General features: G+C 40.4%; 1 protein-coding gene across 6 annotated transcripts; it reads left to right on the forward strand.

Annotated features, from left to right (window-relative positions):
• Positions 1-13,782: 13,782 nt before the first annotated feature.
• LOC124619531 (probable serine/threonine-protein kinase clkA) lies at positions 13,783-38,095 on the forward strand. 6 transcript variants are annotated; one of them, XM_047145988.1, is made up of 5 exons: positions 13,844-14,336; positions 16,059-16,190; positions 18,504-18,767; positions 20,383-20,605; positions 36,569-38,095. In XM_047145988.1, exons 4-5 carry the CDS (start codon positions 20,393-20,395, stop codon positions 37,832-37,834), a joined length of 1,479 nt encoding a protein of 492 aa, XP_047001944.1. In that variant the 5' UTR covers positions 13,844-14,336; positions 16,059-16,190; positions 18,504-18,767; positions 20,383-20,392; the 3' UTR covers positions 37,835-38,095. The 6 variants fall into 6 exon arrangements, with proteins under 6 accessions (XP_047001948.1, XP_047001944.1, XP_047001945.1 ...); XM_047145989.1 differs by lacking the exon at positions 18,504-18,767; XM_047145991.1 differs by lacking the exon at positions 16,059-16,190.
• The last annotated feature ends 33,994 nt before the right edge of the window (positions 38,096-72,089 follow it).

Here is a 72,089-nt window from a genome sequence, read left to right on the forward strand (position 1 = left end):
GGAGTTTTCTTATTTGGGGAGAAAAAAAAACTGATGATGATCGAAGTAGAGAGGATATAAAATGTAGACTGGCAATGGCAAGGGAAGCCTTTCTGAAGAAGAGAACTATGTTAACATCGAGTATAGATTTAAGTGTCAGGAAGTCGTTTCTGAAAGTGTTTGTATGGAGTGTAGCCATGTATGGAATTGAAACATGGGCGATAAATAGTTTAGAGAAGAAGAGAATAGAAGCTTTCGAAATGTGGTGCTACAGAAGAATGCTGAAGATTAGATGGGTAGATCACATAACTAATGAGGAGGTATTGAATAGGATTGGGGAGAAGAGAAGTTTGTGGCACAACTCGACTAGAAGAAGGGATCGGTTAGTAGGACATGTTCTGAGGCATCAGGGGATCACAAATTTAGTATTGGAGGGTAGCGTGGAGGGTAAAAATCGTAGAGGGAGACCAAGAGATGAATACATCAAGCAGATTCAAAAGGATGTAGGTTGCAGTAGGTACTGGGAGATGAAGAAGCTTGCACAGGTCAGAGTAGCATGGAGAGCTGCATTAAACCAGTCTCAGGACTGAAGACAACAACAACAACAACATTTGGAGAATATGAATATGCAAGCTGCACAGCCTTATGATCGAAAGTTCAAGCTTATTATGGAGAAGTGAGTTTCTTCAACGAATATCTGGATTCGATGGAGAAACGCAATGAAACCACGCTGCCCAATGTATTTGCATTTACCTGTGATACCATAATGGAGGCAGGATGCAGGAATGTGGTGAGAGTTTGGTGGGAATTTGATTCTTGCAGCTTGGGTTAAAGGGCTATGCTTTACATGGACACAAAAGTACACTTCCTAGCTGATGTTTGAAAAATTACAGAGTATGCCTGGAAACGTACATCTTGAACCCGTTTTTACTACACCACACCTGAGTTGGTCTGGGATGCCATGCTTAAAGACACATATGAAACTTGAACTTTTAAATGATGTTTCTGTTCTATGGGTGAGGGTGTTACGTATAACTAGACACACTAAGCCAAATAATCTGCGAAGAAATCACCCATGTTTCAAGTTAAATCCTATACTTAGATGATAACAATATGTATGGACATACCATGAAACAGTGTCTACCTATTAGAGGGTTTCGATCGCTGTCTGAAGATGAAATCGCCTGCTTACCTTATTTCTCAGCTCTGGAAGGTGATGATTGTGAAGGATATATCTTGGAGGCTATACCTGATGTGTCCCATTAGTTTCCATGACATGAACAGCAGTTTGCTACTATGTCCAGAGCATCAGATTCTGTGAAACTATTCCCACCACAAGCTGTTAACAAAGAAGAATAAAAAAAAGAACTTCTGCACACGTAGTTTTCAAAAAAGGTTTTATGAATTAATGATAACACGATTTTTGTGAAAACAATGCAGAATATTAGGAATCACGGTAAAATTCATTTAGTCAGTAGCTGAGATGGCCTGTTTGGCACTAGACAGTACATCCCCATGCCAGCTTTTAAATGGGCAACTACCTCCATAACGAATTTACAGCTCTGGAGATGCCAAATGGTTGATGCTGTTTACAAAACCTATTTGTATTGGTATGTGTGTATTAGACATGTCAGAACTCCACGTTTACCAGTTCCATAATGAGTTTGCCACAGTTGATTTTGAAGAAAGTAATTTTCTATTAATACAAACAGCTTCATTTACTGGATGAAGATTTATGATCAGTATGAAGTGATAAGGTATCACTGCAATGCAGTCAACACGCCTGAATATGAAGCTGATAATCCTCATTGCATAGATACAGCAAACAATAAAGTTATTGGCTGGGGGAAAGAAAAAAAATGGATGACAGGTTGTCGAGTTTGTGGGCCTCCAATCAAAAATGTATGCATATTGTGGACAAGCAGGTCAGACACTATGACATGCTAAGTGTGTGAGTCGTTCAGTTACATGGAGTCTTTCGACTGACAATTACCTGAAATGACAATGCAGGTGCACAACATATGATGTGACAGGTTAAGTTTCGATTTAAGAGTAATTTGGTTTATATAGTTTCAGAACTGAGAATTTATTTGTCATACTAAGAGGATAGAAGATTGATTTGTGAGGATGCAGTCAAAACCCTGCCATACTCACGCTATTCACTTGACAGTCATGATGAATGTATTCATTTTCCATGTCTGAGTGTGTGTTTGCAGAGTAGTATGAACCATTTATAACAATGTGTATAGATGCATTCATAAATTTGTGTTTGTGTGTATGTGTGTGTTGTACATGTGTGTGTGTGTGTGTGTGTGTGTGTGTGTGTGTGTGTGTGTGTGTGTGTGTGCAGATTAGCTTTTATAAAACTCTTGCACATAGGCTGCATAGAATATGTGCCAATGACTGGTCTTTATAAAGCTGTTGTATGTAGAATGCATACAATGAATGTGAACAGTTGGTGTTTAGAAAGTTATCCTATAAAAGTTTGCATGTGATCACTTTGCTTTCACATTTTTGCATACAAAGTATGCATCTCATAAATTTGAATGCTTCATATTTTCTACATACAGAGCATGTGTTTATGTATTTTTACACAAACGCTTCATGAGCTAACTATGTCTACAGTTTTCCATACTGTGAATGTATTTTTCAGATCTTGTAGAACAGACTGTAGAAGTATTTATTATAACATCTATAGATGTGTGTGTAGTAGATTGCTTTTTTATTGAATTTATAGATTAAGATTCCTGCTGCTGTTGAGTAAGTCAGCTGATTTTCAGGTGCCAATAATTAACTAGATAAATATGGTGTTACAATGAGTTTTTGGCAAGTTACACACTGTTCATGTTTGGTAATATTTGATATATTTAGGTATAGTAATGTATACTGACAAATATAATATATACTTAGGTGTGATAATATTTAAGATTTTTCAGATTTTTTCATATGGAGCAGTTGTTTATGATTTCAAAACGATATCATAATGATAGATGAACAATGTAATGTTATACATTATTAATATTTAGTTACAGTCCATACTACATATACTCGTATTTACATCGATAAATGTAACATATAATAAGTTGTAGTAAGATACTGAGTTTTTGAAACTCTGACTTAAAAAAGAAATTACGGTTGTGTTTTCCATAATAACTCACCATGTATTAGAGAATGCATAATGTGGTTGTATAATTTTTTGTAAAATTAATGTATGCATTTGTGCATGGTGAGCCGTTTTATTGAGAAAAAACGGTTTTTAAAAGTGTTTTCGAATTTTAATTTTAATTGTCTTTCATATGACATATGGTACTGCCTCATTGGCAAGACAGTGGCAGAGCCTGAGTCAGCATGGTACCAGATGTTTTGTGTAACACTCACCCTCAGTTCACGTGAACATTGTCTCAAGAATAGAGGCGCTATCTTGACTACCACTGACGGAGAAACACCCATTCAAGCGCCCTCTGCCCACAAACAGGACGACTGGGGGCATCAGGTGGTGTGCGCCAGACAGGTTGGTGAGAATGCGTCGGTACTGAGAACGCCGTCTCGTTTGCCAGCTCGGACCGCGACCGTACGTGTTTACTAGTTCCGCCCTTTGGGGCCCAATGCCTCTCATTTTAAATGCGTCAGCCTCCTGTTGCTGTAGCGAGTTTGAATTTAGTGTACCTCTTAGGCGTAGGCTTTCTGAGGAATAAAATCTCGACTGATGTCTGGAAACAGTCTTTTCTTTCGAAGGTTTTCTCCTAACACCACTGGACGACCCGCTTCCCGCTCATTTTGCCATCCGAACCAAGGTTTGCACGAACATAGGGTGTCAGCTGAAGTGGGGTTAGCTCTCCGTTAGGTCCGGTAGACACGTTTTCTTTCCAAATTACACCCACTTTAATTTGATGGATACGAGTTGGCAGAGCCCCTAGCCTGGTAGTCATCTTGTAACCTGGCCAATGACAGAAAACTTTGGTGTCCTGTTTGGGCTCGAGACCGCGCCAAGCTGCTGTCGCAATCTTCTCGTCGTTGCGGGCGCAGTCTGGCGCGCGCTGCCGACCATGCTGCTCCTTCGTAGCCGCACCATCCTATAGCACCGCCGAGAGCGCATGCCGCCTCTCGCTGTATGTGGATGCTGCCGAAGCCGCCTTCGTCGTCTCGACGCCCGGCGCCGCAATACGGCTGACCCGTCGACACAGCCGTCTTCCCTACTGCCTCCGTCGACGCCGGATGTTAATGTAACTGCCGCTGCGATCCGCCCTTACTTTCCTTCATCGCCTGTGCTCCGAGCCTCTGCCGTGGGGACTCGTCGCTGCTTGTCTAGTATAGGTTACTGTTGAGACCCCTCTTTGGGAAAATCCTTCGTCTGCAGAAATGTTGTCCCTAATATTGCAACTATGCCTGATACACATCCGCGTACCTTACCAGAGCGGCCAGAAACAGCTTCTGCAGTTGCTGCTGCTTCAAATGCTGTGGCAGCTCGTTTCGCTCCCTTACAAAAGCAGCTTAATCAACTGGCACTTGACAAATTAAATTTATAGAGATAGCTTGATGAAGCTTTGTATGACTTCCGCCGTGAAACCCGGCAGGCATTAATAATGACTGCTGCAGAGCTCCTCCAAAGCCGCTACTTGGGATCCGTGTCATGTCATGTCAATGTTGCCAGTACTCTCACTGAAAATGTCACCACGACCCTCCTAAATGTCTGTGATGTAGGACAAACATGTTCCTGGGCGGATAACTTTCTCTGAAACAAAAAATTAAACCTTTCCTCCGATGCACACACGCATGAAGAGTCGATGAGTTACGTGACACAGTCACTTTTGTCGTGGCGATGGGGTTAGCGGAGCGCTACTCCAACAAATGGCATGTCAGTTATTACTGAGATCGACTATCGACACCGCGACAGAAGAAAGGAAAGAATTTTGATGCATTTGCTGATCGCATCAGCACTATACTTGCCGCACTTATGCCTTAGCGAAGTACCAAACTCGTAATGACTAGCTAATCGAGGAGCCGAAGCTACAGCAGTTCAAGTATTTATACGGGAAATTAATCCGTAGATCGGCAGTGAGATAAAACTAGTCTCCCCCACCTCTCTGCATAAGGCAGTTCGATTAGCCTTAATACGCGAAGAAGCATGGCGATTCGTTTCGACCCCTACACGCAGTAATGAATCGGGCCGAGAGTTTTCAGCGATGCGAAAAGTCAAAACACGTTGCAGAGCGTTGTCGCGCTTCTTGTTGCAGAAAATTCCGCACAATCGGGCAGCCAAGCGATAAATGTCTACAACACAAAAGACAAAGTTTTGAACAGAGGGATTCTCTGCAAAATGATAGAAGGAATGGGAGGCCTCAGTGGAACAATACATAATGGGGGAATGACCTAGAGGCAAGTCCTGCCATCCCCTGTCCCTCCTCCACCCCCCCCCCCCCCCACCCGCCCCCAGCCAGAGCTATCAATCCATCAATCCAGTAAAAAAGGGAAGGTGTAATGAGGTGGCGAATTTAATACCAGAAGTTAAGCTCAGAGGAAAGACTGTCCATATGTTAGTAGATGCCGGAGCTCACATAAGTGATTTATTTGTATCCCAACACGAAGGGCGTGCGTGTAATATAAGCGGATTAGGTGAGGAGATAATAATACCGGCTGGAACTCACTTTGTCGATTTACAAATCGACGGCAAAAAAATACGGGTTTGACATGGAAGTAGTGAGGAGACACTGACGCGATTTTGATATCATTTTAGCGAATGACTTCCTGCACCGTTTTTAGGCGCTAATAGATTACAAGATGCAAACTGTTCAGTTCAGTGAAGCACCACACTGTTTTGGCAGTAAGCGCGTCTCAGTTGTGAGGAATATGAGGTACGAGGCCTCTTCCATAAGCTCCAATAGAACCGCGTACGTGAGCGTCAAAAGATACCACCCCTGTCAGACTCAGAGGAAGTACGGCAAAAAATCTCTGGATTGATGTGAAAACTCGTATACCGCCGAGATCTGACTTTCAGGTCGATCCGCTCAGCCAGAACGACGTTCTCCGCTGGTTGAAAATCAGTGTTAAGAGAGGCATAAGCAAACCGAAAGTTTCAGGCACAAAGTAAAGAGTACCAGTTTGTGTTGACAATTTCGGTCAACGAGACATCGAGATTCCACGTAGGACGATGTTGGTAGTTGGGGAAGAGGTTATGGAAACAGAAGTTCAATTTGAAGAACAGTTTAAGCAAGGTGGGAGGAATAATTCTGCCAGTAACAGAGGTTCATGCCATTACGCTTCTGTTAAGTTGCGATAGAAATTGGCTCGTTTGCCTAAGTCAGGCAGTTTTGGAGGAATATGCGTGGTTACTCGAGGGACGGCAGTATTTTCCAGCAACCGACCTTGTACAGCACACAATTACCACGGGAGATGCTATACCGATCGCTCAGAAACCTTATGGATTATCGTATCATTTACAATCATTTGTTGAAGCAACAGCAGTTCGCTGCAGGGATAATCCAACCCTCCGCAAGCGCATGGTCATCACCTGTCGTCGTGATCCCAAAAGAAATCATTTAATGGAGAGAAATCCTATATTCTGTATGTCAATATGAGAGCGGTAAACAAAGTCACCACCCCTGACACTTACCATCTACTCCATATCGACGGAACATTGGACCTATTAGGGAATTGTAAGTATTTTACCACTATTGACATGCGCTCGCGGACCCACCAAATTCCTATTGCATCACAAGATCAACGCAGAATTGCTTTCTTGGTTGCTACTGGACTATATGAGTTTCTCTGTATGCCTTTTGGTCTAAGGAATGCGCCTGCCACTTTTCAGAGTTTCGCAAACTTACTATTGAGAGCGGACCGGTGTGGCCGATCGGTTCTAGGCGCTACAGTCTGGAACCGCGCGACTGCTACGGCCACAGGTTCGAATCCTGCCTCCGGCATGGATGTGTGTGATGTCCTTAGGTTAGTTAGGTTTAAGTAGTTCTAAGTTCTACGGGACTCATGACCTCAGAAGTTGTCCCATAGCGTTCAGAGCCATTTGAACCATTTTTTTTTACTATTGAGAGGTTTGAAGCCTACTATGTGTCTCGTGTTTCTAGATGACATAATAATTTTTTTAAGAACAACTGAGGAACACGCAGAGAGATTAAGGAGTGTGTTGTGTAGGTTGCAAAATCCACAACTATGTTTGAAGATAGGGAAGTGTTCATTTGGTAAGTCACAGGTCCAGTAGCTGGGACTTGTCGTTAGTGCAGACGGAGTTGCAATCATTTCTGGGACTAGAAAATTATTATCGCCCTTTTGTGGAGGACTATGCTCTGATAGCCAAGCCACTGACGAAGTTGTTAAAAAGGGTACTGAATTTGAGTGGACAGATGTATGTGAAATAGCTATGAGATAAATTAAGGGCGGTTTAACGAGTTCACCTTTATTAATCTACTCATATTTTGGAAAACCATTTATTCTTTCCACAGATGCGTCTGAATACACTTGGGGGGAATTCTTTCTCAGGAATACAGTGGTTCCGCCTCTAGGCAGATGAATTGAGCTGGGATTAATATTATAGCACAACCGAGAAGGACGATATCTGGAGAACCAGTCTGTTTTATTATTTGAATCGTGTATATAAACATGTATCAGACAAACAGATTCAATTGCAAAACAGATGCATGCTACCCCTCAAAATGAGAGAAGAAGATGCTTGCACCACTTTATCACACACAAGTGCGCTATGTTGCAGAATAAGTCATAGCGTTAAGGATTGGTAGCTAGAGCAGTGGAAAATGAAATGAGTTGTCTTAAAAGACAAAACGATTAAAGTGATGATCTATCGAACAGCAGAAGCTATTACAACTGTGGCAATTTGTGCTAAGCAGTCGGGGGCAAACTGTGAAGCTACTATTAGGCCTATGAGAAGATTATCCGTCGAGTCAAACGGATGGCAACTGTCAAGCTATGAATGACCTGGACTGTATTTAGCAAAACTCCGTACTAAGGAAGATGGGATATAGCAAGTTTTACTACGTTTTTTCCGTTCGATCTAAATGATTCTGAACTGAGCACAGTACAGTTTTGTGACAACCAAATATTAGAATTGATGAGTATAAGCAAAACGGATTAGCTGTTAAAATATTACGGAGTGCCTCTCATATACTTACCAATAATTAACTTCACAGCAACACTTACGGTCTATACGAGCCTCACTCAAGTGTCTGTGTGTATGCAAAGGATATGAATTACTTTCTAGTAGAAAGGTTATCAGTTTTATCTTTCCATGTGATTCACAGTGACGCTCAACGAATTCATTATAATGAGATGGTTGAATAATACTCATAGAAGAAGATATTCTACTGAGGTTTCACATTGTTTCTGCTGATATATAGAGAGCTTGACACTGTACCGCCACACAGTTATCCCTCCAGTCTCAGTCAATCTACTACATAGCTAAGCAATGACCTTTTGAATATACCAGATAGCCGATCACGACCACAGATAATGACCATGCGCTTGCAGAGGATTCATTGTTCATTTGGTGTGTTTCATTAATTGAATAATCAGACAGCCAGGTCTAAAAAGAAAAGCCAGTTACGAAGACTTATAATTAACTGAAGAACACTCACTGAAACAGCAAATGCTATGTAAGGTAACTGTATTTGTTCAAATTATTTAGAAAACCGACTCTGAAGTAGGTGGCATAATTCGCAACCATTTTGTACTCTTTTAATGAATTGTTTTGGAGGGAATTAGTCTTAATGAAATTTTCCACACGCTGTAATCCATGTCTTTGCAGTAATGTGAACATGTTTCTGAACTACGGAGTCAACCAAAGGAAGTTTACTTTCGCCAGTGCCGAGATATGTAGTACACTACCATAAGGAATATTAGGAGAAACGTGTTGGCGCTTTGCAGCCGTGGATTACCTAGAGAACACCATAATGTTATCCCATTAGGACGCAAGAGTCTAGTTATAAACTGAGAACAACAATAAATTTTGTGATGTACGCCACATAGATACATCACAAGGAGCGTGAATTAGTGATCTCCCCTTCTCCATCGTGTGGCGGCCATCATAAAGAATGTAAACGTCACGCGGAACTTAGCCAATCCCGGCACAAAGGACGTCCCGCGTCTTCGTTCGGCCACGCCCTAAGCCGTACACTTGCAATTACGAGGAATGCAAACTGGAACGTAGCCTCCAACTCAACCTGTCGTACATTCCTAATACTATCACCCGATACGAAAAACACGGTTTCATTCCTATTACAGTTACATCGTAATGTCCTTCTTTGGAAATAATGGAAAAGAAAAGTGAAACGCAAAGATTTGATGATGAATCGATCGCTCATTTAGAGTAATGATCGACAAATTAATACCCTGTACCACTGTCGTATAGCGAATAAACTATTCATGACTCCTTTCCTGGAATGTTCAATGCTCTTTCGTGGCTTTCTCGTAAGCCTTTTGAATAATAATGTCCACTAACCACGACTCTTTGAAAAGATTTTATTGGGTTATACAAGTAACATGACTTAGCCATTTAATTTCCACGAACTAATACTGTGGTAAATTTAGTTATTGGCTGAACATAATTTTGTCCACCCTGCTAAGACACCTCCTGTTGGCTTGGATTGCCTTATTTATCATCCTGTCCTAGTTGGTTAATGGAGGTCCATATACGAACAAGGGCCCTGCTACTGTATGCATATTATTGATTCGGCCGCTGCGAGGAAGATAAGCAAATATCCGAACCTGGCATGAAATATTTGAACCACAACAGCATTGCAAATAAAATTACGGTTATGATGAACTCTAATCCAAACAATCCCTGTTCCGGACTACCCTCACTATTTTTGCTATCAGACCAAGATGAAATAGGTTATTTATGTGTTAGTTTCTTAGGAAAAGTCTAAACTTTCTGAAGTGAGTTTGTGTAATCATTATACGAGATTCTTGAGGCTATTGATCTTCAAATTCAAAATTACTAAATATTGATTGAAATATTTCTATATTAGCATAAACAGGAATTCCATGGACGCCACCTGCGCGTACCACGAATCAGTGTAGGTTTTGATACTGCCTAATAAAACGGAATATTGCCGCCTACTAGTAGTGAATATTCTTCGTAACAGCTGCCTGTGGAGCCGAAGCGGGAAACCGCCACAGCCGCCAGGGCGGTTGCGCAACTCGGCGGCACTGAGATTGCACGTATCAAGCGCCGATAAGCAACACTGCGCCACGACCCATACGCTACAGAGTGCCCTAGCGACCCATCACAATCGACCTTATAAAGTTTGCTAATATACGCAGCTATACACAATTTAACACGCAAGTGACTCAATATTCCTTCTTAATATGCTTACCCTAGGCGCGTTGCAGTACATACACCGAAGTTGCTGGTAGAAACTGTGACTGAAGACGTTTTACAAACTTTGAGCCCGTAGCGGAACTACCTCCTAAGGCCGGAATTACGCAGTCCCTGCTAGACAATCACGTCAAGTTAAATTGACCTTTTGAACGAAATAACACTAGTACAACATGCGGCGGCGCGGTTCCTTCCGTCCCTTTGTAACGAACCTGCACCTACCTGTGAACATTGTCTCAGCGTATCATCAGTAGGGTGGCCGAGCGAAACCTACTGTACTTCGACGTGAACCAGGCTGCTGTTAAAGTCACAAATCTATGTTTCGGGAGAAAGTTTTCACACGAAATGAAAGGTTGGAAATTCTGTCCTTAATTAATATATTCTGAAACTTAGGTGAACAAGTATCACTGCCAAGCCCGTGCTAGTCTTAACACAGTCACTCACAATCCCTTTCACTCACGTTAGCAAGTTTATGGTGTTGCATTTCCCGAAAACGTAATAGCTACAAAAATACGGATTGTGTTTGATTGAGAAAGCTCGACAAATTTAAAGTCTGTCAGTACCTAATGCAGTCACAGTTTTTAGCCACCGACCAGCTCAATACGCCACGCGGAATTTATGTCTTTTCTTGTCACAAAATTCACTTAAAAATTCCGAAATTTCTACACACCCATCGGAATAATTATGCCGTCACTTTACAACACACCAGATCCGGCAACTTATCATTTCCATCGGAACTACTACTACACACGTTCTAACTGTTTGATGGATAGGCCCCGACTCCTCTCTAGAGTACTCTAATCTTCTCTACTAGCACAGAAAGGAGCGCGAAGAATATTGCTTTACCATTGGTCTGTTTACTCAACAGCCAATAGCAAAACAACATCCTCACGCGTCAGTCCGCACTTTTCATCAATAGCCAATCACAATACAGTAAATCTAACGATTGCACTTTTTACCGACGTAATTATCTAATATGCTGAAGTTTTGTTTATGCATAAAGTTTTTTAGCATAAATTTGCTTTACAAATCTATTCTACAAAAATCCCCTTTGTCCACATCCATACTTCTTCGAAATGTTCCCACACTAAATCCCACTACGTAACTCGTTTAACAATTATCTTCATATTAACCTTAAACCACACTCACGCATCATTCATACTCCTAAAACACGTTCATGACATTTTACATACACAAAAAGACATAATAACACTTTATGAAAATACTAGAACAGTTTATGAAAAACATTCTATTACTTTAGTGCACTCTAGTGGGCACAATCGAAACTAAATCACAGTCCCCGATGCAATACTGTCCTCTATCGGCTGATACATAACGTGCGCGTCCAGTCTCGCGTCACCATCTGCCACTCTCCGGCTCTGAGACACATCTCCCACTTAACCGCCTCCAAGGCGGGATCGGTATACGGCGCTACGCCGTAAACACACTGGAATAACGTATTTCGAGACATAATCGACCTTTACTGATCAAACTCAGTACCAAAGCTGTTACAGATTTTTGATGATTAGTACTGGTCCCACGACACTGGAGATACTCTTTGCATCTGTATGTTCTGCCCTATTGTATCGTAAAATCTCACATTGGAAGACTGAGGTAACTGGTGCGCCCAGTCGCCGCGTGGTTAGAGGCGCCATGTCACGGATTGCGCGGCCCCTTCCGCCGGAGTTCAAGCCCTCGGGTATGGGTGTGTGTGTTGTTCTTAGTATAAGTTAGTTTAAGCAGTGTGTAAGTTTAGGGACCGATGACCTCAGCACCCTGGTCTCTTGGGTAATCACATACACACACTGATCTAACCACGGCAAACGCTGAGGATGAATCACATGGGGCAGTACTACAAGTAAGCCCAATAGTGAAAATCTGATTATTATATTATTATGATTAGTGTCATGATACACTTTACACTTGAACACCAACTACATATTCTTGAGACAAGTTAATTTCATGTGTCGGTCTAAAGCCAGACACAACTTACGTGTTTCAAACCAAGTCAGTCCAGTGCTACTTTAAGAAGCCACATTGCGTTTATTACTGAACTTCGTAAGTTGAGAACATAGTGACTGAAGTGCGAAAACGCACGAGAATTCAAATTTTAGACGTAGGTACTCCGAATCAGTAACATTAACGATGACAGGAGGTTCCATAAGGAAGCATATGAGAGAGCCAGTGACAATTTAAACAAATACGAGGAAATAGTATTTATTTATCAATGAGACTCAAGGAGCAATGATGACACGAGGTGTAAAGATGTCACGCAGTGCCCTCATGGGAGCAGATATTTTCAAAGTACCTTCACAAGTTCGAGAGTTTGGGAGTTGGAAATGAAATGAGCGTATGGCATCGTTGGCCGGGAGGCCCATCCGGAAAAGCTGGGCCGCCAAGTGCAAGTCTTATTTCAGTCGACGCCACATCGGGCGACTTGTGCGCCGCTGATGAGGATGATGATGATGATGATGATGACAACACAACACCCAGTCCCCGAGAGGAGAACATCTCCAACCCGGCCGGGAATCGAACCCGGCCACGCTTGCATGGGAAGCGAGCACTTTACCTCGCAGCTAAGCAGGCGGACAGTTCGGGAAATAAAAGACAAGAGCAAACTGCATCAGAATTACTAATGGAAGTGTTGACTACGTCCACTGCTGCTCTAGCTACTAGTAATGGTTATTGAGTTTAGCCTAAGTTTATTCAGCTCCGCCTTGCTATTTTTGCATTTGTGTACATCAGATTTTATTACATTTTTATACAAAGAGTGACAGTTTTACCCTCCCTCTGAGCTTGGCCGTGGACCTAAGTCCATTTTGAGTCATGTGTACATATTGTTTGTGACGTCATTACCAACAACGATTGGCTGCTGGGATTTGGTACTCCTTGGAAACGAAATAAGACTGAATTTGGTACTCTTCATCATGAACAGCAACTCTTAGGGGGAAATATATAACGGATACGTTATGTTTTGGCATAAATAACAAGTTTTTAATACATAGGTAATGTTTCTGAGTAGTACTGCCACATGTTATTACATTTTTCAATTTTTCGGATTTGGTACCTTCTGGAAAGGAGCTTGTCAAATTTTATATGACGATAAGAGGCGTGAATTCATGGGGGAGCTGAAATTTAATATCCATTTGTTGCCGTATTGAGAGCTCGCAGTGACCATTTCTAAAAGGAACCGCGGACTGTCGTTCGAAACCAAGGTCGGTCACAGAAGCGAATCTAGGCCTCAGACGCCCATGTTTGATGTTTTATCACCAAAGAATATCCGAATAAACTTGATTACTGAAACGATCATTTTAAATTGATGTAAAGGCGAAAGATAGCGCAGCCGAAGGAGGGAAACGTGTTGTCGGAAAGCGGGACCTGTGTTATCACCAGCGTCATTCAGTGGCTGTAGCCATGTGTACGTCCGCTAGATATCAGCCACTTCCGCTCGTTTAGGAAGCCAGTCAGTCAGGCTGCAGCTCTCGGCTGATATACTACAACTACAGAGCGGCAAGTTAAGTGTTTACCTTTCTGTGTTTTCCTTGTAACATACTTATTAAATTTCGTTCGTGTTTTTCTTTTTAAGAGGTTTAATTTCGAGTTTTTGTATTCGTAAATTCATTTAGTCTGAAGTGCAATAGTTGCTCACTGAACCGCCAGCTACACATCTCATTAGTGCATCAGCGTCCATTGGTGACACATCGGGAGTGTAGCAAGTTGCATATCTAGAACTCTGTCTTCTTTTATTGCTCACTTCTTCAGTTAGTCTTACTAGGATGGCTAAGATGAGTGCATGCTTTTTGCGGGCGCAGGAGGAGCTGGCCGCAGTTTGCGAACAGCTGAATGTGTTTTGGCTACGGTCAATCACCTTCAGGCCGCTCCTTCAGAGTGTAGTGGTGGCGGAGAATCTGGCGCGTCGCGTGGGTCACCACAGGTGTCGTTTATTTTGTCCACGGGCTACGCTTCCGTGGTACCTCCTAGTGTCCCCGACATTGGAGCCGTCCTCAACAGCAAGGTGAGTGGCGGGTGGTAACGCGTTCGCGTCGCTCGAGTTGGAAGGCCCATTCACCCCTTGAGTGCACAGGTGACCGGTCCTTCAGCAGGGTGCAAGCAGGAACACGTGGGCAGGGATTTGTTAATTATTGGGAGTTTCAATGCTGGCGCGTTATGGAGCCCCTTAGGAAGATATCACTCAGGACTAGGAAAAAAGCCAATGTGCACTCAGTATGTCTGCCGGGAGTTCTCATGCGAGCTGTGGCAGCGGCCTGGTCTGAGGCTATCGAGCGAGCAGGGTGCAGTCCTCTGCAAATTGTGGCTCACGTCGGCATCAGTGACGCCCACCGCATAGGTTCTGAGGCGGTCCTAAGTTCGTACAGGCGGCTGGCGGAGGTGGTGAAGGCTGCCGGCCTCGCGCAGGGGGTGCCAGCAGAGCTCGCAGTTTGCAGCGTCGTTCCCAGAATTATCGGTGTTCTTTGGATTGGAACCAAGTGGATGGTCTCAACCAAAGGCTTCGTCGACTCTGTGACGGTCTTGGCAGCTGATTTCTAGACCCTGTGTTATCGTCTGGGGATTTGTAGGACCCCCTTTGATAGGACAGGGGTGCACTACACAAAGAAAGCAACTACTCGGGTAGAAGAGTACTTGTAAAGTGCACAGAGGTTTTTTTTAGGCTAGGCAGTAGTTTGCGGTGCTCTGATGAACACAATCCGTTCGATATGCAGCAAGGGAAACCGAACGGCTTTCAGAATAAGGACACCTCAGCTGTCATAATTTTATCAGTAAACTGTCGAAGTATTCAAATTCCCGAATTTACTGCCCTCCAGGGAAGTTCTCACGCTCAAATTATTCTTGGGACCGACCTGGCTGAAACCCGAAGTGGAAAACTCTGAGATATTTAGCGAGTATATCGGAAAGGGGAGTGTTCATTGAACTTCACAAAAATTTTGTCTATATTGAGGTCGAAGTTGAGTGTAAAACTGAAGACATTTGGTCATTTGTAACAGGTGTAGGCGAAACCAATTTAATTGTTGGATGTTTTTACCGGGCAACCGATTCTGCCATGAAAGTTCTAGAGTCATTGAAATAGCACGTAAATAACCAGATCATGCAATACTAGCTGGAGGCGACTTTCAAAAATGGTTCAAATGGCTCTGAGCACTATGGGACTTAACATCAATGGTCATCAGTCCCCTAGAACTTAGAACTAGATAAACCTAACTAATCTAAGGACAGCACACAACACCCAGTCATCACGAGGCAGAGAAAATCCCTGACCCCGCCGGGAATCGAACCCGGGAACCCGGGCATGGGAAACGAGAACGCTACCGCACGACCACGAGCTGCGGACGGAGGCGACTTTAATCTACTGAGTATAGACTGGGGTGTCTCTGGATTTTTTGCGTTGGGGGGGGGGGGGGGGGGTACAGACACACAGTCATGCGAAATATGTTCGACTACGTTTTCTAAAAGCTGTCTTGTCTTGAAAAGCTAGCTCGGCAGCTCACACACAGTGGACATATCCTAGACCTTTCGGCTACAAATAAGCCGGACCTTATCGAAAATGTCTGTATAAGAAGAGGATAAGCGATCGTGATGTCATTGCAGTAATTGTGATTACGAAAGTTAATAAATCAGTCTGGAGATCCGTACCACAATTGTTTTATTGCTGGTAACTGTATGGCAGGTATTTCAGTATGTTCCACAGTTCAACGTCTTAAACTGTTGTAAATGTTTGCAGCTACAGTGTACCACTTTTGACTGAGCTGCAGTTACCAAGAAGTGGTTTTGGTTTCTACAAGTGTGGCCAGTCAGTTCACAGTCCTATGTTCCGTTGGTCCACAGGATAGTATATGTCATTATAAGACATACTGTAAGTGAAAGCTCTTAAACCAACTGCAATAAGTTAACACAATTAATATTTTACATGACAGGCTTGTTTTGGCTTAATTGCCATTATAAAGCACCCTACAAAAATAAGATTATCTATATGTAAATCGTGGCTGTTCAATATTGATATTTGCTTTGCTACTTTCATCTATTTGGAAGCTATGACCATACTGCATCTGTAGTAAATTTTATCTGTCAAGCAGCAGTATGTAAAATTTATGTAATACATCTTCTCTTAACCAGTGCTCATTCAGAACACAACAGAGAAGAATCAATCTGAAATGACCATTTCCAGTTCTATTCACTTTTTGCATAGTGACCGAACATTCTGGTAAAATAGCATAAAATCATTTTTCTGGATTGCTTTGTTGAGAATTTATTACTACTTTGGTTTCAGATTCCTGTTTCTCATTAAACCTTTCTACTCGCTGGTCTGATCTATCATCTTTTCTATTTTTTAAAATTATTACCACATTAACTAAAAATCCATTTGGATTTTTTTAATTTATTTTTTTAAACACAGCTGTCAATGTTTTCTGCAATCTTTAGAGCCTAACTACCCAAGTGAAATTTGTCTGGTTTTAAGTTATTACTGGTAATGCATTTATTATGATTTAGAAATACTGCCCCTAAAGTGTCACCTGATATAGCACATAGTCAATTATCCTGTATGTATAGATATTGCTCACTGATTTGATGTGCATAACTGCACTTATTACCGTCTTGAATTCGCAATGGATGTTCTCGGCTTTTCTAATTGCATTTCTTGTTTCGTTTATGGCGTCGTTTTCACTCTGCTAGGAAGAGAATTCGTCCCCAAATTCGCAAAGAAACCTCTATAATTTTCTTTGCAGACATTGGAACCTCCTTTGAGGTTTGTTTGGTACTTCAAACGTTTTTCAAGTGTTTATTCATCTGATGCATCCTAATGCTATGTAGAACATGGGTTTAACAGTTTGGGGCATCGATATTTTTCGGAATAGGATTGCCAGTTTAAAGAAACTCGTTTTGTTACACTCAGTTCTGTTCATGAGCATAGGTTTTACTTACATTTCTTACATTAATCTGTTTGTACATGTCTGTCAATTTCACGTGTTCTGTATATATCTGTCGAATCCTTTTTCACTTAATTTTGATCATTTCTCTCACTTTGTATTGTCTTTTGAGAATGAGTGACGTTGTGTGCATATTTAACAGCTTGAGAATACGATCACTTTTCACAAGGAAGTTTCTCCTTTCCTTCTGTCAATGATAGAAATCCTATCTTTAGAGTTTCCATGTCACTGTTATGTTGCTTCATAATTTGGACTTTCGAGTTCACAGTTTTTATCAGATCCACTTTTTCTTCAGGTACACAAACACGACAAGACCACGGAAAATTGTCATTTATAAATTTTAGATTAGCTTGCTGGCATCTTTCATGCCACCTGAAGTTAAATGTTACGCAGGTGATGACTTTCAGAAAATATTTTTCACATTCCTTACATGCTGAAGTATCGTCGATTGGCTCTTCTCTGGATATCGAAGTGTTACTTCACTGATGTGTTGGCACCATCCTTCAGCTGCTATTCCAGAAAGCCCAGTAAATTATCTGGTATATCTGTGACAGTGTCTCCTACATTACTTGAATATCTTTGTTTCATATTTCATAGCCCTACTTTTTTCTTGTGATAATTTTTCCTTGTCTTTATTTCTACTACAATTTAGACTTAGTTCATTTGTTTAATCGCTGTCTCTGCCCGTCCTAAAACAGCCTTGGTTTGTGTGCAGGATGAGCAGAAGCAGTGTAGATAGCTTGTAAGGATGTTGTAGGGGAAGCTGTGCTGAGAAATAAATAGTAAGGAAAAAATCGATACTTTGCGTCGTTTCCCAGTTATTTAACATTGAAGTTAGCCAATGAGATCGTCACGCGCCCAAATTCAAGCAGCCTGCCAGAGACAGTGCTGCCAAACGTGACCTTCGTTTGGTTTCCTCAAAGCGAAAACACTTAGTTTTTGCTCATGTAGCTTAAATTTATGTCTTCCAAAAAAGGCGTATTTTAACTGATAATGAACATTTCAACAATGTATCTCCCAGATTAACAGGTAATTATGTCTTGAAGCATTTTAACGTGTAAAAGTGCTTGAATTTGCGCGCGCAACGACCTGATTAGCTAACTTCAGTGCTAAGTAACACTGAAATTGCACAACGTATGGAATGTTTTTCTTAACAATTATTTCTCACCACACTCGTCCCTGCAACACCCTCCCGATCTTTTCAGACTGTTTCTGACCAACCAGTATTGCGGGACTTACAGCACAGAGAGTTTAGCCATCAACGTTACATGGTGACGTCGTGGCATACGTCAGTAACACCGGAACGATATTCTGGCCTTAACTTGAAGCAGTACAGCGGAAGGCGGGAGTTATGTTAGCTGAAACCAAAGTGCAAGAGATGACTGTCCTGTGATTGTAAAAGACAGGGACAATCTAAATCTATCTGAAGGAAAAGATTCGATCTGTAGAAGTGTTTCTAGTTGTTGTCGAACGTCTTTTAAGCACTGTAGCAACATATATCTCAGGTATGTACAAACTACAACAATTCAGCACGCTCAAAATGATTTTGTAAATGTACTACTACGCATCTTACTTGTTGTGAACTTCTAAGTTTGATTACCCCTGCAACACTATTAAGACTTTAGGTTAGGTTAGGTTAATCTTGACATTGGCTTGAATTTGGCTTACTGACTACATGTATAGGACTAATTATTCTTTACTTATCTGAGTGCAAATTGCAATACCCTTTTGTCTTAAATAATTTATTAGTTCTGTGAATCAAGGACTCTGCAGTGTAAAAAAGATTCTGAATCTTGCCTTAATAACTAAACGCAATTTCTGAAATTTTTCCCACACATCTTGTCAACAACAGTGATATCACACAATACTGTATGCCTCTTATATATTTAAGAAATTCAATTTTAATTCATGTTACAGTTTTATTTTTTGGATACTCCATTACTGCATTGAATCAGTGCTCAATCAAGTAACCCTTCAAGACTCATTTAAAACTGTTTATGTCCGTTATTACTTTTGTTGAAGTGGGTAATGCGTTATACAGTTTGATGCCAGGATGAGGAATGCGATAGTGCTGTATTTGTCCTTTGTATATGTGGATAGCTTATTTCTCATGTTTAGTAGCTATTTACAGATGAATTATGGGTGCCATGTGGAGTGCTACTGTTTAGTTTTTCTTTTACAATTACAGCATTATCTGGTAGGTATATACAAAGAAGTGGTAGTATTTTATATTTCCTCAACAGCTGCCTGCATGATGACATTTGGTCCACTATTTCCATTAATTCTGTACTCAAAATGATTTAAAACTTGTACCACTGTTTTCCAAAATACTACATGATATTTGAATACTGAGAGAGCATAAGCAAAATATGTGGGCTGGAAGTCTTCACACACAATAGAAAATGGCACATATTCACCTACAGTATCAAAAACGTCCACAGAATAGTCTATATATTGAAGAAAGAGGGACTTCAAACAGCATATAGGACAGACAATACAGCACAGAAAAAACTCAGAACATAGGAGACACCCACAGATAAGCTCAACAGATCAGGAAAATATCAACTCACATGCATCACTTTTCAATCAGTATTCGTAGGACAAACATAGTGCTCACCGCGTTTTACGTAATAAAAAGGCGTTTATAAAGAAAGAAATTACGCAAAGTACATTAACATGTGCGCACAGTGTCCTTGGAACACAAAAGAAAAAGGATCAGTCACAACAAAACGTTAATAGTAACACATATATACACGAAACATTTGACATGCAAAAATCAAGTTTTTCAAAAATCAGGGGATACGTTAACTCACCCAGACTTTTAGCTTTTGGTTTGCAGATGACAAGCTATCAGTGCAGGAAACCATACTAGTGGTCCTGCAAAACCGTATAATGTAAAATCACGATAAGAAGCAAAACGAAGAAAAACTTCCTTTAGACTCACTTTGTTAAATTACTTACAACCTAAAATACGTTCACTTTTCACAGTTTTTCAATAAACAAAAACCCACTGATGATGGCCCAGACGTGCTCTAACATTTTTGGGTAAAAAAAAAAAAAACAGTGTGTTGGCAAAAAGGCGGAACCCATAACCTATAAAGTGTGTTTTCTGTTTTTCAGAGAGTTGAAAATGAGTTACCAGGGAAGTGTAAACGACACAGACATTGAAGCTGATTTGGATGAGATGGCATCAGATTCTGCTCGTGTACACGACGAGTCAGTTGATGAGATGCACACAGCGGCCAATTCATCTGGGGCACATGTTCCCATTGTAACACGCCAGCCTTCCCATATCAGTGAAATGCTGGAGGACCTGCCATTGGGCTATCGAGACTCGTCACTTGTAAGTCTCCCTATCTATTATTTAGGTAAATTACTGGTTCTGAATACTGAATTCTATTAGTTTACTGTATTTTTAATGTTGCATTAGGCTATCGACTTTTTGCACGGTACTGAAGGATAACTTACTCCAAAAGGTCACGTTTGACAGTTACTGAGTTCCTAACGAGGTACCTTTGTGACACATACCCTATCAAACTTCTTTTCTCACTCCTCCACATAACCTGATGCTGTTAATACATAGTTAGTCAGTTTCATGTTCTGCTGATCGTTTGCACATCAAACTGCAATATGTAGACTGAGTAATTTTACATATACTTCACAACTTAATTTTTAAATATGGCTACATGGTGAACATTTATAAAGTCCCTTCTTAACTATGTTTACCATTGTAAGTTAGTAATTCTTACCAACAAACTTTTACACAGTACAGTAATAGAAATTTTTTTCAATGAGAAACTTTTTTAGTTTGCTTACAAATTTTACTTTGATCAAATATTTTTATTCCACAATCATGCACCTCTTTTTGTGTAAAGACAGCCTTAATAGGAAACACGCAATGGTATTTTTCCTTCAGGTATGGTACTTATATGCACAATTGTTTTTTGAACTGCATTGGATTATTTACAATATGCAACATGAGGAACTTCTGGAAAATGATGTCAGCATGTAGTTACTGACATCTCTCCTATCATATTTCTCAAAGAGGGGTTTGTCAATGGTATATTTCAGTCTCACTGGAGAAATGCCTTGTATTAGTGATGCATTATGTATTGAATATAAGATAGTGCTTATTATAAGGGAACAAATCTTTAGTACTCTATAAGAACCACCATCAAAACCAGATGAACTTTTATTTTCGAGAGAATGTATAATTTCCTTAATTTCAGAAGGAGAAGTTGGTGATATATTCATTCATATGAGTGAATATTATGAAAGTTACATTTTCGATGTACTGCAGTGATTTTGTTCTTGAACTGTTTGTTCTGATGTTTTCTGTTATATTTAAGAAAACTATTAAATATATTTGCTACTTATGAATCATCATATATCGTCCCTCATTCAGTTCGGTAGTGATGTTATCCTGTGGCCGATTTCCCTGTCTCTCATCTCACTAAATTTCATGTAGCCTTCAGCATGTTGTCAGAATTACTGATTTCTTACATATACGCAAATTTCTTAATTTTTAATAAATTTTCACGGTAGTTTTGAGTGGCTTTTGTAGTGTTTAACTACTGCAGAATCTCTGCTCCTTCTAGCCGAATACATTTAACATCTTCTTTCAAAAGATATGTTGATTTAGCTTGTGATCCATGCGTTTTTTCCATGGTTGTTTAAAGTTCTTTTTGATTAGCTTTTTCAAAAATGCATTGAAATGACGAGAAATGTTTCTTCTAATCAGCAACAGTTTATATTAAACTCCAACTGAATTGTACTTCATGTTTAGACAAGAAAGCCCCCACACTGTCTAATGTTTGTCCACACATCAGTGCAAAGGAACAAAGGAAGTTTAGGGTTTAACATCCTGTCAAAATCGAGGTCATTAGATATAGAGCATAAGTACAGGTTTTTTTGAGGATGAGAAAGGAAATGAGCCATGCCGTTTTGAAGGAATCATCCTGGTATTTGCCTCAAAGGAATTGGGCAAATCACAGATAAATCTAAGTCAGGGTGGTCTCATCCATATTTTAAACGCTATCCTTTCAAATTGAGTCTAGTGTGATTACCACTGATGTACCATGCTCGGTGTCCTCTGTGCATCCATTGCTTTCAGTTTTCACAAGGTCACCACAAAAAATTGTCTGTTGTCTCATTTAATATAAAAATACTCATAAATCAATCATAAATGTTTGCACGTATTTTCCACTCGCCAAATACGTGATTAAGCACACCTCACTCAAGTTGGGCTCACTCTGCTGACATGCAAATCATACAAAACTGACATGAGTGTACAAATATTACTGTTCTCGAATATTCTCCGTACCTCAGTGTTAGATACCAACATTATGCACCCCGTGACCTGCTTGGTAGGCTAGACTCACTTATTCACACAAGGCAGATTCTGCATGTGCCAAAGCCACACCTACCTCAGATGACAGGTATCTTTGCACCAGCTGTGGGCAAATCCTCGATAAGCAATAAGTAAACTGGAAACTTAGTTAAAAGGATCCTAAAAGTGAAAATCCCAAATTCTTTCTGCTAATGATAAAAAACAGCAACAGAGCTGTGTCAAATTAATTGTAGCTCCGATAATTTTAACATTTTACTGCATTTTCTTTTACAGGTTCTTTATTTACCACATAAATTACCGAAAAAAATGAAAAATCAAAACTATGAAATTGTGTAGAGTTCTATTTAACTTAAACATTCCTTAACAGATATAGCAAAACACATTGATAACATCATGACATTAAGCGCTTTTGTTAGTATCGAATCTAAAATGAGCAAAATGTGTAAAATACCATGAAATAGGTTACATACTTGTCTGAAAGACATTCTAAGGAATTAATCTATTCACTGAAAAGAAAGACTTTATTTATTGTGAAATTAGCAGATTTGATCAACTATGTGCATAAGAATACAATAAAATTTCAAAAATTCCGTCTGCTATTAGAAAAGCATATCAATCTGTTCTCTTTTATAGCAATTGCTACAAGTATGAAAAAGATTAATGCACACAGGGGACAATGTTTCCTTTTAGGGGTTGCATACATGCATGCTTGAAAGCTGTAACATGCCACAATGTAATGCTTCTGAACGTTGTCATGTTTCTCATAATGCAATGTCTGAGCGGGTCCCTTGTTGCTTACCTGGCACCTACTCCGTATACCTGGTTGGTGGTTTATGATATGTCAGGCAGAATTAGATCGCTTGAAATTTGAACTAGCTGGCTGAAGTAGGTAAATGATCTTTGGAACTGAGTAAAGGTAACAAGCAATAGATAAAAGGAGAATAGCTCTTCACCATAATCAACGAAATAAATCTGACTTGTTACCTGACATGGGAGGGGAAGAGTGTTATCCAGCTGTAGGCCACATTAGGGTGCAGCTGACTTCTAGCAAAGAAACTTAATGGAGAGAGTTAATTAGTTAGTTACTTGCATGTTCCATTGATCAATCTCATGCTAACAGTTATGATGTGGAATGTGTCAAGTGCATAAGAAATGCGCACATGAATGAAGGTCTTTTTTTAAAAAAATGCTTAAAATCTTTGTTACCTACCTCATGCACTTAAATGGCACAAAATACATGTATTATACCTATAGATTTATTTATTCTTATTCAAAAATTCATCTATGGAACAGAAGGAGTTGTCAAGGAGATATGATTTCAATTTATTTTTAAAACTGTTACTGCTGTCTGCAAGACATTTTATTTCATCTGGTAATGTATCGAAAAGTTGTACTGCGACACATTTTACCCATTTCTGTGCCAAAGATAAGTTAAGTAGAGAATAGTGTATTTATTTCTTCAGGTATTATAATCATGAATGTCAATGTTGTTTTTACACTGGTCCATGTTGTCGAGAACAAATTTCATTACCGAGTAAATGTACTGTGAGACTGTTGTAAGAATTCCTTATGCTTTAAAGATATGCCTACAAGATGTGCGACTATAAGCCCCACACATTATTCTAACCATTTTCTTTTGAGCAGTGAATAGTTTTTGTCTAAGTGTTGAGTTACCTCAAAATAGTATTCTGTATGACATCAGAGAGTGAAAGTATTCAAAGTATGCTAGCTTGCTAATTTCAATATCCTCAAAATTATCAATTACTCTGATTGCAAAAGTTGCTGAACCTAGTCGCTTTAGGACATTCAAATGATGAATTTTCCAATTGAGATTCTCAACTATATGTACACCCAAAAACATAGTATGCTCTACCCCATCTATTGACTTCTGTTGATGTGTTATATTTATTGAAGGAACTGTACTCCTTGCATTAGAAAATTGTAGGTACAGTATTTCTTCAAAGTTCAGAGCAAGCCCATTAAAAAAAAAAAACTAATCAATAACTTTCCCAAAGACATTATTTGTATCATTTTCTATTTGAGTTCCTTTAACTGGATTATTAATGATGCTTGTATCATCAGCAAACAGTGTCAGTTTAGCTTCTTCTTTCAAGTAAGAAGGGAGGTCGTTCACATATATCAAAAACAGAAGGGGACCCTTGATCGAACCCTGTGGAACACCTTGTGTAATTTCACACCAGTTATATAAAGTGATAAACTTCCTTAAATTACTTAAACCATATAAAGAAACTTTTTGCTTGCTCTTAGGTAGATATGACTTTGACGACTCACATGCTATACCATTTATACCATACAATTGTAATTTCTGTAACATAATGTCATGGTTCACACAATCTAACACTTTGAGTAAGTGACAGAAAATTCCTGTTGATGACATTTAACTTTTTAAAGGATCCATTAAGTGGGCAGTAAAATTGTATATTGCTCTCTGAGTGGGAAAGCATTTTTGAAATCCAAACTGTGATTTACTAAGTATCCCATTACTGAAACTTCCTGGCAGATTAAAACTGTGTGCCCGTCGAGACTCGAACTAGGGACCTTTGCCTTTCGCAAGCAAGTGCTCTACCATCTGAGCCTCCGAAGCACGACTCACGCCCGGTCCATACAGCTTTACTTCTGCCAGTATCTCGTCTCCTACCTTTCAAACTTTACAGAAGCTCTCCTGCGAAACTTGCAGAACTAGCACTCCTGAAAGAAAGGATACTGCGGAGACATGGCTTAGCCACAGCCTGGGGGATGTTTCCAGAAAGAGATTTTCACTCTGCAGTGGAGTGTGCAGTGATATGAAACTTCCTGGCAGAAGCGTCATGCTTCGGTAGCTCAGATGGTAGAGCACTTGCCCGCGAAAGGCAAAGGTCCCGAGTTCGAGTCTCGGTCGGGCACACAGTTTTAATCTGCTAGGAAGTTTCATATCAGCGCACACTCCACTGCAGAGTGAAAATCTCATTCTGGAAACATCCCCCTGGCTGTGGCTAAGCCATGTCTCCGCAGTATCCTTTCTTTCAGGAGTGCTACTTCTGCAAGGTTCGCAGGAGAGCTTCTGTAAAGTTTGGAAGGTAGGAGATGAGATACTGGCAGAAGTAAAGCTGTGCGGACCGGGCGTGAGTCGTGCTTCGGTAGCTCAGATGGTAGAGCACTTGTCTGCGAAAGGCAAAGGTCCCGAGTTCGAGTCTCGGTCGGGCACACAGTTTTAATCTCCCAGGAAGTTTCATATCAGCGCACATTCCGCTGCAGAGTGAAAATCTCATTCTGGAAATATCCCATTACTACTGGGATGGCTAGCCACTCTTGAGCACATTACTTTCTCTACAGTTTTTTGAAATTGCAGTGAGAAAGTATGTTGTTGTGGTCTTCAGTCCTGAGACTGGTTTAATGCAGCTCTCCATGCTACTCTATCCTGTGCAAACTTCTTCATCTCCCAGTACCTACTACAACCTACATCCTTCTGAATCTGCTTAGTGTATTCATCTCTTGGTCTCCCCCTACGATTTTTACCCTCCACGCTGCAATCCAAAACTAAATTGGTGATCCCTTGATGCCTCAGAACATGTCCTACCAACCGATCCCTTCTTCTGGTCAAGTTGTGCCACAAACTTCTCTTCTCCCCAATCCTATTCAATAGTTCCTCATTAGTTATGTGATTTATCCATCTAATCTTCAGCATTCTTCTGTAGCACCACATTTCGAAAGCTTCTATTCTCTTCTTGTCCAAACTATTTACTGTCCATGTTTCACTTCCATACATGGCTACACTCCATACAAATACTTTCAGAAATGACTTCCTGACACTTAAATCTATACTCGATGTTAACAAATTTCTCTTCTTCAGAAACGCTTTCCTTGCCATTGCCAGTCTACATTTTATATCCTCTCTACTTCGACCATCATCAGTTATTTTGCTCCCCAAATAGCAAAACTCCTTTACTACTTTAAGTGTCTCATTTCCTAATCTAATTCCCTCAGCATCACCCGACTTAATTCGACTACATTCCATTATCCTTGTTTTGCTTTTGTTGATGTTCATCTTATATCCTCCTTTCAAGACACTGTCCATTCCGTTCAACTGCTCTTCCAGGTCCTTTGCTATCTCTGACAGAATTACAGTGTCATCGGCAAACCTCAAGGTTTTTATTTCTTCTCCATGGATTTTAATACCTACTCCGAATTTTTCTTTTGTTTCCTTTACTGCTTGCTCAATATACAGATTGAATAACATCGGGGAGAGGCTACAACCCTGTCTTACTCCCTTCCCAACCACTGCTTCCCTTTCATGTCCCTCGACTCTTATAATTGCCATCTGGTTTCTGTACAAATTGTAAATAGCCTTTCGCTCCCTGTATTTTACCCCTGGCACCTTTAGAATTTGAAAGAGAGTATTCCAGTCAACATTGTCAAAAGGTTTCTCTAAGTCTACAAATGCTAGAAACGTAGGTTTGCCTTTCCTTAATCTTTCTTCTAAGATAAGTCGTAAAGTCAGTATTGCCTCACGTGTTCCAGGATTTCTACGGACTCCAAACTGATCTTCCCCAAGGTCGGCTTCTACTAGTTTTTCCATTCGTCTTTAAAGATTTCATGTTAGTATTTTGCAGCTGTGGCTTATTAAACTGATTGTTCGGTAATTTTCACATCTGTCAACACCTGCTTTCTTTGGGTTTGGAATTATGATATTCTGCTTGAAGTCTGAGGGTATTTCGCCTGTTTCATACATCTTGCTCACCAGATGGTAGAGTTTTGTCAGGACTGGCTCTCCCAAGGCCGTCAGTAGTTCCAATGGAATGTTGTCTACTCAGGGGGCCTTGTTTCGACTCACGTCTCTCAGTGCTCTGTCAAACTCTTCACGCAGTATCGTATCTCCCATTTCATCTTCATCTACATCCTCTTCCATTTCCATAATATTGTCCTCAAGTACATCGCCCTTGTATAGACCCTCTATATACTCCTTCCACCTTTCTGCTTTCCCTTCTTTGCTTAGAACTGGGTTTCCATCTGAGCTCTTGATGTTCATACAAGTGGTTCTCTTATCTCCAAAGGTCTCTTTAATTTTTCTGTAGGCTGTATCTATCTTACCCCTAGTGAGATAAGCCTCTACATCCTTACATTTGTCCTCTAGCCATCCCTGCTTAGCCATTTTGCACTTCCTGTCGATCTCATTTTTGAGACATTTGTATTCCTTTTTGCCTGCTTCATTAACTGCATTTTATATTTTCTCCTTTCATCAATTAAATTCAATATTTCTTCTGTTACCCAAGGATTACCCTGGTCTTTTTACCTACTTGATCCTCTGCTACCTTCACTACTTCATCCCTCAAAGCTACTCATTCTTCTTGTACTGTATTTCTTTCCCCCATTCCTGTCAATTGTTCCCTTATGCTCTTCCTAAAACTCTTTACAACCTCTGGTTCTTTCAGTTTATCCAGGTCCCATCTCCTTAAATTCCCACCTTTTTGCAGTTTCTTCAGTTTTAATCTACAGGTCATAACCATTAGATTGTGGTCAGAGTCCACATCTGCCCCTGGAAATGTCTTACAATGAGAAAGTATATTGGTCGGTAATTATTGACATCAGTGGTGTCCCCTATTAGTAGAGAGGTTTGACAATGGCGTATTTTGACCTGTTTGGGAAAATATCTTGAGTTAGTGATGCATTCAGATGTGACTCAGAACGTCAGCTGTAACTGCTTCACATTGTTTTAATATCTTCTTAGAGATGTCATCTACTGCAACAGAACATTTATTTTTCAAAGGTTTAATGATTTTCCTTATTTAACAAGCAGTTGTTAATCGAAAATTAATCTGACCAGGGTTTCTCAAAACTGACTCTTCCATGTAATGCATGGCTTTTTCTTTTGAACTATTCTCACCAATTTATTTACCTACACTTAAGAAATGGTTGTTCAGTACATTAGCTACTTGCGTGCTCTTGGTGAAGATGCTATCATTTTCTTTAATAGTAATACTATCTACCCCAGTGGTTACTTTTCCTGTCTCTCTTCTAACAAAATTCCATACTGATTTCATTTTATTGCCCGAGTTGATAATTTCAACTCTAATATAAATAATTTTTGATTTTCTGACAACTTTTCTCAGTATGTTGCAATAATATTTATAGCGTAAAATTACTTCTGGGTCTTTACTAATTCTTGCTGCCTCATACAATTTTCTTTTCCTTTCTAAAGACACTTCAATATCTGTAGTGATCCAAGGTTTCTTTGAAAACTGTTTGGTTTTACATTTAGTAATTTTTTGAGGCAACAGTGTTCAAAAAGGAATATAAATTTATCAAGAAATATGTTGCACTTATCATTGGCATTTGTCTCACTATGTGCAGCTCACCAATTAACATTCCTCAAACTTTCTCTGAAGTGCTCTATGAATACTGGGCTGAGCAGCCTTACACTTTTACTTAATAGTTTCTGAACTGTACACCCTGCTAAGCTATTTAAGTTAATCAGTTGTGCATCATGGTCTGATAATACATTTATCACAGGGAAAACATGAATTAGTTTTACATCCTCTTGCTGTACAAATACATTATCTTTTAGAGCTATATGTGTAGGGAAATTGATCACTGATTCTAAGTTATATGTCATTAATAATACTTCTATTAATTTTTCCTATCAGAAATGCTTAGAATGTTTACATTGAAATCACCACAGATTAATAACTTCTTCTTTTTGTCTGCCAAACAAGGGAGTAAAACCTCTTTTTTTAATGAATAGCTCCCAATCTCCTAATAGGGACCTGTACACTGTTGCTAATATCACACTACATTATCTAGCTGTAGTTCACATACAGAAACTTCGAAGTTCTGATTGACACAAAATTTGCTTGTACTTATACCTTTGTTTCGTGTAAAATGTAACTCCTCCTTTTCCATGCAATGTCTACAAGTGTAAGATTATACTCATTTATACTGACATCTTCCATCACCACAGATACATATTGTTAAGGCAGACAAAGTATATCAACCTCATTCTTATTTTTGTGATCATCTAAACACAGTATCAGCTCATCTACTTTATTTTTTATTCCTCTGATATTTTGATGAAGTAAATTGATACTATCCTTAGCTTTATCCCTATTTACTGTACATGAAGCTTCTTTTATTCTATTTTTCTTGATTATTGTGTGTCTTAACCATGGATTTAATCTAACAAACCTGTCTGCCTGGTCCCAGTAACCATAGGGATCATCCCTTGTGTGACTGTGCCCCCCCTTACAGTATCTGCTAATAGAGAAGCTAATTTATATTTCCCCTTCCTATTTAGGTACAGGTCACGTGTAATGTGTTCCCACCTACCAACAGCATCAACTGGAACAACAATTATGTGAGATTTTGTGATTGTGTGGAGCATCCAGTTCAGCTCAGTCTTAACATGCCATACAGCAGTGTTACCCATGGCTGATAATGCTGCTGAGAGACCTCCACAAACCCCTCATTCATGTGTCCACTTTCTGCTCCTATTTTGTCCAGGTCACTCCTAATACTATATCTTGGATTCATAGCCAGGCTGTTTCCTGCTCTCCCAACTATAATTACCTGATCTACATCCTCAAAGTCCCTGCATAGCGTAGCATGGAGTTGGAACAAAACAGTCTTGTTCCTAGGTAGTAGTCATAGAAGGAGAGTAGCCCAGATGGTACAGGACAAGAATGAAGCTCATAGCAAGGAAATAACTGTTTACCCAGTAAGAAATACTTTTTCTGATCATGATGCGCAGTTGGATAAATAACATAGTGCCTTACAGCATGGATACTCCTTTGTGGAAATCAGTTAGAACAATTAATGACTTCAGGACCAACTTTCTGAGAATAGTTTACAGAAGATGACATGGGACATAATTTACAATGAAATCTGAATAACTGAACGTCTCCTATTCAGATATTCTGTGAACTCTCTAAAGCTTTTAACTGTATTAATCATGAAATTCTTCTAGATAACTTAAGTATTATGGTACAAGTGGGACAGTGCAGAAAGATTTGATTCATATGTAACTGGAAGAGTGCAGAAGGTTTAAATTAACAGTACAGATTATCTACAAAAATCAGCAGAGTCCTCTAACTGCAGATGTATCAAGAAAGACAGGGGTCAGACTTGGGCTCATATTGTTCTTAAAGTATGATAATGATGCAAAGGCAGTTCTCTTTGCTGATGATTCAAGTATAGTAATCACACTCTACAAACAAGAATCAGGTGGGGAAATTGTAAGGAATGTCTTTAAGAAAATTGACTCTGTAAATGGGTCTCTGCAAATGGACTCTGACCAAATTTCACAGAAAAGAGTGAATTATGCTGCCACAAAAATCTTCAGTCTTTTGCCAAATTGCATTAATATCTGATTGATAGCTAAACAACATTGAAAAACAAATTAAAAGAATTTCTGAATGACAACTGTTTCTACTCAGTAGATGAATTTTTAAATATGAAGTAGTAACTGCAAAAATAAATAAATAAAATAAAATAAAAAAACATTCTGTAAAGGAAATATGTTAAACTGACATGTTCCACATCATTAAGAAATATCATATTCATGATCTATGGAACAAATATTAATGTATTCTATTGTATTTACCAAATGATAACATATAATTTAATCTATTCCACAATAAATGCATACCGGTATTTCAAAAAAGATTTCTGCACAAGCTAACCAGAAAAGAGAATAAACAATCAGGTAAAAAACTGTGGATCACTAGATGGATTGAAGCATCTCATGAAAGGGAAAGGGAAATTTACCTTTTGGTTGGAAGAAGTAGAGATCCTGCAGTAGTTGTACAATGCAAAAGGTACTCATAATTACTTTAAAAAGTTATTAAAAAATTAAAAAACATGCATATATGTAACAAATCAGTAATTCTGGCAGGGTGCTTAAGGCTATATGACACTTCGTGAAATGAGAGACAGGGCAACTGGCCACAAAACAGGATAACATCTCTACCAAACTGAATGGTAAGACAATATGTGATGATTCATAAGTAGCAAATATATTTAATAACCCTTTCTTAAATATAGTAGAAAACATCAGAATAAACAGTTCAAGAGCAAAATAACAGCAGTATGTTGAAAATGTAACTTCCATCATTGAGTGAATGTATCACGCACCATGTTGTCCGTCTGAAATTAAGGAAATTGTACAATCTCTCAAAAATAAGAGCTCATCTGGTTTTGATGGTGGTTCTTATAGAGCACTAAAGATTTTCCCTTATAATAAGCATTATCTTATTTTCAATACATAATGCATCATTAATGCAAGACATTTTTTGAGAGCCTGAAACATGCCATTGACAAACCCCTCCTTAAGAAAAGTGATAGGAGAGATGTCAGTAACTACATGCTGACATCAATTTCCAAAATTTTTGAGAAAGTGATGTAGCCTAGAATAATACCATATTTGAAAAACAATAACATACTCAGCAAATCACAGCTTCTATTTCTGAAGAGTTTCTCTACTGAAAATGCTATTTACATATTCCCTCAGCAAATTTTACAATAATAAAGCAACAGCAGTTAGTATTTTCTGCAAACTATGCAAGCATTTCAATGCGTGAATCACAACACTCTCCTAGATAAATTGAAGTTTTATGGGATTGATAATATAGTCAACCAGTGGATAGTGTTATATCCAACAAATAGCCTCAGAAAGTTATACTTATCAGTTTAAGCAATATGGTCCAGGAACATAATTTTGTCTTGGGAGAAACCATTTATGTAGGTCAACTGCTGTTTCTCATATGTGTCAACAATCTTACATTTAGTATACAACAAGCAGAATTAGTTCCTACTGCAGATGAAACTAGTATTGCCATCAATCCCAGAACATGTGCAGAAACAAAAGAAATAGTAAACAAAGTTTCTGAAAGTATCACTGACAAGTTCCTTGTATGATCACACCCTCAATATTAAAACGACACAATATATTCATTTCCATCTAGAGCTACTACACCAATAATAAGTGTAACACCTGGTGAGGAAATAATAAATAGGGTGGACACTTCTAAATTCTCAGGTGTCCATACTGATGAGAATTTAAATTGGAAAAAAACGTATTTTGGAAATGCCAAAACAACTTAGTTCAGCCACACTTGCGTTTAGAATGATTGCAAACCTTCCTGAGAGACAAGTCAGTAAGTCGATATATTTTACATGTTTTCATTCAATAATGTCATATGGATAAACATTATGGAACAACTCATCTTGAAGGAAGCAAGTCTTCATTGCGCAAAACATGCTGCAAGTATAATATTTGGTGCTCGCCCATGGTCATCTTGTGCACAAGTGTTTGAGGTGGGCATTCTGACTATTTTTTTACCATATATTTATTCCCTCGTGAAGTTTGTTATAATTAATGCACTACAATTCAAAATGAATATTGAGGTACATATTTATAATACCAGAAGGAAAAATGACATTCATTACACCACATTAAGGTTGTCTTTAGCATGAAAAAATGTGCATACTGCTGCAGAAAAAAATTTTGAACACTTGTCAGGTGATATAAAGTGTCTGGCAGACAGCAAAATAAAATTTGGTAACAAACTGAGAAACTTTCTCAGTGAAAACTCCATCCATTCTGTAGAAGACTTTCTATTACTGAATTGTGTAAAAGATGGTGGGTTGGAATTACTAACTCACACCTGTATATCTGTTCCCTGTTAGTGAAAAAAGTTACTAAACTTCAGAATGTAACTGTATATACAATTTCATTTATGATGTGAATGTAAAATGACTTGTTCCACATCATTACAATATATCGTGCAAAATGTTCTGTGGAACATGTAAGTAACTATCTACTCACAGTGACAAATCCTTGTAAGGGCAGAGTATGCTACTCTGAGTTTGTTCATGAACTTATTTGTGTGTTGATTCCTTTTGACTTTGTTATCCACTGGAAACCTCATCAAACTTTACATGCTGTACTTCATTTTGGGTATAATCGTTAAAGTCTGCTTCTGCAGATACCATTACTAGTTTGAGATTTGTACAACATGAGTGTTTGAGAGACTGAGACAAAATACCTGCTATGGATTAGATGTAGACTTGATCAGCTATCATCTGAGCTGTGTCTGTTAACACTGAGTTTGGACCCTTGATTAGTAGTGGCATGCTTATGTCATCAAAAAATTAGTGCTGAAGAGGTCTATAAAGTCATTGAAAGCATGTTTGTGTAAGTTTAGAATAAGGATGGATTTAATGCAAATCTTTTAGAACCCCACTTTTTGTGATTATGCACTCTTAGGCTAGTTTCATACCTGTGGCATTCTGTCAATGAGACACTGTCTTTTGTAATGAGGGTAAGAATCCGTTCATGCAAAAACTAATGCCATAATACCTTAGTTTGCCAAGTATCATATTGTGATTTACTCAATCAAAGTCTGTAGAAACATCACAAACTATAATAACTGAAAACATTTTTTGTTTAGTTCTGCCCGTAACTAATATATGAGATCATGTATTGTTTTCGTTAAGGAGAATCCTTTAAAATGGTCAAACTAAGAAGCGATTAACAAGTTATGCACAGTTAAACACGATAACTTCCTACACACATTTTAGTAGACTTTTGAGAATGAAACAGGTTCAAAGTCTGTAGAAACATCACAAACTATAATAACTGAAAAAATTTTTTTGTTTAGTTCTGTCAGTAACTAATATATGAGCTCATGTATTGTTTTCTCTAAGGAGAATCCTTTAAAATGGCCAAACTAAGAAGTGATTAGCAAGTTATGCACAGTTAAACATGATAACTGCCTCAAACTCGTTTTGGAAGACTTGGGAGAATGAAATAGGTCCAAAGTCTGTAGAAACATCACAAACTATAATAACTGAAAACATTTTTTGTTTAGTTGTGCCAGTAACTAATATATGAGATCATGTATTGTTTTCTCTAAGGAGAATCCTTTAAAAAGGCCAAACTAAGAAGCGATTAGCAAGTTATGCATAGTTAAACATGATAACTTCTTCAAACACATTTTAGAAGACTTGGGAGAATGAAATAGATCCATAATTAGTGGTAGTTTCCTCATCTCCAACTAAATAGATGGATGTTACCAAAGCATATTAATCTCAACTGGAAAATATCCCACCGAATCAGCAACAGATTTTTAAAATTGTGCTGAGATCATCATCATGTTGTCGTGGTCTTCAGTCTAAAGACTGGTTTGAAGCATATCTCCATCTTATTCTATCCTGTGGAAGTACTTCATAATCAAATTACTGCAATATTGAATCTGCTTACTATATTCATCTGATCTACGATTTTTACCTCTCATATTTCGATCTTTTACTTAATAGATGATTCCTTGATTTCTTATAATGTCTCCTATCAGCCGATGGCTTCTTATAGTCAATTTGTCCAACAAATATCTTTTCTCACCAATTGTATATAGTATGTCCTCATTAGTTATGCTGTCCATCCATCTTCTCTTCAACATTCTCCTGTAGCACCAAATTTTAGAAGCTTCTATTTCCGTTTTGTTTTAACTGCTTATTGTACACGTTTCCCTTCTACACAAGGCTACACTCCAAACAAATACTTTCGGAAAAGTCTCCCTAAAACTTAAATTATATTCGATGTTAACAAGTTTCTGTTTCTCAAAAATGCTTTTCTTACCATGGTCAGTTTTTATTTTACACCCTTCCATTTCTCACATCATCAGTTACTTTACTGTCCAGATTGCAAATCTCATCTACTGCCTTTAATGCCTCATTTTTTAATCCAATTACCTCAGCAATACCTGACTTAATTCGATTACATTCCATTGCCCTTGTTTTGATTTCCTTGATTTTTTCTTCCTTTTACTTTACTGTTAGCTCAATGTACAGATTCAATAATGGTGGGGGTAGGTTACAACCATGTCCCACATTCTTCCCAGCCAGTCCTTCCCTTTTATGCCCTTCAACTCATATAATTGCCATTTGGTTTCCATATAAGCTGTAAATAACTCTTCACTCCCTGTATTTTCCCCCTGCTACCTTCAGATTTTCAAAGAATGTATTTCAGTCAACAGTGACTAGGTCTAGAAATGGTATAAACGTAGGCTTGTCTTTCCTTAATCTATTTCCTAAGAGAAGTTACAGAGCTAGCATTGCCTCGTGTGTTCCTACATTTCTCCAAAGTCCAAAATTGGTCTTCCCTAAGATCGTCTTCTACCACTTTTTCTACTCTTCTGCAAGTAATTCACATCAATATTTTGACTTATTAAACTAATAGTTTAGTAATATTTACACCCATCAACATCTACTTTTTTGGAATTGGAATTCTTGCATTCTTGAACTCTGAGCATGTTTGACCAGTCGCAAATACCTTGCACACTAGGTGGAATAATTTTGTAATGGCTGGCCCTCCCAAGGATATCAGTAGTTCTGAGGGAATTTCGTCTATGCCAGGACCCTTGTTTCGACTGTCAGATTCTTTTTGCACTAACATGTCTCCCATATCATCTTCCTCTACCTTATCTTTTGTTTTCTATGAAATTGTCTTCATGTTCATTTCCCTTGTATAGCCCCTCTGTATATTGTTTCTAACTTTCAATGCTCCCCTCCTTGCTTAGTAGTGGTTTTCCATCTGAACTCTTGGCATTCATAGGTATCTTTAATTTTTCTGTAGGTGGTTTCTATCTATCCTCCAAATATATGTGCTTCTGTAACCTTGCATCTGTTCTCTAACGATTCCTGCTTAACCATTATACATTTTGCACTAGTCTGATTTTTTAGACGTTTATATTCCTTTTTGCCTGGTTCTTTTACTGCATTTTTATATTTTCTTCTTTCACAATAAAGTCAATATCTTACTGATATAGTTGTGGTAGTACAATAGTTTCAGATAGTTGAAGTTGTCCACCTGTTACGAAATTGATGAGGGAAGGTCGAAAGTTGAATGAATGTTCCATTGTTTCCTCGACCATTGGGGTTTTTGACAGCTGGCATATTATTGTTTAGGTGCAGGGAGAAGAGGTAGCTGTGGAGATATGGCCGCCCAGTGTCACAGAGCACTCAGGACTGGAGCAGCTTCTCTCACCCTGTGACACCAGCAGACCATCACATGTGTATTTCAATGACTGTGATAATGACATTTCATATAATGATGGTGACAATCACAGTGATACTGATAATTGTGACTGTACTGATATTGACATCAATGAAAGCAATATTTGTTTATTTCATTTCCACGATTTTTATATTGGTAACTATAACAGAAATAACGAAACATTATCTGTTCTTGACATAGGGAATTATTCATTTTTTAGTTATAACATTCATGACCAAAACTTTTGGTTTGTTAGGTATAGTGGTTCAAACAGTATCCCATCATTGCTACCAACAGTTCATGATATTGTATTTAATATATTTTATATGTGTAGAGACACTGATAATAGCGATTATACTAATACTGTCGTCAATGAAAATGTTTGTTTACTTCATTTCCGTGATTTTTATATTGGTAGCTATAACAGAAATAATGAAACATTATCAGTTCTTGACATAGGCAACTATTCATTTTTTAGTTATAACTTTCGTAACCGAAATTTTCATTTTGTTAGGTATAATGCCTCAAACAGTATTTTGCCACTGTTATCAATAATACGTGATATTGTATTTAGTATATTTTATATATATCACGATAATACTAATATTGGCACCAATGGAAACAATATTAGTTTACTAAATTTTCAAGATTTTCGTATCGGTAACTATAACAGAAATAATGAAACATTATCAGTTCTTGACATAGGCAGCTATTCATTTTTTAGTTATAACTTTCGTAACCGAAATTTTCATTTTGTTAGGTATAATGGCTCAAACAGTATTTTGCCATTGTTATCAATAATACGTGATATTGTATTTAGTATATTTTATATATATCACGATAATACTAATATTGACACCAATGGAAACAATATTTGTTTACTAAATTTTCAAGATTTTCGTATCGGTAACTATAACAGAAATAATGAAACATTATCATTCCTTGACACAGGCAATTATTCATTTTTTAGTTATAATATTCATAATCGAAATTTTGGTTTCATTAGGTTTAATGGGTCATACAGTATGTCTTCATTGTTGTCAACAGAATTCGATATTGTATTTAATAGATTTGGTATGTATATTACTTACATATGTTACAATGAAATCAATATTATGTTAGTGTTACAGTTAGTATTGCTATTGTACATTTTATATATAATCCATATGCACTATTAAACTGAAAATAAAACGATTTTTTGTTATAATGTTCGTAACCGAAATCTAGGTTTTGTTAGGTTTGATGGTTCATACAGTATCTCTTCATTGTTGTCAATAGAATTCGATATTGTATTTAATAGATCAGGTATGTATATTTCTTATACATGTAATAATGAAATCAATATTATGTTAGTATTGCTATTGTATATTTTATAAATAATCCATATGCACTATTAAAATGAAAATAAAACGATAACCTATGGAATGAAGACAACCCTACAATATATTTTCTTTTACTGTGCAACTGCCTGTATGAGTGTCCTGAGCAAACTGCAGTTCTCTTCATGCTCCAGATGAGACTTACTTGAAGTGTAAGTAACATAACGTGCATCTATGACTATTACAAATTTCACTAGAGTCCAACAATTAAATGTAAGCATAAAATGAGAGCACATTTACAGAAGAACTTGATGGACGGATTGCAGAACAAATAAAAATATATTAGGAAGTCACCATCTCTTGAACATACAGGACAAATCAGCTAAGCTGTTCACCTCTTATACTTCTGGATCCGTACACGGTAATTCTGATTATGGCTGAATTAACTGTGAGAAAGTTCTTATTAAACAATGTATAGCCTCTTTTCATAGTTATACTAATTATAGACATATCGGTATCAATTTCAATTTTTCATATGGAAATGTGGTCATTTCTGCTACTCATATAGTAGTTTTAAAGAAGGTGTATTCAACGAAGATTTGTTTTACAAAATACGATTACTAGTCTTGTAGAACTAAGGATTTACTTGTTTTGAAGAAGAAACGATTTGCTGTCTTATGCGGAAAGTCGTGATTTCATACCCAAATATGGAAATAAGTCACATCAGATAAGAACACGGTACTGCTCCTGTACTAGCATAAAAGGGGCAGAGAGAAATGGGTCTTTCATTCTGTCTGTGTCGTTCAGGTGTATCGAGTGAGGTTAGCCTCAAAAACCAAATTGGCTACCACAATCCAAGAGAAACTAAATGTGCTTCTTCTTTACACAGAATGAAAAAGGAACATGACTCGAACTGTTGAACTGTAGACACAAAAGTGTCCCGACAGATGTTGGAGTAGATGGTCTCCAATAAGAATGAAAATTCGACAAATTAGGAAGAAAAAGTTACTGGAATGGTTCAAAAATGGCTCTGAGCACTATGGGACTTAACATCTATGGTCATCAGTCCCTTGAACTTAGAACAACTTAAACCTAACTAACCTAAGGACAGCACACAACACCCAGCCATCACAAGGCAGAGAAAATCCCTGACCCCACCGGGAATCGAACCCGGGAACCCGGGCGTGGGAAGCGAGAACGCTACCGCACGACCACGAGATGCGGGCATACTGGAATGGTACTGGAATACAACAAAGAGAGTAACGAAGAAGCCTGCAACAAGGCCAGTGAACGAAATAAATGTTCTGGCCGCTGTTGCTCATAAACCAGATGTACCTCAGATAAAGAGGTATACCTCTGGAAAAATCAGTCCAACATTGTTCGCATATTGCGCGCAAACAGCTTCCATCCGTAATGTGTGTCCCTTCACCTACAGATTAACCAAAGGTGATGCAGCAGACGTGTGGAATTCTGTCGCTCAATTCTGATAAGGCATCACATCACATCACAATATATATAAATGACCTAGTAGATAAGTGTCGGAAGTTCCATGCGGCTTTTCGCGGATGATGCTGTAGTATACAGAGAAGTTGCAGCTTTAGAAAATTGTAGCGAAATGAAGGAAGATCTGCAGCGGATAGGCACTTGGTGCAGGGAGTGGCAACTGACCCTTAACATAGACAAATATAATGTATTGCGAATACATAGAAAGAAGGATGCTTTATTGTATGATTATATGATAGCAGAAAAAACACTGGTAGCAGTTAATTCTGTAAAATAGCTGGGAGTATGCGTACGGAGCAATTTGAAGCGGAATAATCATATAAAATTAATTGTTGGTAATGCGGGTGCCAGGTTGAGATTCATTGGGAGAGTCCTTAGAAAACGTAGTCCATCAACAAAGGAGGTGGCTTACAAAACACTCGTTCGACCTATACTTGAGTATTGCTCATCAGTGTGGTATCCGTACCAGGTCGGGTTGACAGAGGAGATAGAAAAGATCCAAAGAAGAGCGGCGCGTTTCGTCACAGAGTTATTTGGTAAGCGTGATAGCGTTACGGAGATGTTTAGCAAACTCAAGTGGCAAACTCTGCAAGACAGGCGTTCTGCATCGCGGTGTAGCTTGATGTCAAGGTTTCGAGAGGGTGCGTTTCTGGATGAGGTATCGAATATTTTGCTTCCCCCTACTTATACCTCCCGAGGAGATCACGAATGTAAAATTAGAGAGATTCGAGAGCGCGCGGAGGCTTTCCGGCAGTCGTTCTTCCCGCGAACCATACGCGACTGGAACAGAAAAGGGAGGTAATGACAGTGGCACGTCAAGTGCCCTCCGCCACACGCCGTTGGGTAGCTTGCGGAGTATAAATGTAGATTTAGATGTAGAATATGTTCTTTCTTTAAAGGATTCCCTTCACCTTTACGAATTATGGGACGATGTATATAAGTAATATGTATTGTTGAGCCGCCGAGAATAATCACTGGCCGAGACAGCTTGAACATCAGGAGGCAGTGAAATGTGAACGTTTGGAACGGGATAATAAGACACTACTTGATTGGTCCTTACTTCGTTGAAGAAACCTTAATAGGTAAAAGACATGCACAGTTTCTAATAGAAGTTCCAGTGCTCTCTTAGAGCAAGTATCACTTGAAATACGAGTATGTGGTACCAGCGCGATGGATGCGCAGCTCACTAGTTGCTCGTAGCTAGTGAAACGCTCATCAAGGAATTTCCTAGTCTCTGGATAGGATGTGATAGCATTATCAGTTGGCCTGCACCTTTACCTTATTCGACACTACTGGACTTATTTCCCTTGTGAAAATTCAAAGATGAATCTTATGCATCAGTTCCAATGACCCAAGGAAATTTAAGACAATACATTGTTGTTGGAACATGTTCACCGATATCAGTCTGTGTCGAAGTCTGTCAGATACTGTAAACATGTTGCATAGACACTGGTCATTTCGAACACTTGATGACAAAAATGGAATTTTTAGAATGTTTTTATGATCACATTCCTCTGCGGTCTCCATTTTATACTGTTGCAGATCTTAGTTTTCAATGTAACTGTATATCTTGAGTTTAAACTCATAAAACGATGTTATTATATGTAATTACCGTTGTGCATACGGGCATTTCCCTACTTTACAACTCCATTCAGTTTTTTACGTGCGCCTTGGAAGTTACAGTTTTATTTTTCGCCCACAATATTTTTACTTTTCACAACTCGTGAGATTATCTTCGCAATGCTTTGCGTGTTTGTCCTATAGTCAGCTTCGATTAGTCGAAACGAGTTCTTTGAGGTAACTCTTTGTGACTTCACTGACACATTTTGTACCTTTGGACGTCAGTTTAGGCAATTAGTGAATGGGAAATGTTTTCGGGTGTGGAACCACAAGGTGATGTAGTTTCAAATGAGATTTCGCCATTCCGTTCCTGGTTTCAAATGGTTCAAATGGCTCTGAGCACTATGGGACTTAACTTCTGAGGTCATCAGTCCCCTAGAACTAAGAAGTACTTAAACCTAACTAACCTAAGGACATCACACACATTCATGTCTGAGGCAGGATTGGAACCTGCGACCGCAGCGGTCGCGCGGCTCCAGACCGCAACGCCTAGAACCTCTCGGCCACCCCGGCCGGCGTTCCTAGTTTCCCGTTTGGGATACCGTCTGGTCTATTCTGCTTCTCGCTTGTCTGGGAGAATGCTAACTGTTTCCGAGCTTCTACGACTTTGAAGATCATGGGTGAGACTTTTCAGTTACTTGCTGTGGTGTCTAATAATATACTCTTATAGGTATTCTAAATAGTCCTGCAGTTACCTTGGGATCGGTCGTGCACAGCATTTTCAATGGTATCCTTTTACACATAGGAACGATGATTCATAGTGTTTTCCCTTTTCGTGAAATGAGAGTTGATTATAGAATCGAGTAATATCTTTTCAAACCACAGTTTTGTAGATACAAACTTATCATTCTCTCCTGTATTATAAATTATTTATACTCTTGCTATAAGTCGTGTGCTGCGAATATGTAACTTTGCTACTCTGTTGAAGCTCTGTTAGAGTGCTTTTGGGGTCTGTGGATCATCTATGGTGTTTTGAAAACAATATATACGGGATGTCTCACTTAACTCTGCCACCTCAAATATCTCTGGAACAACAGTAGATATTCAAAAACGGTTTTCACCGGAATGAACGTACGACAGGGGCTTAGGAAACCAAATACCATGCGAAGATTTAATACGTAAACAAATATTATTTTTAACAGAAACGTCTGTATTTTTAAATAGACACCCCCTATTATTTCATATGGAATCAATAGAATGAAAAATCACAGAAAGAATTGCGTTGGTTGCATGGCAATAAGTCTAATACATCCCGAGAAATTGCGAAGTGAAGTTGACACTTGAAATAAATGAAGCGCATAGCTAGCGCACGTCTTGAGACTAAATCGTGCACCTCACGCTGCCTGTGTCAGGGTCTCACACAATGGGTAGGTATGCACAACCCACAAAAATAAACAAGTAACACGTCGAATGAAAAGTTTCGTTTTTCAAATTGTAAATGTATGTTTATTCTAGCGAAATGACAACTAGAGCTACAATTAAAAATAACACACTTGAAATCACTTTCCTAAACACATTAGCTAGTGCTCTGTCGCCCACAGAAACTGTATTCTTGTGCATTACACCCAGCATAGAAAACACACCCACATTTTGGCCAATGAAACCTTTCACGTCAACATATATTCGAAGTGCCCTCAATTTGAATCAATACACATTTGCAGAAGGGTAACGAGAAAGTGTTGCACAGATTGTTGAGTTTCTACAGATATTGCCGCACACGCTGCTGTAATACGATGTTGCGTACTACTGTTCTTGGTGGTTCTCTGTTTCTCACTGCGCCCCAGAGGAAGAACTCTAATGTCATCAAGACGGGGGACCGTGCAGGCCATCGCACAGTACCTCCCCGCCCCATCCACCTATTTGGAAATGTCGCATGTAGAACGTCTCTGGCAACTTTTGCATTGTATGCGGGACACTGGAACACTGAATATGTATCTTTACAGTTCATCCATTCCAGGAAATGAGAATGTCGACCATTTTTGCCTTTTACCGGCATTGATACTAGCAAGACATCACTCCCAGGGATTCAAGGATTTTAGAGAATGTTTTGATTTCAGTGATATAAATGTGACAAAGATTTGTAGGAGGCAGACTAGTCTGCGAATGTTTGTTTCATTTGCAGCTTGAAACGCTATACCTACATGCAGTAATCACTCCTGGGTATCCAGTGATTGACAAATTCCGAAACGCGTGATATGAGCAATAAAGTAATTCCTTGCCAGGTGTCTGACTTTCACCACTGTGACCCACACTGCGTAAATACAGAAGGACTGATGGTTTTAATTTCAAGTCTGACGTCGGACAACAAATGACAAGAAATATTTTTTCATGTGATATAATCACAAATTTATAGTTTTCGTATTTTTTTACTTTTGTTTTACTGTGAAACTTTCCTTTTTGCCAGATTTTATGATTCTAGGCCAGTTGGAAGTACCCTTGTGATGACTGAGGTTGCACCTATCAAAATATGTTAAATAAATTGTAAGGTGGCAGAATAAATGAAGACCAATTTCGCACCTTACATAAGAGTTCATACATAGTAACAGGAAAGTGAATGTGACATCTCATTTACTTCTGTGGTAAGGACCAGATTTGCTTATATGTATGTTGGAAGCACAGTGATAGATGAGTTTCCAGTCCTAGATCTTCTATGACGAGCTCTAGTGTGTGCTGAAGAAATGATGCATATCGTTGTCCATTTATTGTTCCACGGTAAAAATAGGGACCTACAATACAGTTAGCAATCATACCACATCAAACATTGACACTCCACTGTCGCAACTTAGCGAGTCCAGTTGGGATTTTGCACGGAACAGTAGAGCATGTTCCACAGATTCACATTACCATGATTTGTAAAAGAAGCCTCATCCGTAAACAGTTAGCCATCTGCAGCCGAGCAGTGCGTCAGCAGTGCGCAAGTAGCAGCATTCCTGCATTTACTAGGCAGTCTTGTATTTTAATAACCATTTAAATTATGTGTCGAATTGTTTGTGCTCTCTGTAGATAGGTTTGATGTTCTTTGCACAACAGTATTTAGCATGGACTGCGACTGCTGTGTTCGGATGTGGGCTGAGTTGGCACCCCTTCGCTCCCAGCTTCAGGCAGTGTTGGCTTCAGTCACACAGCTTGAGGCTGTTGTCAATGGGCATCACTGTGGGGGCCTGGACGGGGGTTTGTCAGGGACTGCCAGCTCGTCCCACGCATCAAAAGTGGTTCAAATGGCTCTGAGTACTATGGGACTTAACATCTGAGGTCATCAATCCCCTAGAACTTAGAACTACTTAAACCTATCTAACTTAAGGACATCACACACATCCATGCCCGAGGCAGGATTCGAACCTGCCACCGTAGCGGTCGCGCGGTTCCAGACTGAAGCACCTAGAATCGCTCAGTCACACCGGCTGGCTCCCACGCATCCCCCGATCGGAGCTCGTCTCGAGGTGTGGCAGGGGGCGAAAGACATTCCGGAGGGCTGAACGAAAGGCCTCTCCATTTTGTCTGACGAACCAGTTTGAGGATCTGTCTCTGGCTGATACTGATCTTCAGCCGGACATGGCTGCTTGTCCTGTTCCAGAGATTGCACCTCAGTCTGCAAGATCCAGGCGGTCGCAGAGGGTGGGCTTATTGGTATTTGGGAGCTCCAACGTCAGGCGCGTAATGGCGCGCCTTATGGATATGGCTGCAAGGGAGGGGAAGAAAACCAATGTGCACTCCATGTGCATACCGGGGGGGGGGGGGGAATCATTCCAGATGTGGAAAGGGTCCTTCCGGATACCATGAAGGGTACAGGGTGCACCCAGCTGCAGGTGGTTGCTCATGTCGGCACCAATGATGTGTGTCGCCTATGGATCAGAGTAAATCCTCTCTGGCTTCTGGCGGCTATCTGATTTGGTGAAGACTGCCAGTCTCGCTAGCGGGATGAAAGCAGAGCTCACCATTTGCAGCATCGTCGACAGGACTGACTGCGGACATTTGGTAGAGAGCCGAGTGGAGGGTTTGAATCAGAGGCTGAGACGATTCCTGCGACCGTGTGGGCTGCTGATTCCTCGACTTGCGCCATAAGGTCGTGGGTTTTCGGGTTCCGCTGGATAGGTCAGGAGTCCACTACACGCAGCAGGCGGCTACACGGGTAGCAGCGGTTGTGTGGCATGGACTGGGCGGTTTTTTAGGTTAGATGGCCTCGGGCAAGTACAGAAAGGGCAACAGCCTCAAAGGGTGCGGGGTAAAGTCAGGACATGCGGGGACCAAGCAGCAGTCGGTATTGTAATTGTAAACTGTCGAAGCTGCGTTGGTAAAGTATCGGAACTTTAAGCGCTGATAGAAAGCACCGAAGCTAAAATCGTTATAGGTACGGAAAGCTGGTTGAAGCCAGAAATAAATTCTGCCGAAATTTTCACAAAGACACAGATGGTGTTTAGAAAGGATAGACTGCATGCAACCGGTGGTGGCGTGTTTGTCACTGTTAGTAGTAGTTTATCTTGTTGTGAAATAGAAGTGGATAGTTCCTGTGAACTACTATGGGTGGAGGTTACACTCAAAAACCGAGCTAGCTTAATAATTTGCTCCTTTTACCGACCTCCCGACTCAGCAGCATTAGTGGCAGAACAACTGAGAGAAAATCTGGAATACATTTCACATAAATTTCCTCAGTATGTTAGTCTCAGCATACAATGTCACAACTGCAGTTACATTTTTGTGAAATTCGCCCAAAATTAAAAAAAATATCTAGTTTTTTTCATTACTGCCGGCTGGCATGTCGACTAGATGACGGCAAATGTAACAACCACAAGAAAACATGTTTTAATGTGGCAATGTATGTGAATTACGTTCCAGTGTGAGAGCAGTTCAGCAGACCAGACTAGGAGACATTTGTACACTGAAGGTAGAGCGTGGCGTGGTGATATTGGTATGTTTATGGCAGCATACAGGCGCCAGTGCAGGCAACCCCTGCTCTGAACATAGTATTACAAGCGATGCATTACGGCAGAAACTGTGACGCCGTTGTTATCCTTTACAAGCCACAACTTATGAGTTCACGTGATCAAATGCATCACTAGTTTTGTATGTATCCCTCTGGCATTCCGAAATGCAGGTTTATAAAGCTTGTTTCTGTCCTTCTTCTGGTGGTCCGTTACTCTCCCTGCAGTATGTGTCACCTGTCCGCTCACTGACTCGCTGCGGGACGTGCTTCTTTAAGAGCTTTCTGTAGTGCCTCCTGGGCTGCATCCTCTGACCATGCTGGCTTCCACACAAAATGTTCCCTCTCGCTGCTTGTTTCACCCTCTGCTCATTGGAATGCATTATATAGGAGTGGTGTGTTAGTACCGTCGATCGAGTATCATCCCTTTTTCGTTACATACTTAACAGCAAATCTGCTCCTTACCACCGAAATAAATTAGATGTCATATTAACTTTCCTGTTACGACGTATGAACTCTTATGTAAGGTGCGAAATTGGTCTTCATTTATTCTGCCACCTTACAATTTATTTAACATATTTTGATAGGTGCAACCTCAGTCATCACAAGGGTACTTCCAACTGGCCTAGAATCATGAAATCTGGCAAAAAGGAAAGTTTCACAGTAAAACAAAAGTAATTTCTTGTCATTTGTTATCCGACGTCAGACTTGAAATTAAAACAATCAGTCCTGTATCTACGAAATGTGGGTCACAGTAGTGAAAGTCAGACACCATGCAAGGAATTACTTTATTGCTCATATCACGCGTTTCGGAATTTGTCAATCATTGGACACTCAGGAGTGACTACTGCATGTAGGCATAGCGTTTCAAACTGCAAATGAAACAAACATTCGCAAACTAGTCTGCCTCCTACATGACTTTGTCACATTTGTATCACTGAAATCAAAACATTCTCTAAAATCTTTGAATCCCTGGAAGTGATGTCCTGCTAGAATGAATGCCGATAAGAGGCAGAAATGGTCGACATTCTCAATTCCTGGAATAGATGAACTGTAAAGATACATATTCAGTGTTCCAGTCCTATTAGAACCTGACAAATTCATACACATCAAACCACTTATACCTGGACGATCCTGTTGTGGTGTATAACATGGGTTTTCCTAATTGCTTCAGTAATAATTAGTTTTTATCCTGATTCTTGAAATCATCTTCTCTGCAGTGGTTTTCAGTTTTGGCATATTTTACTATATGGAATCACAACCTGTACTGAGAGCACACAACATTACACACTTTTATTAGACGTTTTTGCAAGTAACAATACTGGTCATTAGTTATATACTCGTATAGAGTTTATGGGATTTAGTGCAATTTGAATGCATGACTTCAGAAATAACTTACAACATTGAAAAGTGAATATATGAACGTGGCTGACTTGGGAGTTGAAAGTTCGAACACGCATGTGTGTTTTAAGGGATCATAATAAGCTTGAAGAGTGAGTGTGTTAAAGGAAGTAAAGATTACAAGTTTTATATGTGAAGGTTGATTGGTTGGTTGGGTGATTCGGGGGAGGAGACCAACCAGCGAGGTCATCGGTCCCATCAGATTATGGAATGATCGGGAAGAAAGTCGGCCGTGCCCTTTCAAAGGAACCAGCCCAGCATTTGCCAGAAGCAATTGAGGGAAATAATGGAAAACCGAAATCAGGATGGTCGGACACATGTTTGAACTGTACTTCCCCCGAAAGCGAGTCTAGTGAGCTAACCATTGCACTTATATGCGACGAATTATGGACAGTAATGACATTTTGGAGGATAAAGTTCCTCTTGCTTGATGTCATATTCTGAATTTGTCCGATTTTGTAAAGAGAGTACAAAATTAATTTGGGTTGAAATAGTAGTCTTACATTTTCAGCTGTACTTCAGGAATGGTAGTGGACAGTGTGGTTACGATGATTTTGTGGAATACTTTGGGTGCATATCATACGTCGACAAATGCGTATTCAACAGTCACAGGCCCTGCAGATCACGTGTTGCTTCAACAAACTGCCTACATTCTTTTCTGTTTTGTGTTCAGTCCCCGCAGGTGTTTTCAGTTCTCAGGGCTGCTAGGTCCATTGCCAGGTCGCCCACCCAACGCTGCCTTGGTCGTCCTAGGGGGCATCTAATGTTTGGTTTTCCAACAAATGCTTTCTTCACCCGTCTTTCTTCTGGCACATGGACTATATATCCTGTCCACTGGATTCTTTTGGTCTTCAGCTTCTGTAGTACTGTTAATTCTTGCATCAAGAGGTAGATTCCCTCATTCTTCCTCCTTCTCCATTCTACTTTATCTAAGATTGGTCTCTGTATCTTCCTCATTACTTTTGTCTAAAATATTAATAGCTTTCCCTATTCACATTTTGTCATGTTCCAGTTTCTGACAGCTGGGCAAACCACTGTGTTATATATTCTGTTCTTAGTATTCGCTGATATTGTGGTTTGAATGTCTCTCTGAGGGAGTACATGCAATTGCCACTCTGTCACTGTTGCCCGTTTCTAAGCTGTTGTTGCCAGTAAACAAAGTATTTGAACTGGTGAACTCTCTCGAACCTCATGCTATATAAGTGCAGTGGTTAGCACACTGGACTCGCTTTCGGGGGAAGTACAGTTCAAACTCGCGTCCGGCCATCCTGATTTCGGTTTTCCGTGATTTCCATCAGTTGCTTCTGACAAATGCCGGGCTGGTTCCTTTTAAAGGGCACAGCCAACTTCCTTCTCTATCATACCATAATCTGATGGGAGCGATGACCTCGCTGGTTGGCCTCCTCCCCCGAATCACCCAACCAACCAACCAACCTTCACATATAAAACTTGTAATGTTTACTTCCTGTAACACACTCACTCTTCAAGCTTATTATGATCCCTTAAAACACACATGCGTGTTCGAACTTTCAATTCCAAAGTCAGCCATGTTCATATATTCACTTTTCAGTGTTGTAAGTTATTTCTGAAGTCATGCACTCAAATTCCACTAAATCTCATGAACTCTATACGAGTATGTAATTATTGACCAGTATTGTTACTTGCAAAAACGTCTAATAAAAGTGTATAATTTTGTGATGTATACCGCCACACTCGAAAATGGACTCTAAAATGATCGCTGTATATTGTGAAACCTCCCTGAGACACTCCACACGCTTTTGTGGGAAACATCCTGAAACCAATATCAGCTGCAATATCTGATTTTACACGCCAAAACAATGATATTTGGAAGTCAAAATAAATGCCTCTGTAACTCTAAACGGCAAGCTCATGACTTGTCTGAAGTCACTGCCAGAGAGAGAGAAAAAATTCTAAATCCTACAGCTGCTGGGGTGTTCATCACTTTTCTGAAATGGTGAGTGGGCTTAGTGTTATATTTGCTGCTGCTGGAGTCAGGAACATTGTTTTCCTCACTTCTCGAAGCACTGTCTAAGCACAGAGGGGAAAATCAGGACAATTTCACAAACAGAATTCGAAGACTGTCCTACAGACGAGAAAAATGGCTGGAATTTTCGGTGAATTTTCGATATCTTACAGCTGCTGGTCTGGAGATGCTCTAAAACCACAATGATGGGGTGAGGGACAGCATTTTGCAAGAGATGGATGGTCTCCTTGGACATGTCTCTGAACACTCGAACAAAGAAGATATCATGTTACACTCAGACGTCACAGCACTTTCTGAAGATAACTTGCTCCGCACTTGTTCGAACTAGTGTGTAGAGGCTCCTATGCCCCACACGAAGGATATCTTGGAAATAGAGGATTTTGAATAGTCCTTCCTGAATTTACCTGCCAAACTGCTGCTGCTTCTGGTGTTGGAGCGCTGTCCTCCCTTTTCTGCAGACGAGACTTTCAGCGGATAAACTATTTTGTACAGATCGAAAGGAAAGAAAAAAACATACAGCAGTCATAGTGCACTGACACTTAAACTCTGCAGAAGTCCTCTACAGATAATAAATTACGTAAAGTATTGCCAAAGACACTTCCTCAATTACACTGCTCTGGTACTGTCGAGGAATTCTTGTGTATTTCAGCATGAAACCGATCTCCAACTGGGCTATATCACCACATACCATGTTGATGTACTAAATACACAAATCATATCCTGCACCATACAAAATCATAACTTTTGCGTCCTGCATGTAGCTATCGACCACCAGACTCATGTACAAATACCACGAAGACAGACATATCTAAAAAAAAAAGCACATTAACTGCATATAATCCTCACAACACTAGATGTTTCCTGTGAGGCCGGTAGATCATCCACGGCATCCAATGGTCACGACTCAAATGCCCTGCTCACATTCTAGCCCACTGCATCCAATGGTCATGAGTCAAATGCCCTGTTCACATGCTAGCACAACGTGTGATCAGATCCACAGACAGCAATCACTGTCCAAACCGTTGTACAAAATCTGGGCTGGTTCCCATCGGCACAAAGGCGTTAGTGTTTCTGGCCCTGATCTGCTTGCTTGTTTGCTACTGCCATGCTTTCCACACACATCTCAGTACTCTGGGATTACAAGAACTCATATATTTTCGCAAGATTTGCCAGAATAGTTCTCGATATTAAGCACATAGCAATATCAACTGCATAGCAATATCGCATGCACAGTATAATTCCGAAGATAAAGAGAGGAAATTATTTTTCTAGAAACAAGAAACTTTAGCGAGGTGTAGTGAGGTGGAATGTGCTGCAAACCCCTCAGTAACTAAAAACTTATTTCGTCTACAAAGACCTTTAGGTGAGAACTGGAAAAAAATAAAGGATACTGGTAGTTCCACTCGCGAATACCGATTTAAGTGATATAACAGATTCCAAGTCATCCACCTACTTTACAAAGTCAACTAACGTGTTTCTCATGTCTAGAGAACCAACAAACGTGTCTTCCATCTGTCTTTCACCATGTAAAGATGGGAAATATGTAGAAACAATTAACTGGACAATTTATTTGGAAGAGAATAATGGTCCAGCTTAAACACATGTCCATATAGAAGCTTGTCAAATCTCCACAGAGACAGGATCACGAAGGCTGCCCAACACATACTGAGTACTAGTTCGCTATTCATCTGCCTAGAGGGCGACAGGGTTAGGTCAGCTACATTCCTGTACCCCAACCCAATTCTACAGTTAGACGACTCTCACCGTAAGCCGAAAATGTCAATCGTTCCGGTGACAGAATTGTTCTAGGAAACCACCCACGCACATTTTATTACTGTACTTAAAGATTACGATTGCAGCCTCAATCTGATGACATTCGACAAGTATCAGAAATAGCCCCTCCTGATGGCTGCGCCTCTGGAAATAATATCTGTACTATTGTATCCCACATTAAAAATGTTTCATTCCCCTGATGGCTATTCAGTTTTCCACGTCAAATCCATACCTTCTCTACGACGCGACATAGTAATTTTCTTTGCACACGTTGTAACACACGTACGCACTTTATAAACGCTCTGATCACAGTGAATCTATCACACATGCTGCTCTAAGTGTAATACTTCACCAAAAATTGAATGCTGGTGACGCCAAACAGTACTGAACAAAAATTCGAGATGGATGGATATATCTTATTTTTCTTGCGAGTGGTACTGGTTGTGTCCTAGGAAGAGAGACATAATAGTTTTATAAGCGACCAGCTATTTAAAAAACGCGATCGCAATAACTATGTGACCGTGACAAGCAGTCTGGTTCTACCGGCGCATAGAAGTATCGCTAACAAGATCCATGTTAAAAACTATACATGCTTTAGAACTAGAGATACGGTATTGCTTCAGAATGAAGTGGTTTTCCTCACAAGTCCCGAGACATTGAATATAGACAGTGATCTGTATTAACAGACCGAAAGAGCGGGTGCACGTCACCAGCGATGTAAGCTCGCAATAAAATCACCGAATTTAGAGAGTGAATAGACAGTGAAGAGAATAGAAGTTTTTGAAACATGGGACCACAGAGCAATGTTAGAGATTAGATGAGTAGATCATGTAACTATTGAGAAAATACTCAATAGAATTGGGGAGGAATTGTGGCGCATCCTGACTAGAAGATGGAGCCATTTGATAGTACACATTCTGAGACACTAGGGGTAACGAATCTAGTATTGGAAGGAAGTTTGAGGGGGGGGGGGGGGGGTAAAAATCGTAGAGGAAGACCAGTTGATTACAATAAGCAGATTCAGAACGATTTAATTTGCAGTAGTTATTCGGAGATGAAGAGCACAGGATACAGTAGCATGTAGAGCCGCGTCTAAACAGTCTTCAGAAACAAAAGTTATGTGTGAATTCCTAAGGGACCAAACTGCTGAGGTCATCTGTCCGTAGACTTACACACTAATTAAACCAACTTATGTGGAGGACTCGAACCTCCGGCGATAGGAGCCGCGCAATCCGTGACATGGTGCCTCAAACAGTGCTGCCACACCGCGCGGCCCAGTCTTCAGACTTAAGACCACAACAACATGTCCGATTTGTGTTAATCGTCGTTTTCTTCGAGATGTTTCCTAGTGTTGGTGCATACTTGATTCCCATACTGTTGGCAGACCTGGCCAGCAAAGAGAATCGCTTGAGCGCCATCAGCAGCCCTTCAAACCAGAGCCACCTGTTAGGTACTTCCCCGTACTTCCCGCCTGCTGCTCTAATGACGGAGGGGGGGATTGCGGGGGCTGGTCCAGTGCAGCCCCTCCGGGCTGCAGCTGCTCTGGTAATGAGCGGACGGGCAGCAAGCTTTGACGCGCTGCAACGCCTAAACCGGCGTCCCTCGCAGCTCTTTCATTCGGGGCGCTTTCGCCTTTTAGCGGCGCACCTGGGGTCGGCTAATGGCCTTGCCGCCCCCGCCTTAATAGACAAGCCGCAGGCGCCTAGCTCGCTCCTCTCCAACGCGAGCGCTGCACTCCTTCTCAACACACACACACACTCTCTCACACACTGCTCCCTGCACCATCTGCTTAATTGACTGTACCCCCAGAAGAAAGTGGAAAAACGTCGAGGAGCTGTTAATGAGGTGTTGCGGTTCTGTAGACAGAATTAATTACAACTGGAGTGCACTGCGGGAAAAGTGGAAAGACCTGGTCTGACAAAGTGTCGGCGCTGGATCTACATCTACGTAAATATACATCGAAGTACAACGTCAGCAGGGCACTGTAAACTGCATGCACGTAGTGCCATTACTAACCATTTTCTTTCCTGTTCCACTCGAACATGGAGTGAACAGAGTTGTAACCAGCGCGTGGCACGTGACACCAGTTGCCACACCAGCTCCTAGGGCAAAAAAATTTTTCTCACACAGAACTCACACCCTCCTTTGCGAAACCGAAGAACAGATCAGTTTTGTTATAGTTCGAATGAAGCCAGACGTTGTAATGGATTGTAGTGGTTTTGCAAGTCAGAATGCTGCGTGGAGCGTTCTCTGCGAACAGGGACGGGGCGTCGGCAGTGTGCCCTCTATCTCTGACCCACACCACGGGCTGCTGCCTTTGTCTACTCTGGTGACAAGTAACGCCAAAAGTGAACGCCACATGGAATAACTGCCTCTCCCTGCCGCTTCTCATCGTAATACTTGTTGCGGAATTGCCTTATGCCAGCCATAACGTACGCTGTGGTGGCCAAGCAACCACGCAATAAAAAAAGCATTACTGAACAGTTAAAGTGGTCACTGTGTCCAAGTTGCCTATCTAAGTCAACCATCGGAGAGACGCGGCAAGTGGAGTGACACGCGGCGTGACGAAGGGTATGCACCTGTGTTACAGCTTCAGATGGAGCGCACAGACGGTCTATACTCGCTTAAAAATTATTTTGTGACTGACAAACCGAAGAGGCGAGGGCAGTGTTGCTGACGTGCAGCTAGCCATGCTAGAAAAAGCGGCACGTATCTGCAAAACTTGCAACACAGTAAGCTCATGGCACTCGAGAAAGCAATACGATTGATGGCGGCTGGTTCCTACCACTCGACTCGCTGAGACGCCAAACACACAAACGTATTCAGTCATCACAGGCCCAGCAGACGATATGCTGCTACCACAGACTACCTCCTTTCCCATCTGTTTTGTGCTCCGTTCCTCCAGGTGATTTTAGTCCCCAAGGCCCCAGCTTCTTTGCCACGTTTCCATCCAGCGCTGCCTTGGTCCTCCTATGGAGCCTCAGCTGTTTGGTTTCCCCTCAAGTGTTTTCTTCATCTTTGTTCTTTCTTACTGCTGCATGGCCAACCTAGTGCGTTCTTTTGCTCTTCAGCTTCTATACGATTGTCGGTTGTTGCATCAAGAGGTAGATTTACTCATTTACCCTTCTCCCCATTCTCCTAAATGATCAGTCCCCAAATCTTCCTCATAATTCTTCTTTAAAATATTAATACTCTTTCATTTTCTCGTTTAGCCATTTTCCATGTTTCCGAACGTCAATCACAAAGTAATTTAAATCTGATTATAATAGAGAAGAACCTACCGGACTATGCAATCAAGCTGAGTCGTGTGACAAGCCAAAAAATGGTTCATATGGCTCTGAGTACTATGGGACTAGAACTTAGAAGTACTTAAACCTAACTAAACTAAGGAAGTCACACACATCCATGTCCGAGGCAGGATTCGAACCTGCGACCGTAGCTGTCGCGCGGTTCCAGACTGTAGCATGACAAGCCACGCCACTGCCAATTGAATGCAGCCTGCTCCACATTTTGCCACGCACCACGCCTGTGATACTTATATTTCATGAACTTTTCTACTTTAGCTATGCGATTGTCTTCGTACCTAGGAAAATTAGAAACGCAGAGTGGGTTAGCCGCGCGGACTAGGCGTCCTGTCAAGACATGCGTGGCTCCCCCGTCGGAGATCCGAGTTCTTCCTCGGGCTTGGGTATGTGTGTTGTCCTTAGCGTAAGTTTGTTTAAGTTAGGTTAAGTAGTGCGTAACTTTAGGGACCGATGAACTCCACAGTTTGGTCCCATAAGACCTTACCACAAATTTCCAAAATTATAAGCGCTTCTAAGTTCAATATTAATTTTTTGTTGGGTTGGGTTATTTTGGGGAAGAGCGAGGTCATCGGTCTCATTGGATTTTGGTCTAGTGAAGAGTACCCATGGATTTACGATCACAATAGTGCTGAATACAGCCATAGGAAAGAACATAATAAAGTGTGGAAAAGATTCTGTAATAAAATAGCAATAAAGTAATTTGGAATTCATGTAATTTGTTTGTGTAAAAGAATAAGGATATATTACTAAATAGAATTACATGAGGTGATTTTCTACAAAACATATTTGAAAGTCTCTTCACTGATTTGCTGGATATAGCGTTATGTTAGAGCCTTTCGGCACGTAGCTACTTATGTAATTTGTTTTGAAAGACAATGCTACATTTCGGAACAGTTGTCAGTTTCATATCATTGTTTGAAATTTGTTTTCGGCTCTTGACAGTTTAGTCTGCATTGCGCCGAAGAGATGACTTACAATATTAGACCACCATGAATCTGTGTTACGAAACAAACGAATAGCTTGAAATATCACCTCGATTTCATCCATGTCATAACTAACTCAAGCACCAGCCGTTCAAGACAACACGTTGCTGAGGCTCAGTCTGGTTAAATGGAAAAGAAACAAAAGAGAGCGCACACGTTTCTAATGTGTAGGGAAATTGGAGATACATCCTAACATGCTTCTCTCCTTGTCTCTGTCTTATCTGCTTCTTCCTCTCTCTTTGTCCATCTATTTCTCTTTCCCCCTCTCTCTTTCCATCATCTTCTCACCCTTTCTCCATCGACCTTTTGCTATCTAATCCCTCTCCATCGCCTCCTCCCCCTTTCCCCCTCCATTCCCTGTCCATCACCTCCTGTCTCTTTCTCGTCCATCTTGTCCTTAACCCCCTCTCTCCATCTCCTTCTGCCACCTCTCTCTCCACCTCTCTCTGTCCATCACCTGCTTTCCGCTTGCTATGTTCATTTCCTAACACTGTTTTGTCCATCTCTTCTTCTCCCCTCTCTCGATGGGCCTTGTTTATTGTTACTGCAAATTTAGATTCTGTAGTAGTATTCTATTTATAAGCCGATGAGCCATAAATTTAATTTTCCTGTTTGCTAGTCATGTTTCATTATCATATATTGTATATATATATTTATGTACAGTATAGGTTAAAAAAGTACAGCGTTTGCCCGTCCGAGTGTCCATAGTGTACTTTGTAGAAATTTGAAGCAGATAGCTCAATAAATTTTCGAAATTTTTGGTAATAACGTATCCATTTTATGTGATACACATTTATTTGTGTATTATATATATATTTAAGAAATAGTTACCGGTATATGAAGATACGGGTGTAGTCGAATGCAACTTTGTGGCAAAATATCAAAGCAATCAGTAAAGAACTGTTGGAGATTTAAGATTTTCATGTAGATTACTTCCATAATTATTACGTATATGCATATGTATAATATGTGAGGTATATAAAAACACGAGCGTGTTCAAATGCAACGCTGTGTCAAAATTTCAAAGCAATAAGAATCTTTATATCTTTATTTATATAGATGCAAATGTTCGTTTGTTCAAAATCGTGTATCCCCCAAAAGTTCCTCACAGATTGCTTTGAAAGGTTGCATCTATATAGGCACCTGTTTTTATACAGAGTGAATCACCTAAAATTTATACCGCAGATATTATGGAACTGGGAAGTACTACTGATGTGCGCTTTTCACAGAATGCATAGGTAGCCAGGGGGTCAGCACATTTTAATAATAAATAGTATATTTTTGTCTAATCATACATTCTTTTAAAGAGAACAATGCTCATTGTCATTAACAAACTGAACGCAGGGTAAATCAGAATGCCAGTGGTGTTTGTTGCAGGATTCTGGAACAAGTAGTTTACTAGATATCATATTTTGAAAAGTTTCCACACCGACACTTTTTTGTGCCATTCAATACGTGTAGTTCCTAGATACGAGTGCTGTTATGTTTACTTACAGTGTGCTTGTGTTTTCCTTGAGGACATTGCGACTTGGTAGTCAGTGTGTGACAGTCCAAGCAGTAGGTCGTGAGTGGACGATGGGATTTACCAATGCAGAAAATGCCGAGATGCTCATTGTATGTGGGGAGTGTAGGAAAAACGTTGTTTGCTCTTGTACGGTGTACACAGCAAGATATCCTAGTAGCCGTCAACCATCTCGCCAGTAACTTACCAGCCTCTTCAAGCAGTCACTTGAAAGTGTTTGTGTAACGCGTAGACGACCTAACAGAAGGAAATAAGCGACATCAGAAGAGGGGGGAAATTAATGTTCTTGCTGCTGTTGCAATTGATTCAATTGCCTGAGGAGGTGGCATGAGTCAGGCAAGTGTTCTACGAACCCTCCATCGACATAGGGTCCATTCCTGTCACATATCTCGCCATCGAGACCTGCACGGGAACTATTATGGAATCGTGTTAACTTCTGTACATGGGCATTAAGACAGGATACTCCAGATCATGTATCTTGTTTAGTGATGAAGCCACATTTACCGATCATGGCCAGGTAAACCTCCGAAACATGCGCTACGATAATCCCCGTTAACTTCGTCATATGGAAAGTCAGCGTCCATGGAGTGTAAACGTGTGGAGTGGATTAGTGATCCATCAGCTCATAGTCCCATTTTCATAGATGGAAAATTGAACGCCCACAAGTATCACATCCTCCTTACAGACCATCTTCCACGGATGCTAGAAGACTTTCCTCTCTGGACGAGGATGAATCTGTAGTATCAGCTGTTCAGCCCATAATGGACGAACTACTACTGATTTTTTTCACGAATTTTTACCAAATCGTTGGTAAGCAGCTAAAGAGGTGTTTCGCGAAACCTGCCGCGCTCTGACGAGAACTAAGGCAACGAAGTCGAACATTACCAGAAGAGAGAGGGCGGCTATTCGGGACTTGAGAGAGTGCCCTGAGATTGTTGTCTTACCTGCAGACATATGCTAGTCTACTGTTCTTCTTCCCCAAATGGACTACATTGAGAAGATGCAGAGACGGCTAGATGGCGACTCCTACAGATAGATCAACGCAGGGTCCACAATGAAAGTGGGAAAGAAGACTGGGGCTCTTCTCAAGGAAGCGGTTTTACCACAGGATTCAGCCAAAAAATTGTTACCTCAAGGAGCTGTACTGCAAAGACGTTATGGACTCTAAAGTTCACAAAGATTGGGTGCCGTTGAGCTCCATTGTCAGTAACATTAGGTCATCGACATAATTGTTGGAAAAATACTGATGGAAATATTAAGCCTTTATGTTGGAAAAGGCACTCATCATAGCCGCAATTCTGTAGATATTGTAAAACGTCTCGACAACTTCAGGGTGGAAGACTCAGGTATCCTGGTGAGTTTTGACTCCATTTCGTAATTCACTGGGAAACAGAGTCAATAGAGCTTATTGGTCAGAAATTTGACGAGAAGACCATCGACCTTGTTAGGCATATCCTGAGCTCCAAGTACCTTCTGTTTAATGGAGAATACTGTGAACAAGCGGAAGGAATCGGAATGTGCAGCCCACTTCCAACTGTGGGCGAGAATTTGTAGATGGAGTACTTCGAGGAGGAAGCTCTGGCATCATACAAGTGAAAACCTATGTGTTTTTTCCATTATGTGAATGAAACGTACGTCATCTGGCCCCATGGAGGGATTAAATACTTGACTTTCTTAAACATTTGAGTTCCATACCTCCCAACATCAAATTCACTATGGAGACCGAAGCAGAAGGAAGATTACCATTCCTGCACGTTATGGTCAAGAGAAGAGATGATGGTACCCAGGACCACGACGTGTATCGGAAGAAAACGCACGCAGATCTGTATTTGCATGCAGATAGCTGCTGCAGACGAATGGGTTACTAAAAACAGTAGTACATAGGGCACGCATCATTTCAGACGCAGAGAATCTGCCGCATGAACAGGAACACTTCAGAACTTTCTTCCGAAAAAATGATACCCAGAATCGCGGATTAAGCGCGCTCTCCGACTCACAACAACATTAAAATCTGTGGAGGCGGAAGAAATCAAGGCGTAAGTGGCAGCCACTGCCTTTTTACCGTACACTGGCGCACTACAGGGAAAAATCGGACACATATTTAAGAAGCACCGAGTAAAAGCCGTCTTTTGCCCGTCCAATGAAATACGAACTTGATTGGGAAGCGTCAAAAATGATCTCGTTTGCGAAAGGCCGGCGTATATCAGATTCCATGTCAATGCGTACAAACACATACTGGACAGACTGTGCGCAGCGTCGAAGATCATTGCCGAAAACACCAGAGGCACACTCAGCTGATGTATCCCAACAAGCCGGCCGAAGTGGCTGTGCTGTTAAAGGCGCTGCAGTCTGGAACCGCAAGACCGCTACGGTCGCAGGTTCGAATCCTGCCTCGGGCATGGATGTTTGTGATGTGCTTAGGTTAGTTAGGTTTAACTAGTTCTAAGTTCTAGGGGACTAATGACCTCAGCAGTTGAATCCCATAGTGCTCAGAGCCATTTGAACCATTTTTTTATCCCAACAAATCGCGGTCGCAGAGCACTGTTTGTCCGAGAATCATGCGATGGAGTACGAACGTAACAGGAGCTTCATGCATACTTCCAAATACTGGGACAGTGTAGTTAGAGGCGCCATAGAAATTCGCACCATGGATGATGTTATCAACCGAGATAACCGCTATAATCTTAGCAAGGCTTGAGCACTCTCAGCAAACAAAACCGTCTGGCGATCAGGGCGGACAGAGAACTTACATCAACGCTATAATCAGGAGACTGGGGAAGCCATTCCACGTATTTCACAATTCTGTGAACCTCTGGAGACTTACACTGCTCTGACACAAGCAGGGTATTTGTTTCGTGTAGTTGTCTTTCTGCAAGACGGATCTTTCCCCAATCGGATGCAAACCAGATGTCTTGACATGTCACTGGAAAATGACACGACAACCCTTTTGGATCAGTTTTTCATCTACGTTCGTCAAATCTTCGCTTAATTTTCTCCAAAAGCTATCCCATACTATCAGGCAATTCCCTCCACGCTATACAGTTGGAATTACGCTCTGAGGATTCCAGCGTTCATTGGTTGAACAGATTACGAATTGACTGCGTTTACTTCCTAATATTTCGAACTTGGATTCATCACTGAATAAGAGTCTTTCCCAGTCACCTGCCGTTCCTTCTTTACAGCGCTCAACAATGGATTCGTTGCTGCCACATAAACCAGGAAGTTGTTTTCTGTCGGGCGCCGTCTCACTGTTGACTCGCCCACTGTTGTAGCCCTAGTTGTGTTTAGTTCAGCAGTCAGCTCACCGACAATTTTCAGTCTGTTACGGTTACCGGTCACTAATAAATACTTTTCCTTGCGTTCTGATATGTTTCTGTTTGCTCATGAACTAGGACAATCGTCTTAGGAGCCTGTATCTCTATGCAGGTGTATGGGCTTGACAACATCGCTGATGGAAATTTTAAATTTCTCCGATATTTATCGGCCACTGTATGTTTTCATTTTCAATTACTGTTAATAATATAAAGTTACATGGATAAGATTTGTGATGATAAGAACTGTTTTAATGACATTTAAAAGACTTACTTCTTGTGCCAATAATTCCATCGAATTAACGATGACACAAAATCACTGATATCCTTTTGTAACAACAAAAGACGAAGATAATAACCACGAGAGATTGGGTTTGAACAGGGGAACTAAAAGGCAGACCTGCGTCGTTAACTATTACGCTATTCATTATTTCGATTTGACGCCACTTCGGCGACTTGCGCGTCGATGGGGATGAAATGATGATGATAACACAATAGCCACTCCCAGAGAGGAAAAAAAATCTCCGACCCAGCAGGGAATTTTTTTGAGCTGCAGGGGCTGGACGCTAAGTGATAGTGTAATCATGATTTATTCGGATTGTTAGCCCAGGTACCTTTGTTTTCACTTTCACAACACTGAAGAGGGCTATACTATGCAATCATCAAATTAAACATGGAACAATCTGGTTTCTCGTAGGCGGTGTGTGTAAATGCAAAAGTGCAGTGGCGTGGCTACCGTCGCTAGTTTAAAAACACAACACACCTTAGGTGTAAACATATAGCATCATTGAACCATCAAAAGTAACAAGAGACTTCATTATTATTCATCTATAAAAAGTAATAAGTTACCTATGTTAAGAAGACGGCATATAAAAGAACTTACGTTCCGAGGTGACTGACGGGCGCCACTCCATCTAGACATAAATATAATATAAGATAAACTGTCACAGTATTATTACATAGACGTAGAATAGAATGATATATAAATGTAATGTGAACAGGAACACTCGATAGTGGCACATATGGCGAAACAGGTTTATCGTGAACTTCTGCAATCAACAAGAAATAAACAATTTGCAGTTAATTTTATCAAAAGTATAAATAATATTTCATATTAACGGCCTTAAGCAAGGTTCGGGTCCAGCAGAGAAGAATATACGTAAAAAAATCCACTACAATAAACAGCAACACAAATTGGTTAATTGAAACGGTTAAGAAATTTAATCATATTGGACCATCGATGGAACAGACCAGATTAGAGAGACCTTCGATAGATGTAACAGCTAATAAAAAGGGAAAGAAAATATGATTTATCTAAAAATTGCACCTATAGAAGTATAAATGTACAACACTGTATTAGAGTGCAGCGTAAGAAAGTTTACGTGGCATATAAGCTCTTAACACTGTACTTCGAGTCAGATAGCTTACTGATACCTGAAAGACTCCTAGAAAAATAACATGTGCGATTCAAACAAGACAAGCAAAGGAGACGTGTAACGAAATATACGCAAAATATCAAACGTAATGGCGATAGGAACACCTCTCGTTCGTGCGTCTCTACCGAGTCAAAAACAAGAAAAGAAAACGAATACTCCTCCATTTCTGGAAAAGTAAGTCATCGGTAGCCTAGATAATAGAACTCAGAAAATAACTGAAAAGGAGCCACACCAAAGCTTATGAAATATCGGATAAAGACTTTGTTAGAAGTGCGAATCTCAATTTCTAGGCTATTAGGGCTGAAAAAAAAGAATAAGAACTAAAAAGTCAACATGTGGAGAAGATGAAGGAGCACTGGAAAGATAGGAAACAAGGAAACTAGAGCAAATGAAGGTATTACATGATCACAGTTAGTCAGTTGAAGATAAAAGAAATGCTATTAAGAGATAAGTAATAACAAGCTGCTTCATGGCAACAGTTGGGACAAAAAAATTAAAAGCAAAATTTCCAAAAACATGTTGTGGCAGACCGTAATTACAGGCGTCTGCTTATTTTACTTTAATTAATTTCATTAATAGTGAAATAATTTATCAGAAAAACATATGAAATTCTTTATTAATGAAAAGACAACACAATAATTATTTAAACTCTGTGCATGAGGCAACAATAATTAATTTAATTTTAAAAGAGTAATCACTAACAAAGGCATTAAAAGAGTTAATGTTTTCGTATACAAAGTTAGTTTCCACCATCAGAGAAAAGGCTATTGTTGTTGTGGTCTTCAGTCCTAAGACTGGTCTGATACAGTTCTCCATGCTACTCTACCATGTGCAAGCCCTTTTATCTCTGACTAACTACTGCAACCTACATCGTTCTGAAACTGATTAGTGTGTTCATCTCTTGGTCTCCCTCTATAATTTTCATCCCTCCACTCTTCCCTCCAATACTAAACTGATGATCCCTTGATGCCTCAGAACGTGTCCTACCAACCGATCCCTTCTTCTAGTCAAGTTGTGCCACAAATTCCTCTTCTCCCCAGTTCTATTCAGTACCTCCTCATTAGTTACGTGATCTACCCATCTAATCTCCAGCATTCCTCTATAGCACCACATTTCGAAAGCTTCTACTCTCTTCTTCTGTAAACTCGTTATCGTCCATGTTCCACTTCCGACTGTAATGGACTGGCCTGCAAAGAGTACTGGCCTGAATCGTATAGAAAACCCTTCGGAGGTTCTGGAACGCCAATTGCGTGCCAGACCTCACCCACCGACATCGATACCTCTCCTGAGTGCAGTACTCCGTGAAGAGCGGGCTCACATTCCCCAAGAAACCTTCCAGCACCTGATTGAACGTAGGCCGGCCGGTGTGGCCGTTCGGTTCTAAGCGCGTCAGTTTGGAACCGCGTGACCGCTACGGTCGCAGGTTCGAATCCTGCCTCGGGCATGGATGTGTGTGATGTCCTTAGGTTAGTTAGGTTTAAGTACTTCTAAGTTCTAGGGGACTGATGACCATAGATGTTAAGTCCCATAGTGCTCAGAGCCATTTGAACCATTTTGTTCCACTTCCATACATAACTACATACCATACAAATACTTTCAGAAAAGACTTGCTGACCCTTAAATCTATACTCGATGTTAACAAATTTCTCCTCTGTAGAAACGCTTTGCATGCCATAGCCAGTCTACATTTTACGTCCTCCCTGCTTCGACAGTCATCAATTATTTTCCTGCCCAAATAGGAAAAGTCATTTACTACTTTAAGTGTCTCATTTCCTAATCTACTTTCCTCAGCATCATCTGATTTAATTAAACTACATTCCATTATCCTTGTTTTGCTTTTGTTGATGTTCATCTTATATCTTCCTTTCAAGACACTGTCCATTCCGTTCAGCTGCTCTGTCAGGTCGTCTTCTGTTTCTTTACTAAGTTGTCCGCATACCTCTAAGTTTTTATTTCTTCTCCATGGATTTTAATTCCTACTCCAATTTTTTCTTTTTTTTTTCCTTAACTGCTTCCTCAGTATACGGATTGAGTAACATCGGAGAGAGGCTACAGCCCTGTCTCTCTCTCTTCCCAACCACTGCTTCCCTTTCGTGCCCCTCGGCTATTATAACAGCCATCTGATTTCTGAACAAATTGTAAATAGCCATTCGCTCCCTGTGTTTTACCAATGCCACTTTCAGAATTTCAAAAAGACTATTCCAATCAACATTGTCAAAAGCTTTCTCTAAACCCACAAATGATAGAAACGTAGATTTTCCTTTACTTAATCTATTTTCTAAGATAAGTCGTAGGGTCAGTATTGCCTCGCGTGTTCCAAGATTTCTGCGGAATCCGAGTTGATCTTCCCCGAGGTCGGCTTCTACCAGTTTTTCCATTCGTCTGTAAAGTATTCGTGTTAATATTTTGCAACCGTGACTTACTAAACTCATAATTCTGTAATTTTCACACCTGTCAGCGCCTGCTTTCTTTGGGATTTGTGTTATTATATTTTTCTTGAATTCCGAGGGCATTTCACCTGTCTCATACATCTTGTTCACTAGATGGAAGAATTTTGCCATGGCTTGCTCTCCCAAGGCTGTCAGTGGTTCTAATGGAATATTGTCCACTCCCGGGGCCTTGTTTCGACCTAGGTCTTTCAGTGCTCTGTCAAATTCTTCAGATAGTATGCATCCCTCATTTCATATTCATCTACACCCTCTTCCATTTCAGTAATGTTACTCTCAACTACGTCAAATGTTCAAATGTGTGGGAACTCCTAAGGGACCAAACAGCTGAGGTCATCGGTCCCTAGACTTACACACTACTTAAACTAAAACTTTGAACATAGCTGCAAAGGTTCAGTGACCGTGTCAGAATTATATTAGAACAAATAAGCCCTCGGTCACAAATATTAAGTCAAAATTGACCAGGTTTCGACGCTACTATGAGCGTCGTCTTCAGAATTAAACTAAATGTTCTAAAATATATTAGGTATATAATGCATTAATAAAATTAAAGTTTGAACTGACTGGAAAAAGATGCAGTACTTACAAGTCACATTTTAAAAACTCTAAGCCGGAAAGGTGACGTCATGAATAGTTATAAATAAGATGGCGAGCCGCTAAGGGCTGCTCGTAATTGAGTGCACAATATTAAAAACTTAGGATGCAGTTCACACACCAAGCTCTTTTCCTTAGATATTAAAAATCTTTATACCAATGTCCCGGTACATGAGACGCTCAGCATTGTGGAAGAAAATTTACGTCAATTTAAAAAAGATCTATCAGATGGACAGATTACCGATTTTGTGAATCTCATTAATGTCGTTGCCAAGTACAACTACTTTGAATTCAACGGACAACTGTACCAGCAGTCTGATGGGCTTGCTGTGGGCAACCCTTTAGGCGGCATCCTTGCCGACATCTTTATCAATTCCTTGGAAAAAAAGCTGTTTAACCGTGTCTCAGCCGCTTCAATAGGTATCCTTTCTTACACAAGATACGTTGATGATATTCTAGTCATCTATAACGGACCCGCCGATAGAATTGATCGTATATTTAAACTTTTTAACGACCTCCATGAAAAAATTTCTTTCACTATTGAACTCGAAAACTAAAACCGCCAATTAAATTATTTACACTTGACTCTTACAATAGAAGACAATAACATCACTTTCAATATTTTTCGAAAAGAAATGTATACTGACCAAATCGTGCCTGCTTCCTCTTTTCATCCACAGTCTCAAAAAATGGCCTTTTTTCACTCTGCCTTCCAACGAGCCACCTCTATACCACTTTCAACAGAAAAGTTTAATGAGGAGATTAATTTACTTAAAACCATAGCAGTCAATAATGAATATATGCCTAACATAGTGGACGATATCCTAAAAAAGAAAACTGCAAGAACTACTACGCTCAACACCTCATGCACTGAAATTAACCCAAAAAAAACGTTTTTCTCTTTCTTTCATAGGACCCATTTCCTATCAGATTCAGCGCATGCTTCGCAACAAATACAACTGCAATGTTGCCTTCTCTACTAATGGTAAACTGAAGAGAAAGTTCATTCACAATTTGAAATCCATTCGCTCCCCTACAGAAAGTTCGGGCATTTATAAGATCATCTGTGATACCTGCTCCTCGTATTATATAGGGCAAACTGGACGTGCTTTCACCATCAGATATAAAGAACATCTTTTGAGAAAGAACGGCACCAGTCCACTAAATTCATCATTTGCCGATCATCTCTTAATTACTGGACACGTGCCTAAAGTCATAGGCGATAGCAATATTCTGCATACCGAAAAGAAGGGGCGTAGGTTAGATGCTTTAGAGGAATTGGAGATTTTCAAACATCTCTCTCGTCATGATGGCCTCATTCTCAACGAACAGCTGCATCTGCGAAATAAAAATTTTTTCGACTGTATAAAGCCATTGCTTGATCTTTGATTCAGGTTTCCTCATGCAGTTTGCCGAAACGTGTTTTCCTGTTACATCTTTGCTGTTTTCTTGTATGTCATAACTGACGTTTTTTTACGTTACAAAATGTATCTTTGTTTAAAGCAGATAAATATGTAACTTCATCCAATTATTATTAGTGCTTACGTTATGCCTGAATCAGCTTCATCACAATTTCATGTGTCTGATTTTGAATGTACAGTAGCCTAGTTGTTCCTGCGGCTACTAGATGGCGCTCGTAGCAACACCATGTGTACTTGCCCACACTTTCTAACGTGGACACCTCAGTCTTGTTGCAACCCTTGTGCATTCATTTACGAGCAGCCCTTAGCGGCTCGCCATCTTATTTATAACTATTCATGACGTCACCTATCCGGCTTAGATTTTTTGAAATGTGACTTGTAAGTACTGAATCTCTTTCCAGGCAGTACAGACTTTAATTTTATTAATGTTTTATATACCTAATATGTTTTAGAACATTTAGTTTAATTCTGAATACGACGCTCATAGTAGCGTCGAAACCTGTTCAATTTTGACTTAATATTTGTGACCGAGGGCTTATTTGTTCTAATACACTTAAACTAACTTAACGCTAAGAACAACACTCACTCCCATGCCTGAGGGAGGACTCGAACCTCCGGCGGGAGCGGACGCTCCATTAGTGACATGGCGTCTCTAACCGGGCTGCCACTCAGCCCGGCTCAAGTACATCGCCCTTGTGTAGATCCTCTATATACTCCTTCCACATTTCTGCTTTCCCTTCTTTGCTTAGGACTGGTTTTCCATCTGAGCTGCTGATATTCATACAGTTGATTCTCTTTCCTCCAAAGGTCTCTTTACTTTTCCTGTGAGACATATCTATCTTACCCTTAGTGATACTTGCTTCTACATCCTTACATTTGTCCTCTATCCATCCCTGCTTAGGCAGTTTCCACTTCCTGTCGATCCCAATATTGAGACGTTTGCATTCCTTTTCGCCTGCTGCATTTACTGCTTTTTCATATTTTCTCCTTCCATCAATTAAATTGAATATCGCTTCTTTTACCCATGGATTTCTACTAGACCTCGTCTTTTTACCTATTTGATCCTCTGCTGCCTTCGCTATTTCATCTTTCAAAGCTACCCGTTCTTCTTCTGCTGTATCTCTTTCGCCTTTTCTTGTCAGTCGTTCCCTAATACTCTCTCTGAAACTCTCTACAGTCTCTAGTTCTTTCATTTTATCGAGATACTATCTCCTTAAATGCCTACCTTCTTGCAGCTTCTTCAGTTCTAGTCTATAGTTCACAACAATAACAAATAAATTGTGGTCAGAGTCCGCACCCGCCCCTGGAAATATCTTAGAATTTAAAACCTGATTCCTGAATTTCTGTCTTACCTTTATATAATCTATCTGAAACCTTCCAGTTTCTCCAGGCCTCTTCCACATATACAATATGCTTTCATGATTCTTAAACCAAGTGTTAGCTATGATTAAATTATGCTCTGACCAGAATTCTACCAGACGGCTGCCTCTTTCGTTCCTTACCCCCAGCCCATGTTTACCTACTACTTTTCCTTCTCTTCCTTTTCCTACTATCGAATTCCAGTCCCCAATGACTTTTAAATTTTCGTCTCTCGTTACTATCTGAATAATTTCTTTTATCGCATCATACATATCTTCAGCCTCTTCATCATCTGAGAAGCTAGTTGGCATATGATTTTGTACTACCATGGTAGACGTGATCTTCATTTCTGTCTTGGTTACAATAAGGCTTTCACTATGCTGTTCGTAGTAGCTTATCCGCGTTCCTATTTTTTATTCATTATTAAACCTACTCCTGCATTACCTTTATTTGATTTTGTATTTATAACACTGTATTCACCTGGTCAGCAGTCTTGTTCCTCCTGCCACTGAACTTCATTAATTCCCACTATATCTAACTTTAACCTATCCACTTCCCTTTTTAAATTTCCTAATCCACCTGCCTGATTATGGGATATGACATACCACGCTCCAATCCGTAGAACGCCAGTTTTGTTTCTGCTGTTACGACTTATGCACCACTTGTTAGCAGCAGACACAGTGGCTGCGCCAAAGACTGAGAGCGCATGGAGTTTTACAGTTATTTATTGAATTTTCTTTACAATTTCTCCCTCATCGTCACTGCCCAGCCCTGTGGTTGAGATGAACTCGTTGCCACTCGGCGCCCCAGTACAGGCACGCCCACGGAGCCACGTCGCTGTGAGGTCAGCTGCGACGCCTACTGCACCGGCGACTGGGAAGCCGTCAGTCGTGATGTCCGCGAGGTCTCGTCATGGACGGACCACGCGCCGTGGGGCCGGGTTTCCGTGAAGTCCGGGCATCAGTCCCCGGCGGCGCCTGTGACCAAGACGGCGCTGCGGCCGGTCCTGCTCGAAGTTCTCGCTGTACTTAGCCAGCCATGGTGCTGACAGAACTCGGGCCAACTCCAGAGCTGAAGTTGACATCTGGTGGTGAACGGATGACTCCTGCAAGTTGGAACAGACTTCCAGAATCATCACCTACGAAGACTGAACATTCGGACACGGACCACGTCTGTCCTCAGATCCGAACTGCTTCCTAATGGCTTCTGTCTGTTGCTTGCTGCGCTCCACTACTTATATCAGGTAGGAGTACGTTTTTTACCCTCGGTAGTAGCTTTTTGTTATTACTCCCGCAGTATATTTCAGCGTAACTTAGCGTGCTGGCCTCACTTCCCCTTACTCAGCACTCTCCAGGCTTCACTCGGCGCTCGGTCCGTGTGTGTCCGTGCGTCAGCCTGGTGGTAGACTCCTGCTGTCAGCAAGGCTATCTGTGCCTGCCTACTTCGCAACGTCTTGGTCGCCGGCGTGCCTCTGTTTTGCCATTCTCCACTACCTGAAGCAACGCTTACTACATGTGGCCGCAACACTGCCTCCTCCTAAAAATTAAATTCGTCCCCGAATTTACGCTATATGTTAACTCTAGTTGTATCCTATATTCTATTTCTTCCCTATATACATCCAGGTTGCCCTGACTCATGCCCTATTGGTAATCCATTCTACAGGAATCTCATGGAGCGGTCTTGCATTAGCATGCTGAATCCTCCGTTTTAATAAGACATATACCACACCGATAAATACAATCAATATGGTAATAGTACTGATTGAAATACCAATGGTCACTATGCTACGTTTCCGCCTGGTATTGTACTCCTCCACATGCCTTAATAATTGCTGCATTGAAATTTGACCTATCTCCGAATCTACTAGTTTATCTATCGTTTGCTATAGTGTAACATCCAAGGTGTTGTTAATATATGTCAAATTTTGTCCTGGAGCGATGCCGAATGACGCATCTGGCCAGTACAACGTCAGATGAGTATCTGTAACCTTGGTGACTCCCATGACTGTCGCTGGTAAGCTGAAACGATCCCCTACTATTTCACAATTTCTCCCGTTGATTAGCAAACCACTGTCCTGTAATTCCATCTCCATGGTTGCTGTCCAATTCCCATTGTCATAACACTTGGCTGATGTCCTCTCCGTAGCGAATACTGAATACAACCAATGCCTCCCTACTTGCTGAAAATGTGGCGTAGGCTTCACTATTATTTTCCGACACTTCGAAGCTTCTGCTTCTGCCATAAGTAATTGGATCTCACACAACCCCTTGCGTGTGAAAACAACCCATGATGGACAAATGGAAACTGACTCGTTAGACATCTACTTAACTCTATACTCGACATAATAGCATGAGTATCCCCCTCCTTAGAAATTAATAAAACCTCCTGTGTTCTGAACTGTACGCCCTTCCCCATGCGCTCCCATCTGACCGGATAAGGATGCACTGTGTAATAGTGATACTGTCTTCCCACACTAGTTACTGGAAATCTAATCTCTATATACATCTTAACTAGATCCGTTATTACCTTAATCCTAGACATACTCGCTTCTAATATGCTCTACCCTCTCTGGAAACACTCTCTCTGCCTGCTTCAGACTCCGTCTGAATTTTTATGGTGACATCAACGTCACACTCACCTCCCCATGCAATGCATGATGTACTGCCTCTTGCAATCCATCCATCCTCGCTCGTGCATCACCAATGCTGTTAACCAGTTCCCACAGCAATTTAGCCATTTCCAGCTTCCTTTCCACTATATCCAATCGCGTTTGTACCTGTTCCAATTCCGTATTCAATAAATTCTGTGTTTGTTCTATATATGCTCGTAACCCTGTAGCCATCCCACGCACCACGCATGTAATTTTCAGCAACTCTGTACCTAATCCGCGTGTCTCTGTTGTATGTATATCCACTAACTTCCCTACGCTTTCCTCCCTGTCGCGAATAACTGTTAAAGAATTGTTCAACCCTCAATATCGTCTCTATCCGCTGCTCCAAAAATTGTTTTCAGCAACTTCCCACCTGCATTCAATCAACCCCACTTTACTCTCTTTCTCCTCCCTGCAATCATGCTCACGACTTGGCACATTTGTTCCCTTATTTCCTTACATGACCTATCCAAAGCCTTATACTCTTCATGCACGTCCCATAATATTCCGTTCTTAGATGCAACCGTTTCCACACTCGATAACACCTCCTGTAGCTGCCACATCTCATTCCTTACCTGCAGGATGTTGAGTGCCAGCCGAAGCGTCCACTCGTGACTCGTGAGGACCACATCCGGTTGTTTCCTGAACAACACTCCACTTCGCAACGGCATATCCTGTACCCGGCCAGCTTGTGTCAGCAGCCCGAGGACTATGCCCCATACTATCCAGTTGTACCCCATCCTGTGTCACCTACAGAATGGAGAGAGAAGGAAAAAACTTCCATCACTACCCCTTAATACCAATAACATAACCCTAGTCCGTGCACAAAAATAATACACACAAGATAATTACTGCTAACTACACATCCCTCGAATGATACTTAATACCCAGTTTACTGTCTGCTTCTGGTGCTTCTTTTCGCTGTCTGCCAGAAGGAGAAGTACATATACACGGATCTAATACCCCCTGGAACGGCTTAACTCTACTAACGTGAACCACCATTGTCTTGGTAGGCAATTCTAATTTTACATTGACAGGTGATGTCATTTCCACTACCTGGTATGGTCCCTGGAACTTATTTGTGAACTTCTTGGTTCTCCCTTTTGGAACATACAGATTAGCTAGTAGCACCCATTGGCCTACTCTGTACTGTGGCAACTTCCTCGTTGTACCTCCCATCCGTTCTTGTCGTTCCAAAGCTTTCGTATTAGCTCGTCTAATTCTCTGCCATACTTCCTTAATGGTTTTTGCAAATTGCCTTACATGCTCGCCCTCCGCTCCCAGCCTTGGACGAAGCATGTCAAAAGGTGATGGCATCTTCCGCCCATACACCACTTCGTACGGCGTCAATCCTGTCGACGTATGTACCTGACTATTATATGCACTGGTTACGCATTGCAAGTACACATCCCAGTCGGTGTGTTGACTATTTACATAGTGACTCAACATCTTAGCGATCGTGCGATGCACTCTCCCTGTTCGTCCATTTGCTTGCGGATGCAATGGACTAGTCTGTAGTTTCTTTACCTTCAGTAACTTACACAGTTGCTTCATCAGATCAGACGTGACGTTAGTACCTTGATCTGAGATTAAGGACTGAGGTATCCCATACCTGAGTAACCAATTATTAACTAAAGCTTGTGCCACTGTACTTGCTTTCTGATATGGCAATGCGACCATGACTAAATACCTAGAAAAGTGGTCAATTACTGTTATCACATACTTATTCCCTGCTGCATTGCTATTAAATGGGCCTAATACATCAATTCCGTTTTGTTGGAAAGGTCTGTCTGCCTCTGGTAATTTTTGAAGCTGAATCTTTTGATGGCTCAAGTCTGCACGCTGTGCGCATGGCACACAATTCCT

Source organism: Schistocerca americana, chromosome 6 (genome assembly GCF_021461395.2).
Source record: "Schistocerca americana isolate TAMUIC-IGC-003095 chromosome 6, iqSchAmer2.1, whole genome shotgun sequence".
Lineage (NCBI taxonomy): Eukaryota > Metazoa > Arthropoda > Insecta > Orthoptera > Acrididae > Schistocerca > Schistocerca americana.

What these genes read in the sequence shown, in the direction of transcription:
- LOC124619531 (XM_047145987.1), top strand. Translation starts at nt 14,098, where the DNA reads ATGGCTAAGATGAGTGCATGCTTTTTGCGGGCGCAGGAGGAGCTGGCC. An exon ending in GAGCCGTCCTCAACAGCAAG is followed by an intron (nt 14,337 to 20,382) that starts GTGAGTGGCGGG and finishes TCTGTTTTTCAG; the next exon opens with AGAGTTGAAAATGAGTTACC. An exon ending in GCTATCGAGACTCGTCACTT is followed by an intron (nt 20,606 to 36,568) that starts GTAAGTCTCCCT and finishes ATTATTGTTTAG; the next exon opens with GTGCAGGGAGAAGAGGTAGC.